Raw genomic sequence first — 72,089 nt, forward strand, 5'->3', positions numbered from 1 at the left:
CTCTGTTCAGACCCTTCAGAGAAAAAAAAATTAAAAGTTCGAATACTTTTATAAACTAAATTACTTTGTTGAATGCTAAAAATACACAGTTTTCCCAAAGCAGAACCTAAAATGGAAAATTCTCGTACAATTGGCAACTGAAGTTAATTCAAATAACTACAGCACTTTTGGAAAACAACTCCCCAAAATATGTGGCAGTTGTCAGATTTTAGCTGATGTGGCTCAGAGGAATATTTCTCACATTAGTAAGAAATGATTTAGTCACAAAGTCAAATCTTGCTGACAACTGACAACTTTGTTAAATAAACATTAAAATTGCATCTGGTTGGAACTGTGGCACATCATGCAACGATCACAACATACTTAGGATATAAAGAGCAGCTCAATGAGACCTGGGTTTGAATCTAACCTGGGTCATGGTGTCCTGATCCCACTCTCTTGCTGACTCCCCTCCCTCCCCCCATCTCCCTGTCAGTTCTCGACTGACCTGTATGATAAAAACAGAAATGTCAATGTATTTTTGTTTATCTGTTTGGATCTACAGAACAGTTGTGGAAATGAAGTCTATTTTTTAAGAAGCAATAGGGTCAAATACGAGACATTCCACTTTGATGCCCGCATCAAATTAAACCCCAAAGACAATGCAGCAGTCACTTTGAAAGAGCTATAAAGTTCAGTACCACTTCAACAAAGGTAAATCAAACTGCTAACCATTTTCAAGAGCTTTATGCAAGAACTACGCAAATTAGCCTATATTCCAGAAAAAGTAAAGACGAAAATGAAAGGGAGAAACTGCAGCAAGAAGACTGTGCACAAGAACCAATCAACCTAAGAATAGTATTGCTTCATACAAAAAATAAGCAAATAATACAGATTTGTTTTAGCGTGATTTGATCTACTGTTGAAACATTTTGCCGATTTTGTCTTATGTTATTGAGAAAAATGTTTTGAAGATTTCAAGTACATAAGAAACTATACTTGTGCAACTGTACAAGTATACAAAGCATTTGTTTGGCTGTGGTTGCATCATGCTTTTTATCTGGATATCCGGTTACAACAGAAAGAAGAATGAATGGCGCAAAATACAAATAACTTCTGCAAAAGGACCTGTTCAGTCTGCTATAAACAGAAGGTCCATGTGAAAGTTCTTCTATCATGATAATCATCACAAACACAAGGCCAAATTAACATCAGAGTGGCTCGAGAACAAAACGTTTGAATGAATGAATGTGTTACAATGGTTTACTCGAAGCTGTGATCTCAGTCCAGCTGACAATCTGTGGCACTATTTGAAAACTGCACTCCGCAAGCATGCGAAGCTATACCTGTCCCAGAAGACCACAATATATTAATACAGCATAAAAATAGCATTAGCAAACTTGTCATGCAAAAAATGCCATGCAAAAAAGCATTTTAAATGATAAAAAATACATACAATACAAAATTACGACTTTCTGCTGGTCAGATGTTAGCAGAACATGATCATGACACCTGAGTGAACTTCAAACTTTCTATGGCCTGGTTTCACAGACAGGCCTTAGACTAAGCCAGGATTAGGCCATAGATAAGTAATTTTTATAAAAGTGTCTTAAAAAAAACATTACTGGTGTCCATCTTGAGACAAAACAAAGGCACTGATATATTTTAAGATCAGTCAGTGCAAGTTGCTTTCAGCTGAAACAGCTCTGACTTACATTTTAGTCTGGGACTAGGCTTAAGCCTTGTCTGTGAAACCGGGGGAAAATGTCTTATATAGCCAAGATTACAGATTCAACTTGATTTGATATTGTATTATCAATTCAATTAAAATTTTCCATGTTGCTTGAGTGACCAAACACTTTTTAGGAGCACTGTTGTCTTACCTACTGTATATCATATAAAATAATCAATATTCAGTTTTAGCTTTCTGTATTTGAAAAAATAATAATAATATCAAATTGTCACGTGTCGGTTTCCTTTCAGTTCTGTTTTGCCCTTATTTGGTAGTTCCTGTCCTAGTTTAGTTAATCATTCATCCTATTCACCTGTTTTGTGTTAATTATCTCGTTTACTCCTTTGTTCCTGTTCCTTTATAAGCATTCTGTTTTCTTCTAGCCTTCGTCGAGTTTACAGAGCAAAGTTATGTTTATGTTGCTATTTCTGTTGTTAATTCATCTGCATGATTAAAAGAACCTGTTTATTCTTCATCCCTCGTCGTCCTGCATTCCTTCCTCACCAACGCGTAACACAAATATCAAAGAGAACAAAGTCTTAACAGAATTTTCCTGCTCCAGAATACAAATCAATGTCATTTCAATTTATCTTTCTAGCAATTATGAGAAAAGTCTAAATTGCAAGAAAAAAAATCCCAGTTTATACTGTAAAAACTATAAATGTAACTATAACTTGGGAGTTTATATCTTACAGTTTTGACTTTTTTTCTCAATTCTGAGATAAAAAGTCACAATTACCTTTTTTATTTCTTTATTCAGTGGCGGAAATAAGCTTCCATGCTGCTAAAAGTTTGAAACGCTTTAAAACTTCACAACATGTTTTCAATGACAAAATGTTGTATGATGTCATTGCCTGTTCTGATCATATGTATTGCATTATTCACTCCACTCACATAAGGCATTTGAGTAAAAAGTAAATGCTTCATGAACACTCTCTCTGTCTAAAGGATGTGGAGCCGTCACTAGACCACATCTGAGCATAGAAAAAAAAATCTATTACTTTTAAAAACCATTCATAGCAAGTTAGTCAGATTGAGGATAAATATAGAACATCAGACGGAGTGAGCACGAGCATCTCTTAGACTGTTAGAGCAGGTAAATGTAATTAAGATAAATGCGGGCTTTGTGTAGCGGCAGATATTTCCCCTGTGGCCACAGAGAAAGCGAGCGAGTTCGTGACTGAGAGAGAGTTTGCTTTTCAAAGATGCAACTGGGAAAACTCAGAAAATGATTGGCAAGGACACAAAGTTTTGATGCATTACTGTATACGTGTTTGCACAGTGAAACTCATAAACCAATAATGAAACCATTACTGAAGGGTTCAGTTACATATAACAATGGAGACACCATTAGCGCTTTGTATTGACTTTGCTTTAATGTTTTCTGACAGCCGTATAACTGGTCATTACTGTAACTGACAGTATTTGCTTTCAATAGCCACAGTTTGCTGTTTCAGACTCTATAGGTGTTTGAGTGTGTGTGAATCTGTGTGTGTCTGTCTGCATTTCAACAAATATAATTACTGTGAATATAATATTTCTCTTATGCTCCACAGCTCTTGTTCTTGAACTGTCACTCTTGGAACAATAGACGTATGAAATGTGTACACTAATGCTCAAAGGGTTGGGTTCTCGAAGATCTTTTGTTTCTGAAAAGTTTTGAAAACCTTGAATTTATTTGTTAAGAAATGAAGTAAAAATAGTAATATTGTGAATTATTATTACAATTGAAAATATCTATTGGCAGCTGATGGCAAGGCTGATTTTTTAGCAGCATTTCGGTGCCTGATCCTTCAGAAATCAATCTAATATGCTAATTTTGTGCTCAATTATTATCATTATTGTGTGCTAACACTTGTGCTGCTTAATATTTATGTGGAAACTGCGATTAATCTGTTTTCAATATTCTTTGATGAATAGCAAGTTCAAAATAACAGGATTTTTAAAATATAAATATTTTGCTAAACTTTTACTGTCACTTTTGATCATTTAAATGCATCCTTGTATAAAAGTATTTATTTCTTTAAAAAAAAAACAAATCTGACTAACCTCAAACTTTTGAACAATAATTTATTTTATATGCTTATATGTCTAAATGGAAAAGATTTAATTTAGAGCTAAATAAAAGAGCTAATTTTCCTGCTGCAAAAGAGATACTGAGTGTACATAAATTCATAAACACTCAGTAGATTTAAATAAAAGATGTGAAAGAATATAAATGTCTTCAAAGCGATAATTTCTCTTTGAAAGTTCATAAAAAGAATGCTGAGCTAAGCCAAGAAATGTTACATTCAAGCAAATGCAGCACAGAACACTAAATTTTCTCCTAAAAATGTAAAAAAAAAAAAACAACTTCGAATCTATCCATTTAAATCTATCCATTTGAACCTGATCTGTAAGAGATGCGACTGTTGATGCTTTTTGGGCCAGATGGAGTAGTTACAGCATCTAGCAGAGGCTAACCAGGCCATGCTAAACCTTACACAAATACAAGCCATATTTAAGGATCAGGTTAGGAAGAAATAGCTCCTTAAAGACAATAGCACATTTTCTCATTGTATAGCATATACTGTACGTTCTATAGAACTGAAGCAGGAAGTAGGGCGAAGAAACTATAAAGCCTGCTTGGCACAAATCTACACTTTAGAACACAATTACAATTAAAGTTCAGCATATACGGTATATATTTAGATGCATATGAAAAGCCTTGGTACGGTACATAATCCAAATAGGTTTTTTTGTCCAACAAATTGGGCAAGATGGTGCAGAAAATGTAGCTTTGTAATGTTTTGAATGAACATAATTCACACAAAAACATCATTTCGGTTTTGTCAGGCCTTTCTATTGCTGTCCCTTCCTGTTGTTTTCCTAAATAGGAGTAAAAGAAAATGAAATCATTCATTCTGCATCTGTCTGTATCTGTCTCTGATTATCAAACCCCTCCATTCATAACTAAAGGCATAAAAAACTTCAAGTAGTCAACCACAGGGAAACAAGGCCTCCTGTTGCCATAGAAACAAACTGCATCGGAAAACTTCAGAGGGCGTACTAGCATTCAGGCGAGTTTGTGTGTCTGTGATGGTGAGAAACAAAAGATAGGGCAAGAAAAGGAGAGAGAGAGAGAGAGAGAAACCCCTGGGAGAGAGTGCTGATTAAGTTTCCCCTCTAGTATGTGTGTGATGCTGGCATGTGCATGTGTGAGCAGATGTGACACCGTTTTTTTAAGTTCTGTGAAATTTGGTTGAAGGTCTTGCCTTTAGGAACACTTTTATGGTATTTTTGAAAAAAATCATCTTTTTATAGGTTTAACAGATGAAGGACTAGTATACGGAACATACATGAAGATCTTTTACTCACTAAGGGTCATTCACACAGAATGTGCTTTTAAAAAACATGAAACGCAGGCATCAGAATGGACAAACACGTTTTTCTTCTCTTAACACTGCATTTTTAGGACGCTAGCCAGGTTCTAAAATGTTCCAACAAAAAATCACTGGACAAGCTGGTGATGGCGTTTGGATGAACATCGAAATGACTTTTTCCCTTTTCATTTGTACAGAGATTTTAAAAATTTTGTTTGAACACAATTGAAATATTTTCAGTCTCAACTGTTCAGTCTAGACATCAACACAGTTCAGTGGAGATCCTTTTTGTTAAATCTTCCACCATTCTTCTGAGAAATCTCACACGCGTCTCCAGCGTTTCAGAAGAGGTCTCAGCTCACCTCAGGCTTGCCAAGTCTGCAATCCAAAAGAAAGAGGTCCGAATATAAACCTAAACATTTATCATTAAGTTCTCCAAAACCAAATTATCTGAGCTATTCTATACACTCATTTTATACTGTAGCTTTTGCCACTGTATATGTCAACAATTCTCTAATTTTTATCAAATTTATTTCACCTAAGAAATTTTAGGAGAATCAATGGAGGTGATTTTGTTTATTTTTTTTTACTTTATTTTATTTTCAGTTTTCATTTTAACTTCAGTTTGCGTTAGTAATTTTTATGAGCTTTTGTCATTTTTATTAGTTTTAATTTTTCATATTTCTTTTTAGCTTTATTTTTTCGTTATAGTAATACTAGTACTTTAATTAAAACCTTATTTTATATAGTTACTAATACAGTTTTTTTGTACTTTTAAAAAAAAAAGTTTTTCATCCAATATTTATATTTATTTTATTTCAGTTTTACTTCAATGCACTAAAATGATAATATTTTAATAATTTTAGTTTTAGTTAAAGTTAAATCAACTTTTTTTTAATTAAATATTGCAGTGTTTTTTGTAAGTGATTTATCCATGCACCTGATTTTTTTTTTTAATTCATGTGCTCTAGTAATCTTTAATCAAATAATTTCCAGTTTCCCTTGCAATGACATCTCTTCTCTTCTCTGATGACATATGTCTTGATGTGAGAGTAGCAAACGACAATGATCAAACGATTCATTAAATTTCTGATGGACAAAATCATTCAGGAAGCCGTTACACTTGCATGTACATCACAATTGGGAAGAAAAGGCAATTGCAAATTCCATTTTATGCTAACTTATACAATAACAACACTAGCCTAACCCAGCCATTTACTACTACAACTAAACCATTTATCTCCAAATGAGATGTAAAACTGTGAAGAGGAACTGATATAAGTTATCTCAAACTTTACAGTCTGGAACAGAGTAGCTGCATCAATTTTCAAGCTGCTGCTCAGCTCTCTTGCTTTAAGACTTAATAGAGTAAGAAAATGTTTCAAATGACGAAAGTCCATCATCTGACATTGCATGACTCACTCAGACACTTTTATTGCACAGCTGTCCGCTAGATTTAATTAGCATTCCCCACCACCCAATAGGTGTGGAGTGTTGTATAGACTGTGGGTGGTATTCCCCAATCAGATTGAGTGTCCAAAGCAGATAGTGTCAGCAGCATCAGGCCATTACAGAAGTGCACGGATGTGTGCAATACTAATGATGTCTTACTGTACAACCTCAAAGTCATTGCTTCACAGAGAGACAGTGCAATCGCAGTGCAAGCCTAAACTTTTTTAATTTTTAATGGCATGGTTATATTTGCAGTCTGTCATCTAGTGTTGTCTATAGGTACTGAATACTGGCGTTCAGTAGCCCTAATGTGCTCAGAATGGGAATGAGTACTCCAGTGCAGGCGTGCAATGAACAGACATTATGGGGTGCTTGGAACATTACTGTTGCTCATTCTACTATTAGCAATTTGAACAAACATTTTGTTCTGCATGTTGAGGAGCGGTGTGCCATTATACTATGCTAAGCAATCAGAATTATGATTTTCATTTTGTGGATAGTACAAGAACAAAAAAAAAATAAATCCCATAAATTTAGATTGAAGGAGGTACTCGAGCCAGGAGTCATAGAGGCTTGGACTTAAACCAGTTAGCAACCAACCAGAACACCTTAGCAAATACCTGCAACAACACAGCAATGCATTAAAAGAATAGTTTGTGCAAAAAATTGACATTTGCTGAAAATGTACTCACCCTCAGGCCATACAAGATGTGGATGAGTTTGTTTCTTCACTGGAACAGATTTGGAGAAATGTAGCATTACATCACTGACTCACCAATGGATCCTCTGCAGTGAATGGGTGCCGTCAGAATGAGAGTCCAAACAGCTGATAAAAACATCACAGTAATCCACAAGTCATCTAAGTAATCCACAAGCTTCATGCTTGTAATATAAAAAAAATCCATTGAGATGTTTTAACTTTAAATTATCATGTCTGGCAAAAATACCTGTCTATAATCCATAATAACGCTTACTCCAGTGTAGAGGGCTGCATTGGGTTTGAGCTCCCGCGGGAACCAACGCAAATCTCACGGGAGCGGCCGGTTTTACGTTTGTTGCGGGCGGGAGTGGGCAGTCAGAAAATTTTGTGGGAGACCCGCACATTAAATTGAGAAGAAAATTAAAGCAGCAGTTTACTTGACAAAAGCAAAGCAAGGCAAGGCAAGTCAGACATCTGGAAACAATTCTCAATTGTCACTGAAAAAAATGGGAAAGAGTTAAACTTAAAACATCTTAATCTGTACAGTACCTCTGTATGCAGTTTGTGGATTATTGTGATGTTTTTTTATCAGTTGTTTGGACTTTCATTCTGACGGCACCCATTCACTGCTGAGGATTCACTGGTGAGAAAGGGATGTAATTATAAAATTCACCAAATCTGTTCTGATGAAGAAAAACTCATCTACATCTTGGTTGGCCTGAGGGTGAGCAAATGTTCACCAAAAATGCATTTTTAGCTGAACTATTCCTTTAAAACACTTAGAACCATCGGGCTTTTTTGCACTGAAGAATTTGGCCGAATTAAAAAAATGAACCTGTGAGCACAAGTGTTAAGCACAGAAAGAAGAGTGAAAGGTATGTGCGTGTTTGTGAGTGTGCATCCTGTTGTGCATCAATATTTTGCTTGCAGGGCGTTTTTATGAATACCTCCCTCTTATGAAATGTGATTTACATATTTCCACTGGAGAGAATGTTAATGAGGGCCTGGGCTGTCAAAACGTTTTGTCAGCGTTTGCATTTATTCCCGACACTGGATGGATTTGTGTCCAAACATAGTTATATTCTTTTTAGTGCGTGACACATGCACATGCACGTCTTCAGTTTGACAGATTTGTTTTGAGTGCATTATTTCAGTTTCTTTTTATGAGGTCATCAATATTGTAATAGAAAATAATTTCTTAATGCAAGAGTAAAGATTCCTTGTGGGGGCTGTTGTACGTGGAACTCTTGGTCAGGGCGGCTCTCCTTTATCCACATTATCATAAAAACTGGCGAGTGTCTCTGACATTTCATTTTATTGCCTTCTATTTTTTGTCTTCCTTCCAAGGTAAAGCAAACATCTGACTGTTTCTGTGCAGAATATTCCTCTCCTCAACAAATAAACTACTAAGGTTTACACAAAAAAGCAGATACAGAAGGCAAAAACATCACACACTCAGCTCACTACAGGAACACTGCCGTTCTAAAGGGTGATGTGTAATTTTTTAGATAGTTTAAATATCCCAATTTATCCCTATACAGCCTGACATAAGTAAAACATTTCTTTTTAAGATAAAAGTTTGTTGAACCTTTAGACAGTATTTTTTTTTAAAGTTTGCACATGTGCTTTCTGTTTTGTATCACTTCAGCCTTTTAAGGCTCATATAGTATGATATAATGAGAATATGAAGCTCACAGTTGAGGAGGAGAAAAAAAACACATCAATTTTATTCTCAGGCCCAAAACAAAAACATGCAATTTAGTGCAGTTGTTGTTATTTTTTTGCCAAAACAGTAAGATAAAATTCTGGCTACTTAAAGGGTAACCAGCCGAAATAGTCGTAGAAAAATATCTCTAATGCACAGACTGAATTCAATCAACAGTAGCCTCTATCCATTTGCACTAAAAGAACTCGCTTTTGTAACAATCAGAATTCATGCTCAAATTGTTCGCTAAAGTAATTTTCCCTATTGAAGCCCTGAAATAGTTTAATTATTGTAATAGTAATAAAATTAATAGTAAGAAAAATTCTCCCTCAGCCAGTCTTAGTTTTTGCTGCTTTTTATGCTTATGGATGAAAATGTTTTCAGTCATGCATAATGTTAGATAAAGCTAGCACACATATGCACAGGCTCCAGTCTCTGCAATTGGCACTCGCTCCACAGCTCTTTGAAGTACTGAAGTTTGTGATCACGAAGGGAGATTTTTCTTTGAGGCCATGACTTTTATCCCTCACTGTCTTAATCTGATTCTTAAGGAAGATAATTGCGTCTTAAATGCTTTGATCTCATTTCATGGGGAGAGGGTCCTTTTCAAATGAAAAATACATTAAAAAACTGAAAGCAAGATGAAAAAGTAAGGAAGAGTTAGAGATCCAATAAAAAAATCAATGCATTGACCAAACATTTGTGTTTCTGTTTTTGTACTTGCATACAATACGTTTCAGTCCTTAATTTTAAACATACTTACATGCTATATGGTTATAGTGTATGATACTTACAAGTACACCTTTTAGACACTTTTATTTGAACATATTGATATCGATTGAAAATGCATGCACTATTAAAAATCTTTCATTTTGATGTGATTTCATGTTTTTACTTGTCTGCAAAGAAAATCTTATGAAGCCGTTATATATAGCCTAGTTAATATGTGACAGTTCAAAGCAAAAAAAAAACTTATTTTTTGATCATAGGAGCTCTAACAGGTCTTGCATTTGAAATGCAAGCCTGACTGGACCCTTTAGGACATGTGTGCATGAACAGCTATAAAAAGGTCATAAATCCGATGAATGTGAACCATTCGAATAGTTGTTTTTAGGTTAATGTCAAGGCACATTTCATTCTGTTTGAAATTAAGTGTTGATCCTGTGGTCTTTAGCCATTAAACCAGAACAATCAAAGCATTGCGGATAAGCAGAGTGTAAACGCCTTTATTTAATGGGAGATCTCGCACTCCTCTCGCCGTTTCTCTGTTTCTCTAATCCTCTTTTCTCTCATCCGCTTCTCTTGTATGGTTCTCACTGGCACATTCAAAATCTTTTGTTTCATCTTGAGAGTGATACAGTAACACAGGGTCTGGTGCACACGGGCAAGTTTGTGTATGTGTTTGAGTGATTGATGTATCGTGAAGCTAGATTCACTACACTGTAAAGAAAAATTCCGTAAAAAAAACTGGCAGCTGTGGTTGCCAGAATTCTACTGCAAAAAAATATTTTAGGTTTTACAATTTTAACTTAAATTTACAGTTAAATACTGTCATTTCATTAACTGATATAATGTTAATATACCAACCTATTGAAGTACTGAAATCTGTTTAGTACCTTTGAAATACACTGATAACCACCAAGCAGGTGGTGATATGAAAGTCACATGATGAACCAAAGCCCATTACAAGCAGCTTTTAAATATCAACATATATAGAAGGTGCACATGGTCATTCACACAAGCACTAAACACCATCATGGTGAGACTCATTAAAGTGAAATATGTAATAAACATTCATTTAACAACATTAGATGTAGCATACAACCCTAATAAACATAACCGATAAGAAAAAAACTAAGAAGAAACATAGCTTTTCAAAGAAAAAACATCAAATTCAACGCAGGGAATTCTGGGAACGTCAGTTTACGGTTTTTACCTGTAAATTTTACAGGAATTTACCATTAACCATTTAACAGGTTTTAAGTCGTGGGGGGAAGTCGTGGCCTAATGGTTAGAGAATTGGACTCGTAATCGAAAGGTTGCGGGTTCGAGTCCCCGGCCGGCAGGGATTGTAGGTGGGGCGCTCTCTCCACCCTCAATACCACGACTGAGGTGCCCTTGAGCAAGACACCGAACCCCCAACTGCTCCCCGGGCGCCGCAGCATAAATGGCTGCCCACTGGTCCGAGTGTGTGTGTGTGCGTGTGTGCGCGTGTGTGTGTGCGCATATTTGTTCACTACTCACTGTTGCACTTGGATGGGTTAAACGCAGAGCACCAATTTCGAGTATGGGTCACCATACTTGACAATACGTCACGACTAACTGTAGCATTTTCACAGTTTTTACCGTTAAAATCACAGTAATTTTTTACAATGTACATACAGATGGACACAAAATGTCACCCTAAAATCAAAAGAGAGAGAAAAAAAGAATTTATATATTTCATAAAAAAAAGATTTGTCACTTTGTCTCATTATTTTTCATAATAAATAAGCACATTTCCACCAAATATCCATTATACTGTAATGCAAGAAAAATTTTATTATAGTAATGTCGGGGGAAAAAATGATTGGAATACAGAAATGCACACAAACATGTCTCATATGCCATATCTTGTCATAATTTGTAAGATGATCATTTTTATGAAAAATTATATTTTATTCTCTTTATTTTATGTTGAAATATGCCCAGACATTTCCTGAGATTAAATATTTTGTTTACTTATAAGATGTATATCTTGCAGAATATATTTTATTTTCTTGATTTTGTATTAAATTATGCCCCGCACATTTCCTGAGAACATTTCCCTCAAATTTGCAGTGTAACATTTATCTGTGCTGTCTCTCATTCGCATAAACACATGTGTACATTTGAATTTAGAAGAGAATATATATCAGCTTACTCAAGCACTCAGATTCACACCCTACGCAGCATGTATATGTGCTTGTGAAATTCCTGTGAGCATGATAATTCATGCTTGAGGCCTCATTAGCGCTATATTTGCATATTCTTATGGATTTTTATCTTAAATCATGTGAGATGCATATTTCATACCATACGAGGCATATACATTTTTATAGATAGATTTTTAGCATATATAGCATATAGATTTTAAAATTTTATCTGTATAAGCAAACTTTTTTTTTCACCCGCCCTGGGCGGGAATCCTCTAGAGACAGAGAACTCTTCATGATGAACCTAATTCCTGCAAGGTGTCCTCTTTCAGAAAGCTAGAGAGGAGAGAGGATAGAGCCAGGAGTATGGAAGAGATACAGAGGGGGGGAAAAAGACACCTGAAAAAGGCAGTAATTTCTCACACATTACAGGTTTGGGGTGCAAATCTTCTTTTTCCTGAGATGGGCAATATTTCAAAAAGAGATGATCAAAAAGGAAAGAGAGAGACACACAGAGAAAGAAAAAAGAATTGAAAATTTTTTCATATAATGATAGTGTAGCTTCAGGCGTATTGAAAGGTGTCAGACCTGCACGTCAGACCCTATTTCTTGTGATACCTGTTTTTCTCTGTGTGTGTGTGTGTGTGTGTGTGTTTACAAGAATCTTGGCTCTTTCCAAATAAAACGTGTTTTTGTGATTTAAATTCATTGCAGGCAACACATGCATTTTTTAGAACATCACAGTCAGTCTGTGAGCTGGATGTGTACAGACGGCAATATTTTCAAAGGTTCAATGAAATTGTGAGTGAGTAAAATACAGTGCATATAATTGTTTCGTTGTTCAGGCATTCAAAATAATAAAAGTTAATTTCTGTGCCGCTAGCATGACCTAAACAAATCACAAAAATACAGCTATATACTAGCATTTTGTTACACATATTACTAAAAAGCTGAGCTACTGGCTCACTACTGGAAAAAAAACTAGTTATTGCCATTGCCAACCCTGGTTATATATATATATAATTATACTCTCTTGTACCTGAGGCTGCTATCACACCAGCACTTTTTATTGCAGAACAAAAACACTTACACAGAAATGTTCATACAGAGCATTTACACAGTGTACTGTTACAATAATGGTAGCATCAGGGAAATGAAGTGAAAAAAGCGAAAGAAAAAAACAATGCTGGGATTAAGTAATGAATTATGAATAATGTTAATGAATTAACAAGAGAAAAGTTTTCAAGTTTTTTGTTGTTGTTGTTGCTGCATCTTTTCTTGCATCTTGCATCTTTTAAAGCACCAGTATTGGATCAGTTCAGTTTTAAATGGTGTTGCTTGCACAGTGTAAACAGAATATAGTGAAGGCATGTGGAGGATCTTATTATTTGTGTCATCAAGCAGCAGTTAAAATTAAAATACTATATTGACAATAAAAAAAGAAAATGGAATTTATTTGCATGGCTACTCCAAATAATGTCAAACTTAGGCTAGGGTTTGAACATTTTTTCAATATATAGACCACATTTTGGAGTCATAAACAGCATTGACATCAAGTTGATTGACCTCTTGGCAGTCATCAGCAGGCACAAGACCCTTTAACAGTCAGTAGTGCTAGATAAACACGTGTATCTGAGGTACCTGCCGTGACAAAGCGTGGTAAGCACTGCTTTGATGAAACTGTGGGAGTGAGCTGTTACAACTGGCAAAATATTCAAGAATTTCTCATCTCAGTTTGAGCACAGATCGAACAGTTTTCCCAGTGTGACAGCTTATTTTGAACATCTTGTTTTTTGTCTTTTATTTACCATTTTTGCATTTTATTGAACCAGGATGCTATCAGAGACTGCTGACATTACACTCCTTTTAAATCGTTTTCTTTTAGGACACACATTTCCACATAAAAAGTGTAAAAAGCAACAAAATAAAATAGTATAAACCAACTAATGGTTTGATCTATAACAGATGGTGAGAGAAAGTAATGGTAGACTACGAGGATATGTCGTAAAAACAGGAAGAGTGAAACAGCTGGAATAAAAACGAATAAGGGTACAATCATCTTGACACAAAAAATAAATAAATAAAAATAATGGACGTGTTAATTTTGTTCTTTATGCATGGTAACTTTTAAAGTCACCTTCAAAAGATTTGCTATTTTACAACATTCTTTTACTTCAATTCTAACCCCAGTTAGCATCCTGAACTGTGGGAATGATTGTAAAAAAAGTGAAAAGTAATAGACTAGATAACTTATTTTTTATATGTAAAAATGACTGAAATTAATTACTTTTTAAAATATTTTTAAATGACTACACATGCCAGTCACATTATTTTGATAACAAACAAACAAACAAACACTAATGCTTTACAGTAGGGGCCCATTAGTTAGGCATTATTGAACATTAAACAACAATGAGCAATTTGTTACAGTATTCACTATTCTTTGCTAACGTTGGTGGATAAAAATACCATTTTTCATTGTTAGTTCATGCATATCTATTAAATATTACTTTTTAATGTACTGAAATGTTGAAATGTTTAAAAATATTTTGAAATTAAATGAACTAAGATTAATAAATGCTTTACATTGTTAGTTCATGTTAACTATAGTCAATAAATGGACCCTTATTGTAAAGTGTTACCAATTACACACCACAGTGCTTTGAAGAGATTGTTCACTTTAAAAATGAAAAAATGGAGATATTATGAAGAATATGAGAGTGCAAAAAACATTGGACCCCATTGACTTTCACTGTATTGACAAAACAAAGACATTTTTAAAAATATATTATTTTCTGTTTTAAGTCACACAGTCACACAGGTTTGGAACGACGAGAGCACGACAATGTAGATGACAACAAAATCTTCATTTTTGGATGAAGTATTCTTTAAAAAAGGCATATTTGATGAATTCTGCTCATGAATGGATTGACTTACAGAGATGACTTAAAAATGACATTTCAGTGCACCCTGATGCTTTTGAGAACTTCACATTCAGAATGTGTTATATACACTGACAGATTCCTCACCTCTCACGCACACACTTCTGATTTCTGCTTTAAATTAGGTCATAATGTAATGAGATATGTAATTAAGGATCACCATCCTGTGACCTTTACCCGGTTCTGTACCTGCCAATAAGAGCAGCGCCTTCAGCGCAGAGACAGCAGATGGAGACCAGGTGTGTGTGTGTGTGTGTGTGTGTGCGGTTCACCTGTGGAGCCAAGAAAAAAATGTGTATTTCAGTGAGAGAGTGTGAGAAAGGTGGGCAAGTGGTAAATGGACAGGTGTTCAAACAGACAGAGGGCATGTCAGATGCTGTGCCCAAACCCCAGGATTTGTAGAGGATATGTGATATTCGCTTTTCTTTTAGTCAAAAATAGTCATTTTATGAGTGGCATCTAACACAATGCAAGCCAAACAGTAGAACTGATTGCTATTATACTACCAAATGTTTAAAATAATTTGCTGAGGTATGCATCTCAATTGCATACCTCAGCAATTGAGCCAGTTGGGTGAATCAAAAACATGCCAAAAAATAAATATAAAAGATGTTTTTTTTTTCATAGACGTTTGAATGACTTTTCAGAAACAACATTAATGCAATCCAGTAATTGGCCTTGACAGTATATTAACTATTATATTAATTATTATTTGGCAATGCACACATACACACATTAAATTAGACGGCAGCCAGAATGCAGTAAAATTTTCCATAGCAAAATGGAAAAATATTCTGTAATCTACTGTACTTCGCTCAAACATTTATGACCTTCATCTGATAAATGAACACAGCTTAAGGTGTTTACAAAACCTTTAAACATTGTGAGGTCATTAAATGTAATCGGATTATGCATACAAACACACTCACAATTTTGCATCACATATGTATTCACACAAATAAATGTGACCTATAGATTATAATTGTCCAATTTCCATGCTTTCAAATATGCATGATTGTGTAATGTTTCTATGCACTATTCAAATCCATAATTAGAATTACTATCTGCTTTCATCTGTCCTTGCCTTAAGGCCAATTCACACCGCACAGACAAACGCCAAGAAACTCCAACAAACAACTTGGCCGTTGGATTTACAATCTTATGAAAAATAACTGTCATGTTCACACTGCACCAACAGACACCGACCAACTCTATATCTATAAGCATGTTCAGTCGGGTGAAGAAAAAAAACTCCAACCAACGCCAACAGGGGTAACACACTGATCCAACAAACTCCAACAGACTAGTCTGTTTGAGTTTGTTGGCGTTTGTCTGTGCGGTGTGAATTGGCCTTTAGAATGACTATTTTACATATTTGAAAATGTATATAATCACAGACACACATGCAATCAGAGATTACGATTGCTAGGATAGTAACAAGAGAGTATGAGTGTGTGGAGAGAGAATGTTTCTGCTCACTGTAAACGGTCTACATTCTTTAAAATTTTGATCTGCAGTGATAAATGCAATATAATACGTTTAAAACAGGTAAATGTACCAAACAGCAGGATGCAACATTGTCACACAACCACCACTTTGTATGTTTAAAGGAATAGTTCACCTAAAAATGTAAATTTGTTGATATTAAGTCTCTCTCGGGCCTACATCCACGCTATAGTTGAGTTTGCCTTTTCAATCAGAGCAGATTTGGAAATATTTAGCATTACATCACTCACTCACCAATGTGTACACTGTGGTGAATGGGTGCCGTCAGAATGAGAGTTCAAACAGCTATTTGGACTCATTCTGATGGCACCCATTCACTGCAGAAGATCCATTTGTGAGTGAGTAAAGTAATGCAAAATTTCTCCAAAACTGACCCAGTGAAGAAACAAACTCATTTACATCATGGATAGTCTGAGGGTAAGGAAATTTAGAGAAAATTGTCATTTTTGGGTGAAGTATTGCTTTAATACACTGAGTGCCATCCAGTTATCACCTTGAAAATTAAGCGACTGCTCTGCATTTTTAATCCAATTTTGTGTAATGACTTAGGATGGAAATGTTAAAATAGCAGCTAATATCATTTCCGGTTCATTCGCTAGAATCGCTGCATTTCCATTTCATTCGGAAATGGAAGGTGTAGTCAAGCGCACTGCATTGTGGGATTCAGTACTCTGTATATTCTGGCATATGTAGTTAGTCATCTGGGTATTTCATGATAGTATGCACTGCACAGCAAACATGCACAATGCAGAAATAGCATACTACCACACTTCTCGCACTATTACAAACATATCATGAGAAAAAGAGACGTGATAGTGTTAAAACGAGCATAAGAATGAGAAACACTCCTTAAATATGTGCAATAGCTAGTAAGAGGCAAGATAAGACAGATAGCGAAAACGAGAGCTGATGGGACTAAAGGAAGAGACACCTTGACCTTGGTGGTCTTCTCTTCAGCTGGATCAGCAAGTCTGTGTGGTTTGTGTATGTAAATTGGATTCAGGAAGCTACCTGTCTGCCTGTGTGTGCGTGGATGGCTCTCTAAATTAACTGTTTAAAAGTTGCTTAATGGCCAGATGGCATAAAGCAAATGAGTTAGAGTAAGAATTGAGTTTGCATATTTATGAATAATTAATGAGACGCAGATGGGACTGAAGTTGATGCTGAGGGCAGTGAGATGTGTAATGCATACGTGTGTGTTTGTTACATGCAGAAAGCCATCAGCGTTCTTCAACACCCTTGAGTTCATGAGCAAACAAAAGGATCAAGAGGCAGTTGATGTCTTATCTCATCTCCACGTACAAGCGCTTTCATGCTCTCTTGCTCTCCTGCAGTGTGCACATTTATTTAGCTAATAAACGTCTAAATGAGGATACACCATAAGCATGATTCAGATGGGATTCGACTTCTAAATGACGTTTGAGTTGCAAATATTTACATGGGATGTCTGTGATTCCACCAGTGTTATTTTAGTTAGTAGTTTTCCATTTTTCATTTCAATTTTAGCTAAGTTTTAATCATTTTGTTGTGTGTTTTTGTAATTTTTATTGATTTTTGTTAATTGTCTGTATAATTTTTACTCATTTTCATTTCAGTTTTAGTTATACAGTATATGAATAAATGAAAACAAAAAATGTTTTCTTGGTAACTAGATGAAATTTAACTATAATAACCCTAGATACTAGATGAAAGTTAACTGTTATAACCCTAGATTTGACAAATTGATTCAGATCTCTGTAACTGTTAAAGCGGGAGTGTCTTTTTTGTTAAATGTAAACAAAAATATATATTTTTGGCTAAGTAGAAACAATTAATTCATGCTTTTAAACTCAAGATATCAATTTAGACAGCAATTGAAGTACCACATGATCTTGGCCCGGAATTTTCTCACAGGTGGCGAAAGAAAAACACTTTTTTTTTCCATATAAGAAAGCATCAAACCTCTGTAAAAGCTGTTGCTAAAGCATCTTTTTGTAATGTCCGTTCATGCTCTGTTTGCCACAATTATGTGCTATTCTTTTAATTATTTAAAACCCCCTAACCCTAACCCTAACCCTACATATCTCATAATTAATTTGATTAAACCAAAGATACAGTTTTTAATCACAATAAAGTTATAATGTTCTAGTGAGCTGTTTTTCTCTAGAAACACACCTTTTTTTTTTTTTGTCTATTTCAAGGTTTATATAAAATCCCATTTTATATGTTTACTGTGGTCGATGGCCCTTCACTGAATCGGTTTCAGTTTGTCTGAACAGCATGTCGAACAACTGAAGGACATTTCTAGCATCCTGCACGCCTGTGTGTCACGGTTTAAGTCTGAGGGGGATGGGGAACAGCTGTAATTACTTGCTTCAGTGTACTTAAACATTCATCAAAATCCCTGCTACGTTACGCTGTGCACCCATATTCTGACAGACACTATTGTTGAAGGGAATACTCCAGTCTACTCTAGCATACACACATATGCAAAAACAGCTCTGGAACTGAACATAAACAAATGCACGCCATCCTTTGGGGGGCAGCATTTCTCCCTGTGCAGCAGTTTTGTTTCTGAAAATAGATGCACATATGAGCAATGGAGAAACTTTAATGTGTCCGGATTTTTTAGCCCAGTTTTCACACATCTCACATCCTCATTTTTTTAGAATGACTAATAGGGTAAAAGTGCTGCCCCTCAAGGAAAGAGAGAGAGAGTGAGAGAGAAAAGGAAGATTGTCCTATTTAAGTGGACAGAGCACCCTTTGAAGGACATTGAGATACACACACACAGAGAAGGAGCTGCTACCCTCAGGCTGTCATGGTAACCTGGATAAATGATGAAAAGGTTTCTGTTATCTTGCTTTATTGTGCTCTAGAGTGCTTTATTATCATCAAATTAGAATGCTAAATATTGCATATAATAAGATGTGGTTTAAAATAACTTGCAGTGCATTCACATTGAAAATTTCAGATCATCAATTCAGCTTTTTCACCATCATGTAACATTGATATATATATATATATACATATATATATATATATACATATATATATATATATATATATATATATATATATATATACACTAAAATAAATATCATGGTACCACAGTTCATGTCTAAACAATTTAGTCTCAAAAAAGGAAAATAATATATAGATATGTATGTAATATCCGAAAAAGCTTTGGTAGCTTATATATATTTATTGGAAGTGTTGTTAGTTGCAACTATAATAGTTTTTTCTGCTTTTTTAAAGAGATTTGAGATTATTAAGATTAAAAAAAGGATATTCTTTAAAGTAAACAGAGTAAATGAGTCTATATTGAAGTAGGCAATAACTCTAAGGTTTGTCATAGGATCCCTATATGTTACAGGGAGCATAATAAAAATGTGTGAACATCACCATCATAATGTCTAAACATATATATTGCACCTGCTGAGACTGCTGATGTTCAAACATTGTCATTTCCTCTGTGATGTTTGCCAGAAATAGCCTGCATGTTGTCTAGGTGAAGGATAATGGGGATGATGCCAAACAATCCTTAAAATAAATAGAAAACAACAACACACAGAAAATATGCTTGCACATACACCTACTGCATTAGACGGATATCCTTTAAAACCAACAGTTAAACTATATGTGACAAAAAGGAATAAATGCTTTTTATATCTGCTTGGATAGAAGCTTTCAATTACGCTTATATTTTTAGCAGCTTTGCAGCATATTAAATTACTAAAGCAGCAGAAAGTTCTGCTGTTTGATTTGTAAAGCGTGAAGTCAGGAAAATTTCAAACACGCATACAGATTATGTGTGTCTTCCAGATTTTCTATGTATATGTGTGTGTATGTACTGTTCAGATATTTCACAGCAGAAATACATGTAGTTCCAGCCGAGTGGTTAGTGTGATGAGTAAGGGAGTATGTAAAACTACCAATAAACCTGCCTATAAGAGACTAGGCGAAATGTATCTAGCTCACTGCATGAACACTAACGCTTTGGTGTTCTATTACTTTGAGAAGGAGAGAAACATTGCTGCAGTGACTCTTAAGTTTTATTCAAATTCCCCACAACATCTACGTTGCTTTATTTTTTGCCGTTATGTCTATTTATGTATATAAATAAACAGTTGTTGTCACAGTTGTCAAAGCATATTTGATGTATTTTAAAGTAGCATTTATTTGACTGACATTCCAGAATTGTCAGCAACCTCACTATCATACAGCATGGTGGATGTTTATGGTTGCTAATGAATTAAAGTGTTGCATATTGAATCTGCATCTTATTTACAGTATTCTTTCCGACAATGCTTGACAACCGACAAAATGGCTGAATGCGGCAAACTCCTAATTACTAATAAATATCTAATTAAATTACGTGATTTTGAATGAAACCAACCATTAAGAGTCCTTTGATTTATTCTTGAAACATTCGGCGTTTTGAATGAATTGCTTGAATGCTAATTCAACAGTTCACTCATAAAGGCAGTCACTGTTGTACTGGCGTATCAATAACCTGCTCTTTGCCTAATTTTCAGGGGATTACGTATGTTTTGGGTTTATTTAGGTTAGATTATTTTTATCTTTCAATGTTTTGTTCCTAGTTTTCAAGGGTGAGGGCAAGTCACACAACCCATTCTGACATCTGCCTTATTCTGTCTAAGATATAGGCAGATTATAGTCTCAAAAACGTATCTATAGCATTATCTTTTAGGCAGTGGTTTTCAACTCCTGGGGACCCACATATACTGTTCAAATTTATCTTTATCCTTAATATGCCCTTACTTACAGTATACACCTGATTTAAATCATCAGCAGAGAGCTGCATGAACTAAACTTGGACTATCAGATAAGGCAGACACATAAAATGTGCAATGCTTTGGGTCCCCAGGACTGGAATTAAGAACCACTGCTTTAGGGGATCGAAGATTACATCCTGATCTAGACTGCTAACACAAAAGTCAAAGACGTGAATCATAAACTGGAGACATCGGCTTCCATTGTGCTCTTGAGCAATACATAATCACAGTAAACAGGCTGCCCCAGTGGAACTGTCACTACTGCTTGTGTCATTCAGAATAAAACATGTCTGCTGAATGTCAAGTAATGAAATGTGTTTATTGTTTTCCATTGATGAAAAATGCCTTTGGGAAAGAAATGGTATGAGACACTGTAAAAATTTACATTATACTGCTAACTGGGCAGGTAAAAATATATTATTTCCACAATATAATTTCGTAAGTATTCTTGTTTTTATAAAGTATATTTGGAGATAGGCTGAGACAGATAGATGTTTAAATAACACTATTTATTTTAAACCTCATTTCATACAAAGTAGGAAAGTTATGCAAGAAATGCAAATCACACAAGTACATATTCATCCTCATTATTTTAGTTTGTTTTTTGTTTTTCTCATGCATATTCTGCAGCAGAAATATCTGATTACTGCATATATGGTGAGAATTATGACTGTCACAGCAGAAAGTAGGAACAGTATGACATCAAGAGAGTGATAAGAGTACCAGGGCATTTTGTAAGACTCTGTGCGCAAGTGAGCAGCACCTTTGTGCCTCATAACAAACTCAATCCAGAATATGGCGTTGTCCAGAGGTTTCACTGGAACGTCCTTGTGAAGCCTTGAGAGCCTCTGCATGTTCTCCTGATAAGAGGGATCATAAAGAACCTCTTTGACAGTTTTAAGGAAGGAGTGCTTATCAACTGTGGCAAAGTCTACAGTCTTGGCTACACCTCGTACTCTCATTTTTGCAAGATTATCAGGCTGGTCAAAAATCAGCCCAAATCCAATGATTGGTACCCCGTGGTAAATGGCTTCTTGAATCCCATTGGTTCCTCCATGTGCCACAAATGCTCTGGTCTTAGGATGACCCAGAAGATCATTCTGAGGCATCCAGTCCATCATTAAGGTGTTGTTTCCCAGAGCAGATGGTCTCTTTCCTTTGTACCTCCAGATGATCTTCTGCGGAAGCTCTGCAAAAGCTTCAGCAATCGCCTCAGCCACATCATCAGGAAGCTGACCAATGAGAGTGCCCAGAGACATGATGACGACGCCATGATCACCAGAGCTCTGCACAAAGTCCTCCAGATCTTGGGGAAGAGGCTTTGATGGCTTGCATTGAAAACCTCCCATGTAGACAATGTTTGGCATAGTGGGACGTGGGAATTCAAAAACAAAATCAACTCTATGGAGCCACAGATCAGCACTCTGAATTAAAGTAAAGTAGGATGTTCCTGGGCCAATGAACTGTTCGCAAAGTGCATTATTAATTGGAGAAATCAAGAGAGCAAGCAGTATTTCAGTTATGGTGTACATCACTACATTCTTCACTCTTTCCAAGAAACTCATGTGGTCTGATAACTCCAGCATTTGAAAAGGTACATAAGAAAGTGGTGAAGGAGCTATAACAAAATGAGCCTCATTGTACACTGACCAACGGACATTGTAGACAATGGGCAGTTTGAGATAGTGACCCACTATAATCCCTCCAAACATCGCCGGATCTGTAAGAATCAAATCATACTTGGTGTCTTTTATGGACTGCATTAGTTGCTGGTCTTCAATCATGTTGACTATCATCTCACTTTCTATTCCAATCATCTTTATAAAATTTTGCCACATCTCTATCTCCAGCTTCAGACGAGCCCAGGTGGAACCTTCCCTCATAATTCCTATAAGTCTTGATATAAACATCTCAATGAATTCTTCACCAAATCCTCCTTCAGACCTCAGAGTGACTGATGTGTAGTGAGGGGAAAATTCTTTGATGTACCAGCTGTCTGCCATTCGAATGACTGTAACATTGTGACCTTTGGCGTGAAGTGCCTCCACCAAGATGTTCATGTTGACCCAGTGACTACCATCCACAGGAAAGACAAGAACCTTCCCGCTTTGAGCAGCTGGGACAGTCATCAGCAGAAGAGTTAACACGACTGGCCCAAGCACCTGAAAAACCTGTCCGTTCATAGTTCCTGTTGCAAAGCAAGAGAACAAGCACATTTTAAATTTATATCCATATATAAATCATCTTGCAGCACCACCCCTTTTAAGCAATATAGTACAGCAACAGTTTAGCTGTATAACAAAAACAAAAATAAGTGAACTCAGTAATTAAGTAACAATAAGGAAGTGGATGTTGCATTCAATAAATTTATTACAATACAGTGAGAAAAATTGTAGAAAAGTCAAATCAGTCATTTGTTCTACTAAAAAATTAATTTGTCACATTGCAACACAAAATAACAGCCATGAACCCCCAACCATTTAGATTTAGTAGAATTTCAACATCATTTAGCACAGTTCAAGAAGGTCAAAATATAACAATCACACAGTACATCAAATACAGAGGCATTTTTTCTGCAGCCGTGTCTGTTTTTAAGACCGCTAAACCCACAATAGATCAGGCCCTACCAGAGGATGCACTACAAATACTACTCTCCGTCACTTTGATAGACTGGGTTGTAAATTTCCAATCATGTTCTTTTTTATCCCTTAGTAAACTACAGTAACACTTGGCATTTTTAATGTGATACTGATATAATAAGAACTCCTATGATAAGAGCTCTTTTAATTCTATCAAACGCTGGATTATGGGTAGTTGGCCTTTCTTTTTATTCTGCTCTCACAATGTGAAAGGGACAACAGGCACTGTGCTCTTCTGGTCAGCCAGAAGATATAAAAGGAATCTATACATTGCCGTTCAAATATTTATAGTCCGTAAGATTTGTAAGATTTGTTATTTTAAAGAAATTAATATTTTTATTCCACAAGGATGCATTAAATTGATCAAAAGTGTCAGACATGTATAATGTTACGAAATATTTCTATTTCAAATGAATTCTGGATTTTATATTCATGAAAGAATCCTGAAAAAATATATATCATTGTTTCCACAAAAATACTAAGCTGCACTGTTTTCAACATTGATAGTAATAAGAAATGTTTCCTAGCAGCAAATCAGCATATTAGAATTATTTCTGAAGGATCATGTGACACTGAAGCCTGGAGTAGTGAATGCCAAAAACCCCAAATTTTTAATTGTATTATTGTACACTCAGATGGTTTATATTGCAAAAATAATTGATGACAGGATGATCAGGAGCTGAGAAGAACACTAAGACATTAGTTATATTTATGAAAATATGTTTGACACTGTAAAAATTGCATGTTTGTACAATATTTGTTCATATATAGAGTAAATATTAGAATGTAATATGGTTTGAATAAATCAACATTTATTAATCACCACATGAAAATAATTTTAATTAAGAGCTTGACCTGTTTACTTATTTAAACCAGATCTGAATATAGTTGAACACAAACATTAAAGCTGTAGAGGCTCTACAGTACAACACAAATATTGTCGATTAAACAATTTAAAAGGTCTCTTCACACTGAGTCCAAAATTTTTGTACGAAATGTTTGCACGTTAAAAAATAAATACGAACTCACGTAGTGTCAATCACGTTTGCACACTGCCTCCGAAACTTTCGTCCTTCAAAAACAAATTCGGATCAGGTTCGATTTTCTGTATTTTCGCATCCGTAGCATGCATATTGATAGGAAAGGATGGGGAAAACAGAAAAACGCATGCAAAAATTTTGGACTCAGTGTGCAATGACCTTAACTCATTTCCTTTTGTTTTTTGTTTTTCTCATGCATATTCTGCAGCAAAAATATCTGATTACTGCATATATGGTGAGAGTTATGACTGTCACAGCAGAAAGCAGGAACAGTATGACATCGAGAGAGTGATAAGAGTACCAGGGCATTTTGTAAGACTCTGTGCGCAAGTGAGCAGCACCTTTGTGCCTCATAACAAACTCAATCCAGAATATGGCGTTGTCCAGAGGTTTCACTGGAACGTCCTTGTGAAGCCTTGAGAGCCTCTGCATGTTCTCCCAATAAGATGGATCATAAAGAACCTCTTTAACAGTTTTGAGGAAGGAGTCCTTATCCACTGTGGCAAAGTCTACAGTCTTGGCTACACCTCGTACTCTCATTTTTGCAAGATTATCAGGCTGGTCAAAAATCAGCCCAAATCCAATGATTGGTACCCCGTGGTAAATGGCTTCTTGAATCCCATTGGTTCCTCCATGTGCCACAAATGCTCTGGTTTTAGGATGACCCAGAAGATCATTCTGAGGCATCCAGTCCATCATTAAGGTGTTGTTTCCCAGAGCAGATGGTCTCTTTCCTTTGTACCTCCAGATGATCTTCTGCGGAAGTTCTGCAAAAGCTTCAGCAATCGCCTCAGCCACATCATCAGGAAGCTGACCAATGAGAGTGCCCAGAGACATGATGATGACGCCATGATCATCAGAGCTCTGCACAAAGTCCTCCAGATCTTGGGGAAGAGGCTTTGATGGCTTGCATTGAAAACCTCCCATGTAGACAATGTTCGGCATAGTGGGACGCGGGAATTCAAAAACAAAATCAACTCTATGGAGCCACAGATCAGCACTCTGCACTAAGGTAAGGAAGGACACTCCTGGTCCAATGAACCGTTCGCAAAGTGCATTATACGTTGGAGCAATCATAAAAGCGACTTGTGTTTCAGTTATGATGTACATCGCAACATTCTTGACTCTTTCCAAGAAACTCATGTGGTCTGATAACTCAAGCATTGGCAAAGGAACATAAGAAAGTGGAGAAGGAGCTATTACAGAATGAGCCTCATTGCACACTGTCCAACGGACATTGTAGACAATGGGTAGTTTGAGATAGTGACCCAATAGAATGCCTCCAAAATCAACTGGATCTGTAAGAACCAAATCATATTTAGTGTCATTTATGGACTGCATTAGCTGTTGGTCTTCAAACATGTTGACTATCATCTCACTTTTTATTTTAAACATCTTTACTAAATTTTCCCACATCTCTGTCTCCAGTTTCAGACGAGCCCAGGTGGAACCTTCTCTCAGGATTTTCATAAGTCTGAATGCAAACCTTTCAATGAATTCTTCATCGAATCCTCCTGGAGAATTTATAGTGACTGATGTGTAGTGAGGTGAGAATTCTTTGATGTACCAGCTGTCTGCCATCCGAATGACTGTAACATTGTGACCTTTGGCGTGAAGTGCCTCAACCAAGATGTTCATGTTGACCCAGTGACTGCCATCCACAGGAAAGACAAGAACCTTCCCACTTTGAACAACTGTGACCGTCATCAGCAGCAGAAGGGTTAATCTGATTTGGCCACACGACTGAAAAATCTGTCTGTTCATGGCACCTGCTGTAAACCAACAGAGTAAGAATAACCTACTGATAGAACCAGTTGAGTATGTCACATTGTAATATTATTGAAGTATAAATTGTTCATTAATTTCAACATTGCATCTGTCTGTGACATTTTTGAACAGATTGTAAACTGAAATGCTAGCGAGTGTTGAGGCACGGCAGCTGCACTAAGAGGAGCCAAAGCAAAGAAGCAACACTACACATTTTGCCCAGATTTGCAGTCTGGGTGCATTAATGCTAGTTGCTGAAAGTCAGAGCGAGTCTGCAGATATTGGGCAGTCAAGAGTTTACAGATTTAGCTGAAAATCGCATCGCATATGATGGGCTCCGACTCAGAATTTTGTGTTTCAAACTGTGATTCCATTCAGTAGGATATCAAACATGTTTGCTATTTTGAGCCAATTTTACAAAATGCCATTTTAATGTGTCATGCAATGTCTTTGCAATGAGCCACATGTTTCTGCATGAGGCGGTTGTGAATAAACTTAATTCTAAGACACAATACTTAATTCTAGTGACCGAGAGCATATACTCACCTGGTTTGTGTTTACTAGATGGCATTCAAATCTGCAAAACAGAAAAAACACCCATATGAAGGCAAGGCAAATATCAAATAAAAATCTAAATTTTTCTAATTGGTGAGGAAACAGCAAACACGTCTTGTAGTAATATTAAGTTATATTGTTCCTTGTAGGGGTGTGCTCAAAATATCGATTCTTAGATACATACCGATATAATAAAAAAAAGATACAGTATCGATATTCTAGCCCTTAGTATCGATACTCCGCCCAGCCATTAGGGGGCGCAGCGGCGCCCGCGAGTTTCAAAAAAACTCATGGAAAATGTTAAAGCAAGATGTAGCATTTAAAGGTGCCATAGAATGAAAAATTGTCTTTACCCTGGCATATTTAAATAATAACAGTTCTGTACATGGAAATGACATACAGTGAGCCTCAAACACCATAGTTTTCTCCTTCATATGTAAATCTCGTGATTAAAAAAGACCACTGAAAAACAGGCGAATCAGAACATAACACCAACTGTGACGCAACAGTCGGGATCACTACGCCCCCAACATTTGCATAAACCCGCCCTTGTTCTAAGCCGGCCGAACCATCAGAAGCTCTGCAGGTATTGTAAATAAACAAGCGCGGACAACAGCGAAAATAACAAAATACATTTTATGTTCCAGGCCGTGCAGGGGGTGTGAAGTTCAGGGATGGGTTGGTGTCTGTATTCAGAAAGGCACAGAAAGCAAATAACGCGAGCCACTAAAGGGACATGGTTAGCTCCTTGCTAGCGGTAGCCTGTTACAGTACATAAGATTTCACTCTCAGTAAGGAGAGATGAGGATGATGGCGAATGACTTACAGATCCTGAGCACCACTGACAAGCATCTGATCTTGTGAAATGTGTGGTAAGTACTGTTGCTCCATAATGTAAACATAGTTTGTGTGATCGCGTCTCTTGAAAGTGAAACTATAACGCGATCGATGGATCGTTCAAAAGCAGTTTCAATGCCTCGCATATTAATAACGGCTCCCTGATGCCCGCGTTTTATATACAGTATAATTACCCGACGATATAACTGCGAGAGAAAGTATTTAAATATATATTTTCCTCCCTGTGCTTCCTTCTTGCTGATGAGCCGTACTGTGAAACAGCCAATCAGAGCAGAGCTCATTATTATTCATGACCCTGCCAAATAAGCCAATAACAGACCGTTTCATTCTAGGGAGAAATCCTAGGGTTGTAAATGGACATGTAAAATCGTTTCTGGAGATTTTTTGCCCTTACCTAAGCCACATACCTTCTGTGTAGATATCAGAGAACAATTTAAAATACTGTATCAATGCATTCTATGGCACCTTTAAGTGATTTCATAGTGAAATATGTTATGGCAGTACATGGTGTCACAAAAAAGAATTATAAGAAGATTTAATAAGAAGTTAAGAATAATAAGAAGAGTTTGTGCTTGTGTGAGCTCAGACTGTACCCTTGGAAAGTTAAATGTTGACTTGTGGTAATTTCCAGATTAATACAATTTGTGTACAATTAATCAGAGCACTTAAAGTTGCAAATATTTAAGCAAAATGCACTTTGTTATAATGCACTTTTGTCTTCATTAAATTGAAGACAAATGCAGAGTTCTGTTTGTTGAGTAAATGTGTTCAGCATTAACTAATTGGCTCTGGCCCATGTATTTTTATTGAATCGTATCGAATCGTGTCACATTGTATCAAATCGTATCGAGACAGCTCTGTATCGAGGTACGTATCGAATCGTGACCTGTGTATCGAGGTATGTATCGTATCGCCAGGTTCTCCAAGGTATACAGCCCTAGTTCCTTGTGATCTCTGTGCTATTCATATTAAAATATATATCCTTACCCATGTAGCATGCAGTATCACTACCAGGTCAGCCTTGAGCGTAGCATAAGCCACACAACTACAGGTATTTACTTTCCTTTGGTCTCGTTGTGCACACTGATATGCTCATTTAACAGTCTTTAACGGGGCAAAGGGCATTTACCTGCAAAGCCCTAGTTAATGAGCTACCATTTAGAATTTTGTTGTGTAATTACCTGGATGTTGACTAGCTAAGTGCATTGCATGGCCAGTATTTCATATCAACACTATAGAATAAGATGATTAGACTACATGTAGAGTATTTTACAGGAAAGACCAGAGTGTCTCTGGCACAAACACAGTCAAGGTTGCAAATATAATGAAAAACAACAGTGCTTACTCTAACAAAATATTTAATTTTATTTTCAATCACATAAAAAATCATGTGAAATGCCCGACAGAACTTTAAATCAAACTGATTCTCTAAATTTAATTGATTTCCTGTACATGTTTTATATGTTACATATAAAAATTTGAAATAAAAATGATTATCAAAATAAACAATCGAAAATTTTGTAAAATATTTAATTCATTTATACATTCTTACAAAATAGCATACAAAATTTATGTGTATTTTTAAGGTAATACTGTCATACAAACAACAAACATTAATCTATTAAAGCTTAATGAGGTTTGAGTACAACATAACACAGTAAGTTGTCAGCTGCATGTATGCAAGTCACTAAAACGAACCAGTTCCAAGAAGTCGTTTGTTTGAGATTTGGTTGGAATACCCTGGTCAATGCATTGATTCACTAAAAAGAATCATGTCATAATTCATTTGGGAATCAGTTGAACTATGCTTGTGGCATTGTGTGTATTTTGCTGAATTGTTTTGTTGTGTGTGTGTGTGTGTGTGTGTGTGTTTTAATTTTTAATGAACTTTGCTCATATGATAAATGAAAGGCTAAGGCATTAAAACAGCTGTTATTATTAGTTGCATTATTTCTGTTTCAATTCAAAAGGTTTAATTCAGATTGGTACAACACACATTTAGGTCATGCATGGAATGGTGAAATAATAGCATAACAGGAAAAGCAAAACCAAAATGAGAACAAAATTAAATCAGTTAATATAAATAAAAACCATGGTACACCTGACATAATTAATTTTTGAAATCTAAAACAGTAAAACAAATTTAAACGTGCACAAATTAATAAATCAACATCTATAGAGCACCATATGAAATTAACATCATATTGATTCAAAGCTTTGGTCATTAATGTACAGGAAATGCATGACCTAAAGTTGCTTATTACCTGAATTAAAAAAAAAAAAAATCATTCAAGTTTGTTTTTTGTTTTTCTTAAGCATATTCTACAGCAGAAATATTTTATAACTACATATATAGTCAAGATTATTAGAGTCACAGCAAAAAGCAGGAAAAGTATGACATCGAGAGAGTGATAAGAGTACCAGGGCATTTTGTAAGACTCTGTGCGCAAGTGAGCAGCACCTTTGTGCCTCATAACAAACTCAATCCAGAATATGGCGTTGTCCAGAGGTTTCACTGGAACGTCCTTGTGAAGCCTTGAGAGCCTCTGCATGTTCTCCTGATAAGAGGGATCATAAAGAACCTCTTTGACAGTTTTAAGGAAGGAGTGCTTATCCACTGTGGCAAAGTCTACATTATTGGCTACACCTCGTACTCTCATTTTTGCAAGATTATCAGGCTGGTCAAAAATCAGCCCAAATCCAATGATTGGTACCCCGTGGTAAATGGCTTCGTGAATCCCATTGGTTCCTCCATGTGCCACAAATGCTCTGGTTTTAGGATGACCCAGAAGATCATTCTGAGGCATCCAGTCCATCATTAAGGTGTTGTTTCCCAGAGCAGATGGTCTCTTTCCTTTGTACCTCCAGATGATCTTCTGCGGAAGTTCTGCAAAAGCTTCAGCAATCGCCTCAGCTACATCATCAGGAAGCTGACCAATGAGAGTTCCCAGAGACATGATGATGACGCCATGATCGCCAGAGCTCTGCACAAAGTCCTCCAGATTTTGGGGAAGAGGCTTTGATGGCTTGCATTGAAAACCTCCCATGTAGACAATGTTCGGCATAGTGGGACGCGGGAATTCAAAAACAAAATCAACTCTATGGAGCCACAGATCAGCACTCTGCACTAAGGTAAGGAAGGACACTCCTGGTCCAATGAACCGTTCGCAAAGTGCATCATAATTTGGAGCAAACAGTAAAGCGCCCATAGCTTCAGTTACAGTGTACATCACTATATTTTTCACTCTTTGAAAAAAGCTCATGCGGTCTGATAACTCCACCATCGGAACAGGGACATAAGAAAGTGGAGAAGGAGCTATCACAAAATGCGCTTCATTATACATCGTCCAACGGATATTGTAGACAATGGGCAGCTTCAGGAAGTGGCCCAAAAGAACACCTCCAAACAAGAGTGGATCTGTAAGAAGCAAATCGTACTTGGCATCCCTAAAAGAGTGAATTAGCTGCTGGTCTTCCATCATACTCTTTATCATCTCACATTCTACTTTGGTCAACTCAAAAGTACCTTGCCATGTCTCTATCTCCAGCTTCAGACGAGCCCAGGTGGAACCTTCCCTCAGAATTGTCATAAGTCTGAATGCAAACGTCTCAAAGAATTCTTCATCGAATCCTCCTGGAGAATTTATAGTGACTGATGTGTAGTGAGGGGAGAATTCTTTGATGTACCAGCTGTCTGCCATCCGAATGACTGTAACATTGTGACCTTTGGCATGAAGTGCCTCCACCAAGATGTTCATGTTGACCCAATGACTGCCATCCACAGGAAAGACAAGAACCTTCCCACTTTGAACAACTGGAACTGTCATCAGTAGAAGGGTTATCAAGATATGGCCACACGACTGAAAAAACTGTCCGTTCATGACACCTGTGGTAAAGCAAGGGAACATGAGTGAACCAGTGAAAGACCTCAAAACCAGCTGATCACGTAAATCATCTTCATTACTAACCACATATTTTTCAATATCAAGATTTACCACATACATTTTATGTATAAATTTTACCTTCTACTATTGTTTTGTCAGGGCATTGAATATAAAGACTGTCAAATAAATTTTCAATGTTGCTTTTGAAATGCACTTTATAGACAAAGTGATCTGAAAATGAAATGCTAACTTTGGGGCAGAAAAGCTGTACTAATTGGAAGATGCATGAGTGTTCATGGCATCTAAAAATCAATGAATAAATTACTATGTTGATTAAAGATGAAAATGTGCACAAAATAAAAATATACTGCAGATTTTTGGAGAAACAGCTTAAAGAAATACTTTTTTTATATTTGACAGTCAAATAAATCAGGTCAACATTAAGGTCCATTGCTCCTAGATCTATATGCTGTACATATTCATACTAAAAAACATGTTCTTACACATGAAAATGTAGACTGAAGAATCCAGGTCAGCCTTTGTTGAGTGTAAGATAAGTCAAAGAAGTACAAGTACAGCTTACTCTCCTTCAAACTCAATGTGCATGACACGACACAAATACTGTAATGTAAGTGAAGGGTTGGTCAGTCTTTAATAGGGAAAAGAGCATTTCCAAGTGGAGGTGTAGTTAATGAACTACTATTTAACGTTACAACTGTGGTACAGAATCAAAACTGCCACAATTCCATCAAATTAAGGTATTTTTACCAAACATTTACATGCTTTCATCCAAAGCGACATTACTTTCAAGGCATAATTGTATCAGTTCATTCATTCGAATTGACCCCATGGCTTTGACGTTGCTAGCACCACACTCTACTGTAGCTCTACTGAATGAATAAATGAATGAGGCATTTATATAGCTCTTAATTGTGCATTGCTGTACACCCAATAACCAAGCTGTATGATAACCAAGCTGTGTGATAACCAAGCTGTGGTTGTCAACTTTATTGCTTATGAGTTTATTAAATTAGCTACAAAAAATGAAATAAATTCTATAATGTGTTTTTTATGTTGAATGTAAAGGATTGGTGCATTTTGGCCTGGTATATCTTCCATAAAAAAAGTAGTAGAACAACATAGATTTCAGTTATACAGCAATGATTCACTGGGAGTCAATGAGATTATCATGAGTGTTTTTATATGAGAAAATATATAATGAATTCAATAAACTTTTTTTTCTGGAAGCCAGCCCAGTTTCATTATATAAGCTCTGTAATATTTTCTACCTTGAAAACATGACATGCTAAATCGTGGTCAAGTTGTAACATAAGTGAGTTTACTCTTCTTTGGCCCTGCTGCTCACTCCCATAACAGTTCTATTGCACATGTATACTACAGTGTGTGAGTGAAAGTTCATGTTCTCAAAGGAGCAAAGGGTTATTTACCTCCAGAGCTGGAGTTATATTTCAACTTTACTCATGCCCAGTGGTGGGAAGGGGGGGGGGGCTGGTTTGGTTGGGAATGCACAGCCAAGAAGCAAGGAAGTGAAGCATGTTTAATTTCTAAAGTAAGGTCTTTAATTCATAGTTTTTGTCTTAGCATTTGTAAAAATATAAAAACATATATACAGCATTGTCAAGTTCACTTTTTAGTTGTAAACTTGATATTACGGTGGTCGAGAGAGCTCAACGCGCTGCAACTTCAGAAAACACATGCAAATAGAAAAAGCACCAGCAAATCAAGAAAACATCACTTTGACAGCAGGTGGTGCAAATGCTCACAACACAAACAAATAAAGAAACCCACTGCAAATGCTCACAACACAACCAAATAAATTTTATTTGCAGTGCGTTTCTTTGTTTGGTTGTGTTGTGAGCATTTGCTGCGCGTGTGTTGTAAAATTGAGGAAGTTGTTTTCTTTATTTGCAGGTGTTTTATCTATCTGCAGCACGTTGAGCTCTCTCGGCCACCGTATGATATGGCTAGTTGCTTTGGAGGAAATTTACAGACAGCAAAATAATTATAAATAGATTATAGGCTAAGTACAATTTTTGCCATCAATAGCAGACATGTGTGCTTCTCCATTTCTAAAGTTCCAGCTGCCACTGCAACCAACCATTTTCACAAATTTGTATCAGTATACAAAAGACATAATTATGTTAGAAACAGAGCAACAGCTTAGATATTTCAGTGACACTGAGGAAAATCTGAGAACTTATTTATTTTTACAAAATATAGTAAATGAGTTTATTTATTTTATGATCCGGACCTTAATTTAAGACGCTGTGTTAGTTTCTTTATTCTAATTAATAATAATTGCTACTTGGTCTCGGTGTTCTATGAACAGTGCAATGTTGGTTGGGAGTTTAATACAAGCAAATATAATATCTTGATTCTTTTCGCTAAAAAGATTCATACCGTTTAGTTCACTGAAATAAATCAACCTTGAATTCAATGTTCTGTTGCTTACATTGTTTCGCCAGTAGGTGGCAACAAGTAGGCCGATTTTTGTGTGTTATGAGTCATAGAATCATTGATTCATTAAAACGTGATTTGATCGACTCTACTAAGAGACTTCAGATCAAGTGCGTTTAAACATCAAAGTGTTTCCTCACAAATTACAACTGAGAATCTAACTTTATCTGGTCATCAGTTACTTTTACACATTCCTCCTGTTTCCTCACTGATGTGAAACAGATACACGACGGACATGATGTTCGTTCAATACCGTTGTGAGTTTTGTTAAACCAAAGTCGTTCAGTGAAGCAGGCGTGTCTTCTTACCAATCAAATCTTACCATTTTCTGTGTCTAGTTCAGTCAAGTAGGGCTCGCTGCATCCTGCAGTGGACATCCAAGTGTGACATCATATTGGTAGGTTTAGGGGTGGAGATGGGGTGGGTTTAGGGATCAGAGCGTGGAGATTGGTAGGTTTAGGGATCAGAGCGTGGAGATTGGTAGGTTTAGGGGTGGAGATGGGGTTGGTTTAGGGATCAGGGCGTGGAGATGGGTAGGTTTAGGGATCAGGGCGTAGAGATGGGTAGGTTTAGGTAAATGTAAGGTGGGAGGAGTTGGATCTGGATCCAACCACGCCCCCTGGACCTTGTGGGCTAAAAGGGGTATGCAGTGCATAGGGGCGCCACACATAGGGGGGCGCCATTTTGCCAAAATCATTCTGTGAAAATCTTTAATAAAACGTCAAAAGCTTAGTTAATAAAAATGATCAATGCAACATTTTTATTTAATGGTTTTTAGCATTTTAATGAGTTCAAAAAATGCATTTATTAAAAACTTAAGACGCAGAATAGCCATGTCTCTTTGCGACCACGACAAATGGGAAACTTTTCAGACGTGCACTTCAGCTTTCCCTCAGCACCAGGCGCGAGCCAAAGCGTGGAAAAGGTAGGCTACAGGTGCCAAATGAGCTTTGTAAAGTACAAAATTGAAAAGAAAATGAAACCATATTTGAATGCATGAAATACATTCTTACATTATTTTCCTTTGTACAGAGCTCGATTTAATTATGACAAAAATGCTGCAATGAATTCATTTCGACAACTAATATAATGTTAAACATTGACGACTGATAACTTTTTCAGAGTTCATTGATATAAAATTCAGTGAAGGTTGACTATAGTTATCTGCATGTCTCATCCATGAGTGGGCATATGCATGATGGAGAACAAGGTTTTGGGGGTGTTGAGACCCAGAACCAAGCTTACCGAGCAATAAAGCTATAGGCTAGTGAGCCCTTTTATTAAAATACCTGGAGCCTAGGTAATACAAAAATAAAACAAAAATTGTCATTCACTCACTATTACTTAATTGTAATTGAGATAGTTGTGAATTACATCAAGTACAAATTAATTGTATTCAGTTGCGTTACACGTTTGTGAATGGGCATTTGATTTACATTTGAGAGAAACTGAGAAGATTGTAAACAAGGAGACAAACTAGCCACCTTTCACTGAAAATTGCCGTTGTAAATTTTAAATAGGCCATCTGTGTAATTCCAAGTAGATATAATATGTTGTATGATGTTGATGACTATATATGATGTTATAATAGTGATTTTATAATGTTTAAATATAAATCCATTAGCAAAACATGCGAAAAGAACTATATTACAGAGTTGAAATGGTAAAGGAGACAATAAATGATCCTCTGCTGCTATTTATTGGTCATAGTGGGAATCATGACATTCAGTTTAACAGTATTTGTTTTTCTGCCAGGTGAAATCTTGGCAGAAATCTTCCACTTAGCATGGCAAATTTTCTCTTTAAGTAAAAATGAAAGAAAAAAATGCAGATGTTCTTTAAAATAAATTTTACTATATAAAAATGGGCAAAAATATTTATACTTTTGAGGCAAATTATATATATATATATATTAAAATTACCTAACTAAAAAGTGAGCAATATTACATGTGTTTGAAAATAAAAATGAATAAAAAATTGTGTTCTACAGTCTGGGGTCTGCCATCAATGGGGATGTTATGTGACACACTTTTCTTTTTTTCTTGTTTTTACTTTTCTCTTTTTTCCCTATGGCATTAAAAAAGGTGGAAGGGGGTTCATACCACTTTTTACACTCCTGATGAGTTTGTAGCCTTCCGTGCACAAGCTAGAAATGAGCTTTTGGTCATTGACTTGCAGAAAATTTTCTGCACGAGTTAGAGGCTACTAGAATACAGGGGGGCGCCGACACTAATCGTGCATACCCCTCGGGAAATGTGCAGTTGCGCCCCTGGTCCAGTTCACATACTATCCCCCTGAATAGTATTCAAGATTAGTCATATTTAATAGCCTACTATTTAGCGTGGATAGTATGCAAATTGGGACTTTCGCCGAATGCATTCATTCATGCTATAGGACAGGAAAGGCGGTTGAGTAGAAGAGACCACGGCGAACGAACGATAAGAGTCGCAGCCTAAAATGACACGAGAACAATTCGTTCAATTCAAAGATACATTCAAAAACATCGATGCATTCGCGTAGCTTACACAGTTGCATTATAATACAATTGATCACTATATAAAGAGTTTATAGGTAAAACACTTTCTTATTCTTTTTTCTAACACTTGTTTATACATGTGGAACTCACCGTTGCGCGAATGTTAGGATTCTTCAAGAAAACTTCCACAACGTGCAAATAACTCCGTCTTGCCAGCTTTTTACCACTATATTAAGTAAAACATTCGTTCAACTACACTATTTAAAATGTTTTTCTCTGATATCAGAGTACAATCGCGTTATGCTTTTTGTTCTTCAGCCAGTAACATAATATTTTCTCTTTTTACTGAAGTGCCAGGGGGCGTCTTCCCCCGCTGGGTCTGAATATGACAGATTTACAGGATATGGCTCTGGTTACATAAAAGGTTATGGGAGGGCCAGATGAAAGGACTAGTGCAGGGAGTCCAGTGACTATTTGTATTTGTCTGTAGATCTTAAGCTCATGCAAGTTTCCCTTGCATGCATTTACATGCATATAAGATAAGTGTTGTGAATTAAACTTTACATGAATAACATCTCTGATCTGAAGAACAAACATAGCAAGTTTGAACAACTGCATTAGTCAGCTCAGTGTTGGTTGATGCAGGTTCATAAAGTGAATGAGATGATTTCATGGGAAAGTTTGACACATCTAATAATCATAAAGACAGACAAATCCTGTAATCCACTGGATTGTCAGGGCACTCCAGTTTGCACCCTGCACCTCTGAACTGTCCATAAATTGTCATTGATTTTTTACAAACAAACACGTTATAATGTTTGAGCATGTACTTCAACATCATTTAGCAAATATCCTTTGAAATCTTCCACTGAGTATGAGTTTTGACATGACTACCATACCTTTTCTCTAAAGCAGTATATTTATTTTTTCCATGCTGTCATTATTTTTAGACTTTGCCCCTTGACAGATGAAATTATGTTGTGGTTTAGGTAACAGATGCTCTGGAAATTTGGACACTTACTCTTCTGCCCATTTGGAGCTCATTCAGTTTGTTGGTTGCTGCATGTTGCTTTGAAAACTCAGACCTCTGTTATCTGACGCATAATAATACTTGGTTATTTAAATGTGAATTATTTTGTCATATGTCATTTTCATTTTTGTTTGATTGGATCTCTCATGCTCTCATAAGTGTTGGTCAGCCATAAAAATTCATTTTTTTCTTTACTCATACAAATTCAGGCTGCATTATTTATAATTACAAAAATCTGTCACAATGGACTTTTTAAACACACTTCAGTTAAACTCTCCTTTAATTTCACTCCCAGCTTCATACTGCTTAATGGAACTGCTATATGCCACCAAAAAGTCATTAAAATCAGTTCATTTCATTCAGAATACAATAATGGACGTCTTTCCTGATGAATGCCTTGTGGAAGTTGTGAGCGCATGTAAAATCTCCAATATATTATTAATTCTCATTACTAATTGACTCCTAGCTATTATTTTTCTGAATTATAGAGCCATTGAAACACCTTATGTCACAAAATGGGTTATTTGCAGCATAAATTATATAGTCATGATTACTTGAAACCTGGAACATTGTAATAATAAATTAATAAATAATAATATATACATCAGTATTTATATCTTAAAATACATACATACATCGGTATTTATATTTTGTATTTGAGTAAAACAACATCTGAACATCCTGAAAAAGAGATACATTTGAAACGCAAAAGATATTAAGGCTTCTTTTCATGCCATATATCTTTAACTTAGGCAAATTGCCTTCCTGGCAATTGCTTTTCTTGCTTCAAGCATAAATCGGACCAAGTTTATTGAAATTTATGCTTTAAGAAAGCCAAGATATATTTTTTGAAAACAAGTCTTAATATCTTATGCAGTTTTGTTTCTCATTTACATATATCTTGTTTTAAGGATATTTTAATGGGGAACCAAGCCAAAAATACTGATTAAGAAACTTGATTTTTGCAGTGAGCATATTATGTAATTCTGTTTGGGAGAACCCTTTTTTTATCCTGTCATTAATTTTGCATTTCATGTTAATCTTTTCTGTACTTCTACTTTCTCTTCCTGATAATGAGGTATCACTCATTTCCGGTGATGTGATACTATCACTTACTAAGCTTGAAATTTAGCTGGCATCCCTAGCTATCAATTAAAATGGCACGATCTGATTCCAAGTGGCGTAAAATTGGTTGGGGGCGGGTGGTTGATGCTTCATTTGAGTATTCAACAGATCTGATGCTTTTCCATGTGCTGTTTACCAGAACACTGTGTCATCTTTTTTGTGCCATGCAGTCAAAATGAGTGGGCTGATTTCAATGTTAATGTGAATGCATTTTCATGTATTATATATATATATATATTTTTTTTTTTTTTTTTTTTTTTTTTTTTTACAAATAAAGCAAATTAAAAATGCACATACTGAACAACATCTAAGAATCTGAAAAATTGTTTTAGTCAGAATGAAAAAAAATTAACAAGTAAATAAATATAATTTATTTATGAGAGATGAAATCAAACTATTTGGCCAACAGATATTGCAATTAATAAACTGTACACTCTACATTTTTAGGGTTTAAAACACGTGACAACTTGCCCCTTTCCCAGTATTTTCTTGCAGTATTTCCTCCCCTGCTACCCCAGAGGGTAGTGCTCACTGTACCGAATGCCTGCCTCATCCTACTGTGCCTGGAATACAAATGAATATATAAGTGTTTTGTTATTCACCCATTGATTTCTGAAATAGATGATGCAACCAGGAGGTCCTTGAAAGAAACTGCAGAATACTCTGTGAAGTACCGCTCACGTAAAACAAACACGTACGCCTTAAAACAAAGTATACACATACTGTCGACACAATTATAGCACCTGTTCTACCAAACGTTTGCTTTCCCAGTGTTCTGCTAGGTTACTGAAACAGGATTTGGTCATTTCTGGCTTACTGATGCAATTTTATGCTTTTCTGGGTCACTGTAATGTAATAGCCAAGAGATGAATGCATGAGAGTTTGTGTGTGAGAGAATAAAAAAGCAAAAATACAGTAAGGAGCTTACACAGACTGTATACCTCTCACACATGACCCACAAATGTGGAAAAACACGCATGCACATTTTTACACTGGTTCAGACATGCTGCTCTGCTTAGAAATGTAAATGTATCCAGTCCTGTCCTTGCCAGTATCTCATATCCTCATATTTCCTGCCATTCCTATTCATTCCTATTTCCTCTTGCTATTTCCAGAAAGAACAACAAGGTACATAAAGGGATAGTATTTATTTACTCAAGCTCCAAACCCATATGACTTTCTTCATACAAGGAACTTTCAACACAAAATGACTCAGGCTTATTGGATTGTGTCAGCAAAATTATATTAAGTGGTTTGTTGTATGTTTTGCTAAACCTTCAAAGTGAAATATCCAGTGAATGGCAATTAAAGTGCATTAATTTTTAGTTGAAACAGATGAAAGTGAATCTCGTGTTGTTTTATTACGTTGGTTGTTGTTTTTTGTATCACAGCAGTTCAGAAACTAAATGTCTGTTGAATGCAGCTAAAAGGTCATCGCTCTATTGCAAATCTGAACATAACATACAGCATCACCTACATTTATCCTAACTGATAGTGTCAAATGTCAGATAAAAGTACATTTGCTAGCTTCTACAAGTCTCTGAGCACTTGTAGTGTTTTATTTTTCACGGGACTCATACGTGAGCGCTCTGCATTGCAAGCGTAGTGCTGTACCAGGTGAGCTACCGAGCAGGTTTACTATAGCAGAAAAATGTCACTACATCAGTGTTTTGAGGTCATAACATAGTATGGAACCACACAAAAATAAGACTTTATTATTTGATAGCCATCCCTGTAATCATACAGGTGTGTTTTTGTACGTTGAATTTTTTCAATGAGCCAAACTTCTAAACGTCAACCACAGGCTGTCAAGCTCCAAACAGAAGAAAAACAAAATACAATTTAAACACCATACAAGTCTTGTGCACAATATTCCACATCCCCTGAAGCCATATGATAAATGTGATTTAAGTGAATATTCTTTAAAATGTGAAAGATTGTCTGCACACACACACACACACACACACAAATGCAAATGACAATTGCAATAAAAAAAGTTATTAAGAACGAAAAATGTGAACATGAAGGTAAAACTTTCTTTTTCAAGGAAACAGACACATACATTGCCCCTCCTGCTGACACTCTAGAAACCATTTGCTGAAATGCACAACCCACTGCGAACTCATTAACCTGGCAATTAATTTGAAGAAAGATTATCTACATTATTTAAGGTCACAGCAAAGATGGCAGTAATGTACCACAGTATGTCAAGTTAATTGTATTGAAAGACAACGCTCCATAAGCACCGTTCATTTAATTAACACCAGTTAAAAGGACAAAAGAACAGCCACTGAATGAGGAAACACACAGAGAGTGAGAGAGAGTAGTGAGAAAGTGAGACGACTCGCATTAATATGATACTACATCTTTGACTGATTTGAATCTGACACCCAATAATCTCATTTCATTCATTCGTGAATAGATAGTTGGAATGAAAGTCTGCAAAATATCTAATTCCTATTTAGTATCAATCCTCTGTAATCAGTTCTGTAGTGAGTGCACTAGAGTTCTAGGATGTCTATGACTGCCAAAAACCATTCCAGTGCACTGATACATTTGCTCCCTTGAATTTCCCAGAATGCACTACCAAAAAAACAACATTTGTTTTTTGCTTTCACCTAAACCATGAGCCCTCTATCCATAATATGCATACAATTCAAGGCATTCATGTTTGCCTACAAAACCACCACTGGCTCTGTACCCCTTTGCCTAAATTCACTACTTCAGAATTATGTGCCCTCTAGAAGCTTGCGTTCTGTAAGTGAAAGATGCATTATTGTGCCATCCCAAAGAGGCTTAAAATCACTCTCACAGACTTTTACATGAACTGTCCCCTTCTGGTGGAACGACCTGCCCAACTCTGACCTGCCTAACCTAACATGAGCTGTGTATTATCTCATCTGAAGTCCTTAGCCATCTTCAAGAAATGGATAAAAACACATCTCTTCCATCTTAATTTGACCCTCTAACTCTAGCACTCTGTTCTAATTCTATTATATCCATTTGTTTTCTAATCTAAAAAAAAAACTTGACCCTCTTAACACTTGTACTCTCTATTCATTTTCTAACTGCCTGTTTTCTTTAAAACAGGCCTCTAACACTATAGCTTTCTATATTGTTTTTCTATTCTATCTACTTGTTGTCTTTTTATTGTATGTATGTGTATATGTATATGTATATATATACTTGAGACTTGTCATAGCACTTGCATATTATTGCTCTTTTGTTTGTTTTGATTGCTTCTATTGTCCTTCATTTGTAAGTCGCTTTGGATAAAAGCATCTGCTTCGTACATGCTGACAGTTAAACCAGCTTTGATTAGGTAGCAAGATTCTAGAGACTTGGGTAGTAAAAAAAAACCTAAAAAAAACACGTCAATCAAAGAACGTTTTTGCAAATGCATAAATACACTTACAAACTCTTAAAACCCCTTAGCTACCAGATCCACATCCAGAAAGAAAAACAAAATGAAAGACAAATGGTCTAGTTTTGCATGAACATATCTGCTGTGATTCTGTCAGAGATGTTGATAGGGCTATTGAAATCTGTCTAATGGTTGTCTAATGGATCACAGATCTGTGATCTCTCATAGTGATAGCTATTTTGTGTGCGCATGACTGTAAAGGTGGTGTCAGGTTGTGAAGACAGAGTGAGAGATTGCCACAGGGCATATTCCTTGGAGGCCTCACAAACCTGGGTCAGTGTGACTTAATAGAGCAGATTTCAGGAACAGTAGGTTCTGTATGTAGGCCACACACGTATGTAGGGTGGATCAGAGCAGGAGATTTTCCATGTCAAAAAGCGAATAAATACATAAATTAATGTCAACTACGTATTTCTTAGGAGATGCTACAGTAGGTTACAGCTACAGTCAATTGTTACTCAATTATTCAGAATTGAACAGCGATTAGAGGAACAGGAATCTTCTATTGTAATGTTGCTGCTGTACAAGATCTAAATTGGAAAAGTTTCTTCAGGATGGAATGCTGCCAGAACTTTGATGAACGAGGTGAAAAGTTTCTTGGCACGTTATCTTTTTGAATTCATTGTAAATGCAGTGCAATATTTAAATTCAGAGGCCATGGAAAGCATTCTGGTGCATGTACCCCTCTTGAATTTGTTAAATCTCATCATCTCATGAAATGCGAACATAATGAACACACAGTGTATGTACCGTGGCTTGCCATAGATTTTCTACAAAAGCTTTTATACAGGCAGTGGAGGAAATGATTTGCGTTATATGGCTGCTCATTTCAATATAGATCCATAGTGATGGTAATAGACACTGTGGGTGTATTGTAGGATCTCTGGCCTCTACTTCAAATGAATCCATATGAAGTATAAATTAGAATAAATAAATGAAATGCAGGCATTATGATGGTATCCAGTTCAATACACAACTCTATTCATGTCAAATTATGTCTGTTATGATAAAGAAATTATATCCTTGAAGGCCAAGTATTTGGATAAAAGCCATTCTGAACCAGTGTATCAATGCCAAATTACATTTATGATTTCTGAAGAAAATGATACATAATTCATTCAAAAGAAACAGCTGAGATTTCTGCAACAATGCTAATAAAGTTAATGAGTTTTAAAAACAAAATAATTATATTTATTAATAAATCTCATTTGTTTATAGTGGTATAGTGAAGTGACATACTGCCAAGTATGGTGACCCATACTCGGAATTCGTGCTCTGCATTTAACCCATCCAACGTGCACACACACAGCAGTGAACACACACACACCGTGAACACACACCTGGAGCAGTGGGCAGCCATTTATGCTGCGGCGCCTGGGGAGCAGTTGGGGATTCGGTGCCTTGCTCAAGGGCACCTCAGTCGTGGTATTGAGGGTGGAGAGAGCGCTGGACATTCACTACAATCCCCCCACCTACAATCCCTGCCGGCCCGAGACTCGAACCCACAACCTTTGGATTACGAGTCTGACTCTCTAACCATTAGGCCACGACTTCCCTTAAGTGTCATGCAGTATAACTGAATGCTGCTTGTTCCAGCTAGCTATATTTTAACCACGTTCATACTTTTTGAAAAATAATGTTTTTCACAATTAACATATTTATGCTGATTCTAAGCAATTTCAATAAAAGCTTTTTGAAAATATTATTATTTAAATAATTTCATATTTATGACCATTATGACTATTTCATATACATGCAATTAGTTAAAATTAATATATGCCGTGCTTTACTGTTTTATGTGACTGACAAATATGCATCCCATTAGCCTAAGTTTATTAGTTTGTTTATGCTAAAACAGCACTGTAACAAAAACAAACAAAAAAATTCCAAAGTTGTAATTTAAAAGCAATACTATTTCAATTCTTTCTACTTATATTTTTAAGTTTAATTCAATGTGTTACTTGTTGCTTTGTAATTATTTGGGAAATACTAGGAATGTCTTGGTGTAAATAGTTTCTTCACTAAATGTAATAATTTTATATACAATTCAAAAACATAAATCTTAAATTTAGTGGGGCAAAAGTCAAAATAGGCTACTTACCAGTGTCTGTGATATCTGGTCCATAGATATGGCTCAGGTCCCTCCTTCAAGTTATTTTATTCTGCTCGGTTTGTAGCTAAAAGATCAGTGCTATCATTCATGTTCATTCATACATAAAGTTCTGAACAATAAAAAGAGTGATGCTTTATGAATGAGACTGCCCTGAATCATTTTAATGACTCAAATGTATGACTGTAATCTTATATGTGTGTTTGCAGATCTTCTCAAAGGACATCTGACTGGATACTTGAGCAACTGGGAGAACCAATCAGATCTCTGCAGCTGTGTGGGTAGGACATTTACATCTATACACGATTTAGACCTAGTTATGGCCTACTGATAGTAAGCAAGTTTGATAAATGATGATCAAAGGACAAATACAATAAATAGGGTGCAGAGGAGATACTTATTATTCCGTTTCCATCTCATTTGCTGTAGATGCTGCAAATGAGAAATGCTACTGGAGGAAAATAAAATATATTTTCATATTTTATAAGCTGTTCTTGTTTCTTTGCTTATAAATAGACATAAAACACTGGATTATGCTGAATATGCTTAGGTAAACAGAAAAGGAATGCGACCAAAAGCAAACACACAGTCAATAGTGTTGAGAAACTGAGGGCCAAGGCAAAATGAATGAATGATGCATTTATATAGTGCTTTATTGTGTATTGCTGTACACCCAAAGCGCTTTACAATCATGTGGGGGGATCTCTCCTCAACCACCACCAGTGTGCAGCATCCACTTGGATGATGCGACGGCAGCCACAGGACAACGGCGCCAGTGTGCTCACCACACACCAGCTACAGGTGGAGAGGAGAGAGAGTTATTGAGCCAATCAAGTGTATGGGGATTATTGGGAGGCCATGATTGACAAGGGCCAGTGGAGGGAATTTGGCCAGGACACCGGGGTTACACCCCTACTCTTTACGAGAAGTGCCATGGGATTTTTAGTGACCACAGAGAGTCAGGACCTCGGTTTAACGTCTCATCCGAAAGACGGTGCTTTTTACAGTATAGTGTCCCGTCACTATACTGGGATGTTAGGACAACACAGACCACAGGGTGAGCACCCCCTGCTGGCCTCACTAACACCTCTTCCAACAGCAACCTAGTTTTCCCAGGAGGTCTCCCATCCAGGTACTGACCAGGCTCAGCCCTGCTTAGCTTCAGTGGGCAACCAGTCTTGGGCTGCAGGGTGATATGGCTGTAATAAAAGGGTCAGATGTACAGTAATTTCTCTTAGTTTGGCTGTGATGATAGAGCTGACATCGAGGTCAAGTCTAAACGTTTGTAGCTTCAATCTGATTGTCTCTCGCTGTAATGTACCTCTGGGTGATCTGGTCTTTAACACGAAGCTTCAATTTCAGAACAGAATGTTCTGGCACTGAAAGCATTTGCTATATCATACAGTCAGGCACTTGATGTTCAAACACTCCACAGCACTGGACTGTCCTTCACAGACAAATTATACACCCCTGGTGATTGTTTTAGATGCTATGTGAAAAGCTGTCAAGGGGTTTGTCTATTCTGCTTTAGGAAACAAGCACTACAAAGAACTGTACAAAAACTGTTAGGGATCCTGCAGAAACAGAGGAACAGGTTTTATAGGCCACGTTCACACAGCAGTAAAATACAGTTGTCAATCCTGTTTTTCAGTCATTAATATGGTTGTGTTCACTCACATTTTGGTTATTTATGGTAGTCACAACCACATTCATTCTTAAAAATAAAGGTTCCAAAATGGTGTTTTTGCAGTGATGCCATAGACGAACCATTTTTGGTTCACCAAAGAACCTTTCAGTGAACAGTTCCTAACAACGCTATCTCACGACCAAGTCGTACATATTTTACGAGGTGGCTAATTCGTACGAATTTGTACGACCTTACTCATATCATTTTGTAAGATTTGTCTAAACCCCAGTGACGGGTAGGTTTAGGGGCGGGGTTAGGTGTAGGTCATTCGTACAAATTCACACAAAATTATGCTACTTGTAAAATACGTACGATTTGGCAAAATTTGTATGAATTCATATGAATTAGCCACCTCAAAAAATATGTATGAATTGCCGTGAGATCGGGCTGTTCCTAAAAGAACCGTTTTGAAGAACCTTTAGAAATCTAAAGAACCTTTTTCAACAATAAAGAAACTTTTCTGAATTTGAAAGGTTCCATGGACGTTTAAGGTTCTTGATAGAACCATTGATGCCAATAAAGAGCCTTTATTTTTAAGAGTGTTCTATAACCTAACATGAGCTGTGTCATCTCATCTGAAGGTTTAGAGACAGTCACTGTCCTCCACCAGAAATATGTGCGATTCAATTTCTCCGCTCTTTACCGTTGTATAAAAACTGCCGTCCGTTAATTTGATGGATGAAATCGTGCCGTATATTTTATAGTAATTTACTCCAAATCACTTAAATAATCTGAAAAAGTAGTCAAATGTACACTGCCATTTAAAATTTTTGTTATTGGTAACATCTAGTAAAATCTTTTATGCCCACAAAGGCCACATTTGCTTAATAAAAATACAGTAAAACTGTAATATTATGAAATGTGTTTTTTACAATTTAAAATAACTTATCTATTTGAATATATTTTAAAATGTAATTTATTCCTGTGATGGCAAAAGCATCATTACATCAGTGTCACATGATCATTTTATATGTATATATCATTTATAAATCATTTTAATTTGCTGATTTGGTGCTCAAGAAACATTTCTTATTATTATCAATGCTGAAAACAGTTGTGTAGCTTTTTTGTAGAAACCATGAAAACCATTTTTTTTTCCAGAATTTTGTTTTGAAAGAGCAATATTTATTTGAAACAGAAATTTTATAACATTATGAACATCTTTACTGTCCCTTTTGATCAATTTAATGCATCCTTGCTGAATAAAAGCACTAATTTCTTAAAAACAATAACTTTTGAATGGTACATTTGCTGTGTAATATAAAATATAATACCACATTCTAATAGTAGGACACTATCCACAATAAATTTCGACATTTAATCATCATTATCTCTAATGAAAATCCTTCATATACAATAAATGTTGACACCTACACCATAAATCAGAATGCAAGCTATACTTCTCTCATACTAAACTATTGAGAGTTAAGGGCAGAAATCATGACATACTCAAAAAATAAATAAATATAAACTTCCTTGACATTGATCAAAGAGCGAGATGACCAATCACAAAGGGCTTTTGTAATTGTTGCGTCACTCTGTCTCAGATGACCTTGCTAGCTTGCTCTTTCCTGATCCCAGCTGAATAAAGTTAGATTGAGATTCATGGGCTTTCTCCTGCACTCCCGTCCTCTGACTAATGCATATCTTTATCCATTCCTCTTTCCTCCTCCCCTCCAACCAGCCTGTTTCTCCTTCACCAATAAAAGTTTATTTTATTTTCCTTTTTTGTAACAGAACAGCAGATTCATTTTGAGGTTGGGAAAGAAAAATGGACAGCGAGAGAAATAGAGCACGAAAGCTCATTTCTTCTCATTGTTCTTTTTCCCTCGTGTATAACCACGCACACAGAGATACATGCTTATGCAAGTAGCATGCAGTAGGTCCAAACGTCTGAAACGTAATAGTGAAAATGCAAATGTCTTTTACATGGTTTTAATTTAATACAAAATGCAACAGGTTTTTAATGTGGTCTCAGGATGTTTTGGTGTCTACTAGAAAGTCTAATTATAGGGTATAAGTTATATAGGGCATTAGGTTTAATAAATTAAATTTAAACATCAAATATGAACAAGAAATTAAAAGCTAACCCAGATTGCTTGAGGTGTTAACTTGTATGATAGTGTGAGAAATATTGAATAATGCAGGGAAATCAGGTGTGTGTGAGGAAAAAAACAGCAAATCATGTCCTTGAGCAACTCATTGTATAGACAAAAAGAATAGCTATTTTTCAAGAAATCCAGTCCCATAAATGAAAACTGAGCACATTTGTTAGGCTGTTTTTCTTTGAGTATTTTTTTATGTTCAAAAATGTTAATTGATCAAAAGTAAAAGCATTTATAATGTTACAAAAGATTGCTATTTTAAATAAGTCACTTTTGAACTTTAAATTAATAAAAAAAATAATTTAAAAAAAGCATCACAACTGTTTTTAACACTAATTCTCATGTTTCTTAAACAGCAAATCAGCATATTAGAATTATTTCTGAAGCATCATGTGACACTGAAGACTGGTGTAAAGATGCTGAAAATTCAGCTTTGCCATCAAAAAAAATAAATTAAAATATTACAGTTTTTCTCGATTGCTAACACACGATCCATGAAACAATTCACCATTTTCTCACAACTATGAACACAATCTCAAAACTACACACCAATTTGTGCAAACTTCCAGGTCAAAATCAAATAGTTTAGTCAAAAACACATTCTCTTTTGTCAGACTCAAACTTTGGCCTCAGATGATACACAGACTAATTTCCTGTCTAGAGAGCACTAGTGAGATCAATTCAAAACACTGTTACAAAAACCTCCTTTTGGGAAACAGGGATCCTTTTGCTAGTCAATGTCTGTTACAGTATACGACATAAATAGAGCGGTGCAGATACAGTAAAATTCAGCAATAAACTAAGTTTACTGTCATTACACTACTGTAAAGATATCTTACAGTAGATGGAAAGCACTAGAAGAGAAAAGTACAAAGACCTAACAACTGAATATATAGTAAACACACTGGAATACACTGTCAGTTACTTTACAGAAATAAATAAATTCATTCAGCATCATCTGCCAAACTGCATTACAGTATTGGTAGTATCCTTATTTGCTATAGCAGTTTCTTACGTAGTCTTCTGACAAAAGATTCTCTGCCTCCCCTGGACAGTCGTCTCTCAGTTCTGCACAAATACAGTAAATGTAAGCATTACTTGGCTACAAATTCAACAGTAATGAGTTTGAGGGTGTACAGTATTTACTGTATACAGAATAATGAACGTTCTCTCATCTGAAGTACTGCTGCTACGTACTGTAATTATATTGTGTGTCTAAGTAGCATTGAAACCTTGTAGATGAGCCTGTAGGCCATCTTCCCTCATGGTCAGTCCATGCAGAAGAACATGGTCAACTACAGTGCTTTGTATTTCATCAGGAACAAAAGACCTTTGACCTCATCCCCTTCTTTTTTCTTTTCTCCTCCTATTCCTCTTTGTCTCCCACTACCAGGATTCATTTTCCAAAACACATAATCAGCTGTGCTCCTGTTCATATCATCCTGAGATCCTGACTGCGGTGTCATCAGTTTTGCTACTGAATGTTCACACGTGGATAAATGTGTGCTGTTTGAGTTCGTTTTGTGATGCTTGAGTTAATTATACTGTGTGTTTGTGTTTTCTGAACGAGAACATGGTTAAACCTGTGCTAAATGGAGTTTTTGTGTAAAGTTTTGCAGAAAACTGAGCAAATTGGAACGTGTGTGAAAACAGGTGAAATGTGTTAAAAGTTTTGAGAAACGGGTCTTTGTTTCCAGAACTATATGAATGGGTTGGAAAATTGGGTCAAATGAATCAGTTATAGTGTGTTAGCAATCGAGAAAAACTGTAATAGAAAACAGTTATTTTAAATTGTAATAATATTTCACAAAATTACAGTTTTTACTTTTTATTATTAAATAAATGTTGCCTTTCAAAAACTTTTAAAACGTCTTACTGACCCCAAACTTTTAGACTGATTTCAGACAGACTTCCAAGGCACTACATGCCACGTCTATTGAATATATTGAAGTGAACTTCAGAAATAACCAATCAAAGATATATCAACTACAATGCTGATTTTTATTTCTTTTTTATGAGTCATAAGTTTGAAGAAAAAGAAACAACGCACACAAAACCACCGACAGCAAAGGAAATATCTATTCTGCCCTCAAAAGGTGATTGATGAAGGCATCTTGACAGGATGTTATGCAAACACTGAATTCAGACGGGTCTTAATGCCTTCCTACCACTGTATACAGCCGGTGACGACAACATGTTTCAGGTTAGATTGGGATGGAGAAACCAGAGTGAAAAGATCATTTAAAAGCAACAAAACAGATATGAATCAGGTTTTTAGAGACACTCACCATGTTAGGTTGGAGTGTGTTGTGTATTGTGCTGAAAGAGAGAGGACAAACAAATGCAATAAAACACAATTGTGCGTCTGTCAGTCTTAAGGTTAAGCCATGGCTCTGTGTTGCCTCACCTCCCTATGCAGCTAATAGGATTTAGAGGTTTGGGATTCATTCGCTTACAAAGATTTGACTCCCTCAAGACAACATAATCCCTCTTTAGCACAGCTAATAGAAACCTAGCAAGCATTTACTCACCTCCGTTGTGTACAGTTTGCCTGTCAATTTTTTTCATTCAAAAGTAAACACAATCTATCAAAAGGTCCTGTTGACCACCATGGGACACGATAGGTTGGTTACAATGGCTGTATGTTATTCAAGGGAATGATGGCTGCCCATATCAGTCAAGCTCCATAATGAGGGGGATCAGCTGCTGATAGATGTATAAGCTTAAGGCTTAAGGTTTGCTTTGGCTCTATCCCAACTCAAATCTATGCAGAGCCGAAGGGAAAAACACACCCAATATATATAATGAATTTATTTAAGCAAAGGGCTTCATTTGTCTAAGAACCAGGTCCAGAATAGGGGTGTGCTCAAAATATCGATTCTTAGATACATACCGATATAATAAAAAAAGATACAGTATCGATATTCTAGCCCTTAGTATCGATACTCCGCCCAGCCATTAGGGGGCGCAGCGGCGCCCGCGAGTTTCAAAAAACTCATGGAAAATGTTAAAGCAAGATGTAGCATTTAAGTGATTTCATAGTGAAATATGTTATGGCAGTACATGGTGTCACAAAAAAGAATTATAAGAAGATTTAATAAGAAGTTAAGAATAATAAGAAGAAGATGTTGTGCTTGTGTGAGCTCAGACTGTACCCTTGGAAAGTTAAATGTTGACTTGTGGTAATTTCCAGATTAATACAATTTGTGTACAATTAATCAGAGCACTTAAAGTTGCAAATATTTAAGCAAAATGCACTTTGTTATAATGCACTGACTTTTGTCTTCAATAAATTGAAGAAAAATGCAGAGTTCTGTTTGTTGAGTAAATGTGTTCAGCATTAACTAATTGGCTCTGGCCCATGTATTTTTATTGAATCGTATCGAATCATGTCACATTGTATCAAATCGTATCGAGACAGCTCTGTATCGAGGTACGTATCGAATCGTGACCTGTGTATCGAGGTATGTATCGTATCGCCAGGTTCTCCAAGGTATACAGCCCTAGTCCAGAACCTCTGGATTTGGATCTGGAATCATGATATTGAATCATTTTCACTGCAATTCAATTATGTTTGAAAGACATTAACTGGATGCTATTATATGATGCTACCCTTTGCTAGTGTTTCACGAAAAATCCTAAATATTAAATGTTGTCTATCAGCCAAATTTGATGTTTTACATATACATTTACATCGAGTGTATCATGTGTTCTATATATAGCTGACTGTTGACATGAGTTTGAAATCACATAGTTTTGCCGTTTTTGATGTCAAAATGTGAATAGACATGGGGGCATTAAATAAGCCCCCCCCCACACACACAAAAAGTAAATAAATAAAAATAGTAGTGGAGAGCAAAATCATAAGCAATCATCTACACATTGTCAAAATATTAAGAATAATTGGTCATGCATTAAACAATCATTGCTTTACATTTCATTAGATGACAGAATTGAATGCATGTTGTTTTTGTAGAAATGCATATATCTAAATTAATTGTGTATCATAATTTTAAATCTCTTGCTCACCAAGTCTGCATTAATTTGGTCAAAAATGCAGTAAAATAATATTATTGAAATATTATTACAATTTAAAGTAACAGGGTCACTCCAGTCTGATTCTTGAGAAATATTATCAATGTTAAAAAGTAGTTGTTCTGCTTATGTTTGTGGAAACCTTTATACATTTTTCAGATCCTTTGAAGAACAGAAAGTTCAAAAAGACAGCATTTATTTGAAATCTTTTCTAACCTTAGAAATGGCTTTATATTTGATCAAATTAATGGCTATTAATTTATTTCTTTCAAAAACAAAACAAAACTACTGACCCCAACCTTTTGAATGACAGTGTAAATATCCAGTTGAATGAAATAAAATTACTAAGAGTCCAGATTGGGCTTTTTCAACCGGAACCGGCAATGTTTTTATTTTCTTGCTTTTTCCCAGCGTTCTTCTCCATTCTCAAAGTTTAACCTTAGCACTTGACTTCTAGCTGCATAGTGTACGCACTTTCTTTGAGTGAATTGCAACACCAAAGATATTGATGACTTGCTTTGGAGCTGTGTTGCGGGAGACAGATCTGAGGTGTGAGACCTGGAAGCAGGGTCAAAAACGAGACCCTCTGTGTAGGAAGAGAAACAAGTATTAAACCGAGCTTATTCCCTGCTTTCCTAACTGCTGGCGGATGGTGTCCTCAGATCACGCTGTGCTGAATGAAAGCCTTGAGCATTGCACAGTGGACTGTATCGCTCCTGATCTATTCAGCTCATGTTTTTACTGTTGAATTTGCTGTGATCATATCCTCACGCTGTCGGCAGTGAGGTTGTGGGTGTAGTTTGGATATAGCAGCATAAGGATGGGCAATATCACATTGAGATGACCACAAAGGTTAACCCACAAGGTCTGTGCCCTGAGCACTATAACAATAAAAGTGTAAAAAAGACATAATAGCGTTGTTATGGACAGCATTGTTGTTTCTCAAGCAGGCCATAATAATAAGAGAAGATAAAGAAAACCACTAACAACAAAACTCAAAACCACAACACCATGACAGCCGCAGAGGACTCAAATCACACTCAACAAGAAAACTATATAAATAAAAGAGCATACAAAAAAGGCGAAATTATATTATAGACTTTACCACAGGGAGGGGCAAATAAAGAAACTAAAGGTACAAGAGGAGATCATAGCCTGACACCAGATATTTCAACAACAGCTTTACATTCCGTCACATTTCATACTCCACAGTCGCTTGGAATTACCAGATCATTCAATCAAATAGCATTAAAATAGTACACAATTTAATTCATTTAAATATTCAAACCCAAAATGTTCAGCTGAGACTATTCATGATATTATTCATATCTGTGATAATACAGTACATTACCATTCAAAAGTTTGGAGTTAGTACGATTTTTTTAATGGTTTTGAAAGAAGTTCACCGAGATGTTCATCAAGGCTGCATTTGCGGTATTTTTTTAAAAGGATAAAAACAGTAATATTATGAAACGTTATAACAGTTTAAAATAATTGTTGAATAATATAAAGTAACAGGGTTACTCCAGTCTTCATGCTCCTTCAGAAATCATTCTAATATGCTGATTTGACGCTAATTTCTAATTATCAATGATAAAAAGTTGTTAAAAACAGAATTAAAAAGAACAGCATTTATTTGAAATAATTTTTGTAACAATTTCAAAAGTCTTTACTGTCACTTTTGCTCAATTTAGTACATCCTTGATGCATAGTGTTCATTAATGATATTAAATTTTTAATAAAGATATATATATTTATATATCAGTACTCACTATATGAGCTCTTTTATGGAGATGTACACTGTAAAAGTCTTAGGCCATTAGTATTTTCACACACACAAAAATAATAAAAAATGAAGTCCTACCTACAAAGCTACAGTACGGTAAAAGGTTTTGCTGTAAAAATGCTGTAAAATAAGGATGCTGTCAAAAATAATGTCATAAATGGATTCTTTATCAACTAACTTCTATTTACTAAATTAAAATCAACATTTGGTGTGACCATCCTTTGCGTTTAAAGCAGCTTTTTCCCCACTTACACAGTTTTTCAGGGAGCTTTGCAGGTAGGTCAGGAGACGTTGCCACATTTAGTGTGTCTCAGTTTGTTCTGTGTCTTCATGTGATTCCAGACAGACTGGATGATGATCAGATCAGATCTCTGTGTGGAGCACTGGCTGTTGTCAGACTGGATTATTACAATTAAAATGGCAAAATGAATGTTTGGAAATGTAAACGGATATTTCCTACTGGCACTATATGACAAAAGATAGAAATAACTGTCTTAAAACCATTTTTTGTTGGTGAAAATACTAACGGCCTTAGACTTTTGCACAGTAGTGTATGTGAATATTCTTTAAAAACTCCCTTTGTTCCACTGAAAAAATAAAAGGGGTTTTGAAGGACATGTCTAACACAGCAGAGAACTGAAATGAAGGGCATTAAAGAGAGAGCGCACATGTGTTTGTGCATGTGATTTTACAAAACCCTCATCTTTTCTCCGCGCATCCTTTCATCTTGTCAGTTAGCCTCTCATCTTTTATACACACTCATCTGGCTGGTGATGCTGAATAGCTAAATAGAGAATGTCATGATGACCAGGTGTCAAGAACACTGCAGACCCCAGAGAAAGAGGAATAAGGGAGGGGTGACAACCGTCTTGAGCTGGTAGTTTTATTCCTCCTCTACATTTATGTGAGAAATCCTTTAGTTTGCAGGTTTTGTTCATGTGTATAAAGAGAGATGCTGTCAGCTCTTATTCTTTAGATGTGTGTCTTTGAGTAAAAACAGGAAAGAGGAAGTGAATATTTGAAAGGAAGCTGTCTGAGTACTTCTTAAACCTTAAAGTCTTGTACCATTCCTTTTAGACCATGTTCAGTCCTTGCTCCTAACAGCAGTATTTCTCATTTTCACAGTCTATGTCATAGTACACAGAATGGATTCATTAGGCAGCTAAAGATAAAAGGACCACTCTTTTTTTTTTTTTTTTTTTTGTTATTAGGACAACTTACATGTTCCTCCAGCTTACTAAAAAGTGTGAAAGCTGTGACAATTTCATGCTGAGCTTAAATGGACGTATGAATAAAATGTGAGTGGTTCTTGCTTTTTTTTTAAAAAATTGCTGCCAAGCAATTATTAGCATGCTATTAGGTTGTTATGGGTGTTTTCATGGCTGTTATATTAGATGTTAAATTAAATTAGATGTAATTCAAATCAGGTTTTGAAATATTTAGACTGAACTATATTGGTCTGTTTGAATTAGGAGATTACCACTGATATTCAAATAGTAATTTTGTCTAATATTACATTAAGTTATAATGTAAAATTATAGTTTTTTGTTAATATTTTTTTGCAGATTTATAATTAATGAATTTTTCATATTTATATTTTATTAGGTTTTTATACACTATCGTTTAAAAGTTTGGGGCGATAAGATAAAAAAAAAAAGATATTAATACTCTTGTTGAGCAACAATGCAATAATCAAAAGTGAAGTTAAAAGACATTTAATGTTAAAAAATATTTCTATTTCAAATAAATGCTGTTCTTTTGAATGCGTTATTCCTCATATAACAATGTTGGGAAGGTTAATTTAGAAATGTTACAGATTACAAGTTACCCAATCTAAAATAATAAGTAGTGTAAGTAATAAGTAGTGTAACTATTTCAATTAATTTATGTAACCGATTACATTTGATTACTTTTCATTATTTGTAATGCTTTCAACTGTTAATCATTTTCAAACATGTAAACAAGGCAGTTAACATCACAATAGTACTCAACACTGATATCTGGCAGATTTTTTAAATCCTTTATCACTTGAATTAAGATTAAAATCATTTAATATTAAAGCACAGCCAACACATAATCAAGAAATAGTTTTGAAATCAAATCTTTGCACAGGCACTGACATCAATGAAAAAATAAAAAGTAATGAAAGTAAATATTAAAAAATAAAGCATATACATAAACCCAGATAAGCATGTGTCCTAAACTCCTGAAACATTGGTGTCTCATATTTTAGAGCAGTCACTATAATTTTTGAAAATCTGTGATTGTATGTGAAAAGTGAAAAAAAAAAAAAAAAAAAGAGATGTTATCCCCTTTGTAATCGTTAACATAAGTAACTAATTTAATTACACATTGTTAATTACAACCGACTACAGTTACATTTATTTTGTAATTTAGTTACATAACTAGTTACTTCCAATAGGTGATTGATTGAGATATATATATATATATATATATATATATATATATATATATATATATATATATATATATATATATATATCATTAAACAGTGATAAATGTTTCTTGAGCAGCAAATTAGCAACTTTGCATTACATAAATTATATTTAAAATATATTTAAACAAAAATGTTATTTTAAAATTTAATATTTATCAATGTTACTGTATTTTACTGTATTTGTAAATCAAGTAAATGCAACCTTGATGAGCCTAAGAGACTTATTTCAAATACATTAAATCATCTTGCATATAAATAATATACATGCTGTAAAAAAAAGATCCAACTTTCGAAAAGTTCTACTTACAAATGTAAAAAAGTAGCCTGAACAAAGAGTTAAGTCAGTTTAATTTTTTGTGCGAACCGAACAAAAATACTCAAAACGTCATTAGCAAAAGTTGTTTTGTTTACCTTACGTAGATACTCAAGTATTTGTTCACAACATATCCAAATGTTCTCCCAACTTTTCAAATTGAGTCATCTGAACAAACTATTTTACATTGAACAATATTGCACAAGTTCCCAGCACGCATTGCAGATTTTGTTAATTATTATTAAAATATTAACATTGTTTTACATTTTACTAGCTTAATTTATGCTGCTGCTGTTGTCACTGTCAGTTAGCTGTCATGATGTGGATCATATTTTTACTGATTTAATATCATGTGCTGAGGTATATGTGCTTCTCATTGCATCTTCTAAGTTTAATACATGTGCCTATCAGCATAAATGTATGCCTTTAGTTTTAAGAGGCAAATACTACCCATATTATGTATATTGGTCTTTGAAAATAAACAAATCTAAAAGAAAAAGGATTGTTAAAAAAAACAATGTCTAGCGTTGATAAATACTAAAAATTCTTTGGTTGATCTGACAGATCTTTTGAAACTCAACAGACTCACTTTTATTCATTAGATGAACTAAAGTTTTTAAGTTGTCGGTTGCTAGTTGAGATAAGTTGAGTGCAATAGGTTGGCCTTATTGTTGGAGTTAGGTCAATTTTTTTTTTTTTACAGTGGTATATAAATATTTGTAACATGTCATTTTTATTAAAGTGCTAGCTGTTTTATTTTTGATATTGTTTTAACAATAATCATTCTCCATACATATCCTGAACACAGGGAAAATGTATTTATTGGGTAGCAATTTAGACTTAGAAACATCATACTAAACTCAACATTTGAGGCTGCTGCTCATGCATAAGTCACCACGGTAGCAACCACCCAGAGAAGACACATCTGTCTAGCTAGTGGAGAGGTGTAAACAAATGTAAATGAGACAAAAAGAATGTTTGTGAGTGCTTCACAACTTTGTGAGTGCAGTCTTTGTAATTCACGTCCCATTTTTTGCAGTGAGAGAAAAAAAACATTTTAGACACAATGAGCTTTCAGCATGTGGCTATATGAAGTGAAGTGACATACTGCCAAGTATGGTGACCCATACTCGGAATTCGTGCTCTGCATTTAACCCATCCAACGTGCACACACACAGCAGTGAACACACACACCGTGAACACACACCCGGAGCAGTGGGCAGCCATTTATGTTGTGGCGCCCGGGGAGCAGTTGGGGGTTCGATGCCTTGCTCAAGGGCACCTCAGTCGTGGTATTGAGGGTGGAGAGAGCGCTGGACATTCACTCCCCCCACCTACAATCCCTGCCAGCCCGAGACTCAAACCCGCAACCTATGGATTACGAGTCTGACTCTCTAACCATTAGGCCATTAGGCCACAACTATATTACATACTGTACAATCCTTGTGTGTTTGTTGATTAAATACTTTAAGTATTTTGATGTTTTTAGCTACCAGTAAGACTACCAGTTCGGCATTATGTTGTGTTTAAAAATGTTTAAAATTGCAGAATTACACAGATTTTCTGCTCAAAACAGCAGAGTAAATATGAAGAAAATCCATCTGGGTCTAACAATGCAGACAGCAAGAATACAGTATTAACAGACAGCAAACCCAGTCAGTTTGTAACAACAGTTGAGATTTACACAAAAGCCAAATTACAGCAAGCATTCATATCCTTCAGTAAATATATTCACACTGCCAAAATACTGAGCGGTAAGCCACGCTACTCAGTTTAACTCTGTACCTCTGTGGTGGTTTTTGTGATTATCTTCTTCAAACACTAATACATTATGATGATTGTACTCTGGGACCGCATCCTTATAGGCATCCTTAAACAGTCAAATGCAAACTTTTAATCCATTCATGCGGTGTAAAGCCTCCGTGACAACACACACACTTTCTTACTCATTATAGGTAATGTATTCTGATTTAATTAGAGAGCAGCCATCACTGTGAGGTCCAGCTGAGAAAGAGTCAGTGGGGAATCTAAACAGCATCAGCATGCAATAACAACATGCAAGAAAACTTTACTTCAGGTATTACGCAGCATCCTAAACGCACTCCACTCAACATTATAAAACGCATTGTTCCGGCTCTCAACTCTGATTAAATGTGCTGAGAGAAATAGAGGACGCATTTGTGTGAAAGTATTATTGTTTGCCATGTTTATTATAGTGACTTACAAAGCGCAACAACTTTTTCTTTCAATTCCCCCCAAAAATGCTTCAAAATGCTGCTAGTTGACTTTTTGACTTCTGCAACTACGGAAGACTGACACAGAATTTGCAAATAAACAAACTATTAAATGTTGTTTTTGATCATTGAAATAAAGGTGAATAAATATAAATATTACAATAAACTTTATTAAAAAAATACTTTTGTCAACTTAATGAAATAAATATGTTTAGGCTGAAGCACTAAAATGACTAAAACAAAAATAAATTAGAGCCATACAGAAATAATAATAAATAAAAAAAAATCAAACACTAACAAAAATGACAAAAGCACATCAAATTAAGCTATAAACTTAAAATATGAAAATAAAAGCTATACATATTATAATAGTATACATACAATAAATAATAACAATGCTAAAAATCTGTCTCAGACCTCACCAAAAATGAATCAGACTCCCCTGCCTTGCAACTTTAGTTACTGTAGCGTGGTGTTTTTGAAATGTAATAATCCATATTAGTTTTTGCCTGTGTTCATGATCTGTGCTCTGCAAAGCAATGGAACAGATTTCTGGAGTGTGAAGGAACGTCATTCAGCATCAACATTTCCCAGGGCCAATTTCATATGCTTAAACACCCTCGCTCTCACACAGATACACAAACACATTTACAATGAAGCGACGCTTTAATCCAGTGCGTTTCACATCACTAATCTGCAGGGCAGTACATGCTACATATTAATGAATCAAGCAGCATTTACACAATATTTGACTTCACATGAAGTGAAAGAATCTGCCCTACATAGTAAATCATCTGTATTAATACAAATTTGTAAATAAATGACATATTGCACATTGCACGAACTGAAAACAAGAGAACCGCAAGACAACAGCACACATTTATCACCAAAAAATAACATCTTAGCGAGTAACCGATGACAGAAGCTTCAGTTTCGAGTGAGCTCTCTTTAATGTTATGTGACTAGGCTTAGGCTCTCAGTGCAGAGGGAATCCTTGGTGGTCTCATCAGGGAAGATCTTTTATCTTGCACAATCTGCACTTTGTATGTCATGGCTTCATGGCTTCTGTTCTGTTCTAGGATAAACTCTATATCAATGGCTGCCAAGTTCAAAAATAGCTCCACGCTGTGGAAAGACGTGCAAATTTATGCAGCTTTCTCAAAGTTGGCAGTGAATAGACCTGACACTTTTACTCGAAGCCAATGTGCAGTCTAATCTTCTAGTATGAGCGCATAATAACACCAGAAGAAAACACTGAAAAACACACGCACACCCAAATAATGACGGAATTTCTCTCAAGTAATTACATAATTGAAATGCATTTCCTAACACAACATCTTCAGCATGCGTCTTAATGTCAACACTACCAATGCATTAAACTCAATGGAAGGAAGCATCAAGCTTCCCCCAGTGTTGTCTTGCATGCATGTCAAGTTTAACAATTTCAATTTTGACCCTGCCTGCCGCTGACCTAAGAAAGCACAGCAAATGAGTATCAGACGGTGTATTATTACATAGGAGATGCTGCAAAAAAAAAAAAAAAAAAAAAAAAAAAAAAAAATTGAAGAGAGACTGAGCTTGTGCTTTAGAGTAGAATCAGAATCAGAATGAGCTTTATTGGCCAAGTATGTTTACACATATGAGGAATTTATTTTAGTGACAGAAGCTCCACAGTGCAACAGAAAGACAACAACAGGACAGGACACAGATAATAAAAGAATAATATACAAATAGGCAATGCACAAAGCAGCAAAAACACAATATATAATATAGACAATTGTGTGTGTACAGGTCTGATATGTGCAAATTTGAAATGAAAAAAAATAAATAATGTATAATAGAGTTGTGTGTTCTGCGTTTATTGTCAAGTGTTCATGAGATGGATTGCCTGAGGGAAGAAACTGTTCCTGTGTCTGGTCGTTCTGGTGCTCAGAGCTCTGTAGCGTCGACCAGACGGTAACAGTTCAAGAGGGAGTGTGCTGGATGTGAGGGGTCCAGAGTGATTTTACCAGCCCTTTTGCTCACTCTGGATGAGTACAGTTCTTGGAGAGTGGGAAGGGTTGTACCAATGATTCGCTCAGCAGTCCAGACTACCCTCTTTAGTCTTCTGAGGTCAGATTTGGTAGCTGAGCTGAACCAGACAGTTATAGACATGCAGAAGATGGATTCAATGATGGCAGAGTAGAACTGTTCCAGCAGCTCCTGTAGTAGATTGAACTTCCTCAGCTGGCGAAGGAAGTACAACCTCTGCAGGGCCTTTTTGACAATAAAGTCAATGTGAATGTCCCACTTCAGGTCCTGAGAAATGGTGGTGCCCAGGAATCTGAATGACTCCACTGCAGTCACAGTGCTGTTCATGATGGTGAGTGGGGGGAGAGCAGGGGGGTTTCTCCTGAAGTCCACGATCATCTCCACAGTTTTGAGCGTGTTAAACTCCAGGTTGTTAAGACTGCACCATACAGCCAGCTCCTTAACCTCCTGTCTCTAAGCAGACTCGTCACCATCCTGAATGAGGCCGAGCAGTGTGGTGTTGTCTGCAAACTTCAGGAGCTTGACAGAGGGGTCTTTAGATGTGCTTTACTAACTAGTTAGATTTACTAACTGCTGCCTGTCTGTCAGGAAGCTGTTGATCCACTGACAGACAGAGGTGGGGACAGGAGAGCTGTCAGTTTATTCTGAAGGGTGTCCGTGATGGTGTAAAAAGCAGAGCTGAAATCCACAAACAGGATCCTCACATAAGTCCCTGGTCTATCCAGATGCTGCAGGATGAAGTGCAGTCCCATATTGACTGCATCATCCACAGACCTGTTTGCTCTGTAGGCAAACTGCAGGGGGTCCAGTGATGTCCTTCAGATAAGCCAAAACCAGAGACTCCAGTGAAAGAACAACTGAAGTCCATCTTTTTGGATAATCATTTTAAAAATGTTTTTTTGGGGATGCAATGAGATGAAAAACGTAGCCTACTGCTTAAAAAGTCGAACCTAAGAACAAGCAAAACATTATTTTTTTTATGAAATGCATTAAAGTACTTTTTTTAGGATTAAAAACTCAAACTTAAATCAATAGTGATTTTGTCTCATTCATTTCAACAGAAAATGAAATGTCATGACATCAGTTAACAATTAAAATGTTTACATTTGAAATATACCCCAATTTCTTTCAGTATGGGCAAGGGGGAGGTTTTCAATCTTGTTTATTTCCATGATATTTCTATGGCCATGCAGAAATTTAATATCCACAAGTTTCATTCTAATATGCTGATTTGATAATCAAGAAATGAAAACAGCTGTGCTGCTTAATATTTTTGTAAAAAACTGTGACAGGATTTTTCTATGAATAGTAAATTAAAAAAAAAGACAGCATATTTAAAAAAAAAAAATTGTTACATACTAAATGACTTTACTGACGGTTTTGATTAATTTTATGAATTAATGCATGAATAAAAGTCTGAATAAAAAAATTATTTCTTAAAAAAAATACCCCAAGCTTTTGAACAGTAGTTTATGTGTCAGTAAATAGATTAAATTAATATAAAAGTATTATGGTTTAAATTTAACAAATAACAATCGATTCTAAAATGACTTTTTCTGTCTTAAGCCTCAAATTACTACCTTTCTTATGTGATTTTTTTTAACTATCATGTATAATTTCCACCTACCAAGCAACCTTGTAAAATCAGCCTTCCATGACGCTTTTCATGTGGAGGTCAAAGATCGCTCGTATTGAGGTGTGCATGCACCCAAAGCCTGCCACATCAGTCTAGAAACCTCTTCTTCCTTCCTACCGTTCATTCTACATACAAGTTCGCCAAATCACATCAGTATACGCGCCACTGCTTCATGTTTGTCTCCTGTCTGTGGCGTCGACTAGGTATGAAGTTCCACGCCATCTGTAGTTTCAGTCTAATCATAACTGTGTAAATCAGATAGCCCTATGGGCAGCAGCTCCTGTCACCAGAAGCAGGGTAACCATGGAGACAGTCCCCACAGACAAGTAGACCCCTATACCATGTCTTGTTTTCAAAAGCATTTCCTGAGTCACCGAAACATTTGGATTTCTCTTGTTTTCTTAATCAGATGAAGACAGAGATGGATTGGCACACAAAAAGGCTTCCCCCTGGGTGTTTCAAGATGTAAACTGTACGCGTGTTTGCTGTGCTACCTGAACCCTGTTCAATTATGTGTCACCGAACACCCACTCTCTAAACAATGGCCATTACACAATTTCAGCTTTACAAACACACTCCAATGCACATCTTCACACTAACAAATTAGCAACTGCCCATTTATGCCGCACTCTGCAGTGTTTATCTGAATGTTTGGAGGCACAGAGGAAGTTGTTTTAAGTCATTTCCTGAGCGATTATGTATAATCGCTATGTGTTTGTGTCCTTTGTCTTTTCTCTGGAGATTTGTGTGTTGCTGCTTTGAAAGCCACAGTAAAATCTTGCCTAATCAAACATAACTAGGGCTGTATCCGAAATCGCCCCCTATACCCTCAAATAGTGCACTAGTTGAGGGGACAGCCATTTTAAGTGGTGTTCGAAACCTTAGTGGATGTTCTCGAGTGCACTCATTCAATCCCACAATGCACCGCGAAAATGAGTGTACAACCGATGTACACTCAACGGCTAGAGAATCCCCAGAATGCACTGCGAGAGTCGCGCGCCGAGTCAATTCCCGCGTCTCACCAGAAGATGGCGCCCGCAGCTGAATCATCCATTCATTCATTATAGAAACGCTCGTCCACGGCGTAATACAGTATAAAATTAATTGTAAATTGACTATTAGGGTTTATAAATAATTTCCGTGACAGAGTTCAAGATATATCCTTCTATCTTACTACTGGAGATGCCCGTTTCAAATGATTATTAAATGGCAAGCAAACTATGCAAAAGCTGCAGTCCTTCCGGTGCATTCAGTGTCCGAATTCACTCACTCGTTTTCATTCACTCCTTCAAGTGAACTATATGAGTGGACTAATGTAGGGAATAGTGAATGAGGGTATAGGGGGCGATTTCGGATACAGCCTAGATGTTGTTCAAATAACAATACAAATCACTTTTAATAACTAAATAAAATAACTAATAGCTAAAAAAAATAAACTAAATCAGACATATTTGAATCATTATTTAGGTTCAAAATAGTACTTAAATATAACAGTAAAAATACATCCATAAATAGATTTTTAAATTGTTTTTCTTTATAGATTTATCAATTAAGTTAAAAAGCCATGGGACAGTTCGCACACGGATCGACCAATTAATTTTTTAATTCTTAAAAAATCATTTTTGAATGCTTTGTAAAATTTTATTTAAAAAAGCTTTATGAATTTATTTAACTGCATTTTTTAATAGGAATGTTTAATACATATAGTCATATTGGCAATTTAATTTTTATTTATTAATTCATACTCAAAATGAAGATTTATTTTTAAGCAGCACTCTTAAATTAAAACGTATATACAACATATGTTCAATCACAAATCTAGTCACTATACAAAACATACATAAAAACAATTCTCCTCAACAAGCTTTTGTTCACACACACACACACACACACCTGAATAATCAGTGCATATATCTGATAAGTAAATATATATTAACTGATGATTTATGTGTTTATCATCTATTCTGTATTTGATGCAGCAATGTATTAGCGTGTAAATGAATGTCGTATTACATTAATCACTTCATATCACTTTGACACATCTTGACATGTTTACAGTCTAATGTCTAAGACTAATGTCTCCAATATCACAAATTGCACCCAGAAACCTGAGATTGTGGGATTTCCACTTAGAAAACGAGAAGCTAGGGAGAGAGAAAGAAAATGTGGGGATAACGACTTGTCTTATGTTTGCCCAGAGCGTGTGGCTTAATCTAATGTCACAGAGTCACACAGTTGTTTATTGATCATAAAAAGGGAGTGTGTTATTTTAAGCCACAAGCAACTACATTCAAGTCCACACACACACATAGTACTGAATGTTAGTCTGACTGCTTGAATGCCTCTTGCTAACTGCTGTTGTCAGTTATAAATCTGTCTGAAACATTCAGAACAAATACTTCATATAGAAGATATCTTCAGCATGCATAATAAAACACCATCTTTCTGACAGTGTAACAGTCCCCTTGGTTTCTTATTTCTATTCATTCTGAACTGTATTACACATTTGCCGAATGTCAAGTTTATCAAGTACAGATACAGTTGTTGTACAAATGTCTCGCTGTGAATTGAATTGTGTGTGTGTGTTGTCCTAGACACACATCTGCAGTAGCCCCCAAAATATTTGGGCACCACAATACACAAATGTATGAATGTCATTGCATTTCATTCAAATACTAAACCAAATGGCATATCTTTAAAAAAAAAAAAAAAAAAGACGAGCCATAAATCAAGCCATAAATAAACAAATAAGTACAGTACATATGTATTTAATGGTAATTCTGGAAAAAGTGAAACAGGCCAACATTCAGCTTTGAGGTAGTCAATGTGCATAAGTGCGTTTACACAAGAATAGGTATATATTATTAATATATAATTGACTATTCACAGATGACAGCACATAAACAATAAATAAACAAATACATGAATATTTAAAATGCTGGTAGTGATAGGAAGGGTACTTAGGGATACAGCGATTTGTTTGCAGTTGAGGCAGCATACTGTGGTGTGTAACTCCTAGCACACTGTGAAGTGAGGCCACATACAGTTTGAATGCTATGAAAGATTCACGTTACAGAACTTTCTTTTCACCGTCTCTACTCCTGCCCGCCTCTTCTACTGTCTACAATGCTCTTGTAAAACAAGCACTTTGTAAATCGTCAGAAGTCAACCAGACAGCATTACCCATCCACATGAAATGGGCACGCACACACACACACACACACACACACACACACACACACACACACACACACACAAAAATGGAGAACCTCAGGACTTTGAAGCCAGTCAATTTGAAGCCCAGACAGATACATATACAAAATGTAATTATAGTAGGATTTAAAGGAAGAAAAAAAGTTCACCATCATCAGACTGGTCCATTTAAGCAGCATGGAGTGCACCGGCCATACAATGTACAATCTGTAGAGCAGCACTAGCCAAACCACAGCTTATGTATCACATAATCACGGCAGTTTTACAAGATTGTTCCGTCTACCCCTTTCATGAAAAGGAATAATGTTCTAGGGGTAACTTTTTCCTAGCTCTTTCCACAGCTACTGTATATGCAGTATTTCTACCCTCCTGTTAGAAACCAAAGCCAAAAAATTTTTGTACAGGTCAAGTCTCTAAAAAATGCAATCAATTGCAATGTTTTTTTATTCAAGTGATTTTAAAATACTTGTTTATATATTGTTTCATATGAAATAATTTAGTTGTTCAATTTAAAACAGCTAAGATAAATCAAAGTAGAGTGGAAATCCAATTTATCATCATGAACTAGATAATAGCACCAGTATTATCTAATTGATGATGATATATTGGTTTTTCACTGTACTTTAATTATGCTGTAGGTTATGTTGGGTCAGCATAGTTTTATTCCCTTGCACACAAATGTTTGGATACATCAGAAATCGTCCAAAACATTCTGAGCAATTATTGAAATGTTTGAGTACAAACAATACCCAGTTTCCTTTTAAGAGAGGCGCATGCAATATATTCTCCATATCTAAAACAACCATTCAGTTACTGTATGTTGTTCTTTCTTTAGCAGTTGTTTGATTTAGGTCACGCTGTAATTAAAAAAAAAAAAAAAAAAAAAAAAAAAAAAAAAAAAGTCTATTTTAAGGGTTTCCCTTCATTAGCCAAGTGGAGAGGGCCTCCTTAGCTAATAAGGTGGATAGACGTAAAAGTAAACTCTTCTGTATAGAGTGTGTGTTTGCGTTATCAGGATGAGCTAAGCTGTTAGATGTTAATTGGTCTTGGAGAGCGTGCGAGTGTGTTTGCTTGATTGATCTGTGCTAAGTTTAGCTCTCGGTAGGTGAGCAACCGTAATGATTACATACACATGAAAAACATGGCATCAGCTAAACAAAAACGGACTTTTTAAAAACACCTCCAAAATGCCTCTAGACAATATTCTGCACTCGGAATCACCGTTAATAGTTGAAAATTAAGGTACAATGGAACTAGTGGGTGTTCATTTGGACTTAATTGTAAAGCGCCATGGCATCAAAATATTCACATTATATAATTTTGTACTCTTGTTACTCTCACTGAGGGAGCATTGTTACGACTTGACCTAGTTTTTTCAAATATCAATAATCATGTTCTTTCTTCTTATTTCTGCAGGACGCAATATGAAAATCTGATCATGAGCGGGTATCTGATGAGCAATGATGTCCTCGGAAAACAAAAGCACTTCCTGCCCTGTGGGAGTCTATGCATGGGAATGCTCAGATTCACTATCTGAAAAGCTATTGCACACAAACAAGACTCTGGTTGTAAATGAAGCTTCCTTGCCAGTGTGACGAGACACCAAGCGTACACTGAACAAAGAAAAACAAAAATCTCAAGCTGATGTTCCTAAAAGAACTGTTACATCCAATTACAATCAAAGCCTTGTTGAATATCCAGTGGAATACTGCTAAAAATATCATAACCTGTGTAAACAACAACAAAAATCTGCTGGAGATATGGCTGAAGCACAGATGTCCATTTCTCCTGGGTCCAGTGGACATAGAGGAGGTATGGTGACCAGTGCCTTACTTTGCTGGGCTATGGCTCTTGTGTTCCTCTCATTGACAAGGGTGCCTGTTGTTCAGGGTGACTGCTGGCTGATTGAAGGGGAAAAGGGGTTTGTATGGTTGGCAATCTGCAGCCAGAACCAGCCACCATATGAAAACATCCCATTGCATATTAACAGCACAATTGTTGATCTGCGACTCAATGAGAACAAGATTCGAAGCATCCACTTTTCTTCCTTGAGTCGCTTTGGCAATCTCACATACCTGAATCTGACTAAGAATGACGTCTCTTATATTGAAGATGGGGCTTTCTCTGCACAATTTAATCTTCAAGTGTTGCAGATTGGCTTTAACAAGCTGAGGAACTTGACTGAGGGAATGCTGAGAGGATTGGGACGCTTACAGTACCTCTATCTTCAGGCTAACCTGATTGAGACCGTCTCAGCCAATGCCTTCTGGGAGTGCCCTGCGATAGAAAACGTCGACCTCTCCATGAACAGGATTCAGCTTCTGGATGGTGCTACATTTCGTGGTCTGTCGAAGCTTACAACCTGTGAGCTCTATGCAAACCCATTCAGTTGTTCATGTGAGCTGTTGGGATTCCTGCGCTGGCTTGTTGCATTCCCAAACCGCACAAGTGAGCGGATGGCGTGCGACACGCCCCCTGGCTTTTCAGGCTACAGTCTCTTGAGTCAGAACCCCAGGATGCCAAGATTTCGGAATGCCTTCCATGCACTCTCTTCTGTCTGCACCGATGACAATGTGACACCGAATCTTCAAGGGTCTTCAGACGAGTGCACTCCCACAATGTTGAGCCCTTGCGGACTGGATGATTGTTCCTCAGGAACATTTCCAGAGGAGACTATAAGCATCAGCCCCACCTTTGTGGATCCAGATGCACGTCCTCTAATGAAACTAAAAGACGTTACCCACACAAGTGCGACAATCTCGATTCAGATTCCAAATCCATTTAGAAAAATGTACATCCTTGTCCTGTACAATAACAGCTTCTTCACTGACATTCAAAACCTGAAAAGCCAGAGAGAAGACATTGAGTTACAGAACCTTAAATCTCACACTAACTACACTTACTGTGTGGCATCCATTCGTAATTCATTGAGGTTCAACCACACTTGCCTGACCATCTCCACAGGACCAAGGACATTGCAAGAACATGTGGCAAATGATTCAACCGCCACTCATTACATTATGACCATCCTCGGTTGTCTCTTTGGGATGCTGATTGTACTGGGTGTAGTGTTCCATTGCTTGAGAAAGCGCAAACAGCAAGACGAGCCAAAGAGCAAGAAGCTGGAAAAGATGAAAAGAAACTTGATCGAGATGAAATATGGAACTGAACTGGAACAAGGGACTATATCACAGCTGTCCCAAAAACAAATTCTGTCCGCTGGTGAGACCGTACAAAGGATGCCATACTTGCCAACTGCCAATGACTCAGATCAGTATAAGATGCAAGAGATCTCTGGGACACCAAAGACCACAAAAGGGAATTACATGGAAGTGAGATCAGAGCAACCAGAGCGCAGCGTTAGGGAATGCAGCATTCCTCCATCAGAAACCAACCATGGATCTGTTGCAGAGATATCCACTATTGCAAAAGAAGTGGACAAAGTAAACCAGATCATCAACAATTGCATCGATGCACTCAAATCCGACTCAACATCATTCCAGGCTGCAAAATCCGGCGCAGTGTCCACAGCAGAGCCTCAGTTGGTCCTTATATCAGAGCACCCACCGGGCAAGTCTGGATTTCTGTCTCCAGTGTACAAAGGAGGCTACCATCATCCTCTACAGAGGCACCACAGTATGGATGCCCCGCAAAAGCGTGCAAGCACATCCTCGAGTGGCTCGTTGCGCAGTCCACGCTCTTTCCGTTCCGAAGGAGCTCACAGATCAGAGTCCAAATATATTGAAAAGGCATCTCCACTCGATGAGTCAGGAATCATAACAGTCACTCCGGCTGCTGCAATCCTGAGGGCGGAGGCAGAGCGGATTCGACAATACAGCGAACACAGGCACTCCTACCCTGGTCCCCACCATATAGAGGAGTCCATAGAGGTGTCGGGGAGCCGGACGTCATCCATTCTGGAGCCGCTGACGCGCTCCAGACCACGGGAGCTGTCCTATTCACAGCTCTCACCACAGTACCACAACCTGAGCGGCTACTCCAGTCCTGAGTACAGCTGTAGGCCTTCTCTTAGCCTGTGGGAACGTTTTAAACTCCACCGCAAACGCCATAAGGATGAGGAAGAGTACATTGCAGCAGGTCACGCATTAAGGAGGAAAGTACAGTTTGCCAAAGATGAGGACCTACATGACATTCTGGACTACTGGAAAGGAGTCTCTGCTCAGCAGAAATCATGATTGCCATTTTTATAGCTCGTTCGATTAAAGAAGACCACACAAATCTCTGGACCAAACCAACCAGTATTAATGATTAAGTGACAAGTCAGCACTCACTTTTAGAGAAATAGCTTAGAAGTATTGCTAGCTCTTTTCAATCATTCTGTTTGAGAATGAAAACAAAATACGAGATACTGTAGATCTTGCAGTGATTGTACGTGCCAAGTGGTAAGAATAGAAAACTTTTAACAGTATTAACCTCAACTCAACATTTGATTTTTATATATTGGAAATAACAATAAACTACTATTATATTATCATCCTCATCATCATGACCATCATTGATTAGTATTATTACGGTTAAGATTGATTCTTCTTCTTCTTACAATTAATCTTTGGTTATCGCATGGCCGTGTCCTGTGACAGTATTGACTGTTGTGTACTTGGAAAAACATACAACTCAAAATGTCTGCCGAACACTGTTCTCCCTAACCTTAGATTTTTATACAGACTGTGCAACTTTGAAAACGCTCTTTTTTTCTTCTTTAGCGACTGTTCAACGGACAACTGCTAAATTTGCTACAGAAGCACACCTCTACTGGATTTTAAAACAACTACTTTTCAGAAGAAAAGCTTCTCTTAATGCTTTCTCCATTCCTTTTTGTAAAGTTTACATTTTCAAACATACGATGAATGTTTCAAGTCCTTAAGACTTACACCTGCAATGTGATTACATACAGACACAGCGGAGCAGGTAGAACTGTTTTTGGCTTTTTATTGTATTTCATTAACAGATCTTCAAGCAGTGCTACTGAGAAAACTGACCCCACAAACTCAACAGTCCTGCATACTGGAGAATGAATGTACTGCGTGTTAACACTATTTTTCTCCGACATCAGTTTTACAATATTTGGGGCTTAGTTCAGCTTAAACCCAGTTCGATTCTTGTTTGCAAGACCTTCAGAAATATTTCTGTCTCAGTCAAAGATATTGCTACTACATGCCTACTTTAAACCACTGTGAACCCCAAGACTTTGCTAAATCAGTCCTGTGGTTTGTTTTTTACTGAGATTCAACAGAGCTATGTAGTCTATGGCTTTTAAGCCAGGTCTAAAGTGCTGATCTAGGCAGCCCTAATTTTTCCTCACCGCCATTAATGCTCTTTGACAATTTAGATTCCACTGATTAGAACAATGGAATTGACCTCTAAATTTTGAGGAAACAAATTTTAAGACCTGTACTGTGATACCACACATTACAATACCCTGCTTCATGGAGTGAAATAACACAACATTTAAATTTTATCTGAATCAAAGTGCATGTCAAATGTCTGACAGAAAAGTTGTCAACAAAATATTAAGCCCTAGAGTGCACGTAGTGTTGTTTCAAAACACGGGTAGATTGTTTGTAATTTTGTCAGGTTGTGTGCCATTTACAGAGGAAATTTCATTTCGCCAACTGATTTTATGAATGAAAATGCCATTATCAAACTGATTTATTGCTTGTTGTACTGAAATTGGAGATTGTTTCTCTGTGGCAGCCTGGTCCTGAACATGCACTGTCATCTTGTACCTAACATGAAGATTGTTTCTGTTTTGTTAGATAATGAAGTTTAAAACATTTAGGTGATTCCAGGTCATTTCTGAGCTAAATGAACGCCTACAAGAAAGGACTAATGCATGATAATAGGGACAAAATAATTATTTAATCCAAATGTCTGTATAATTAATGAAATTGGGGTCTTTTTAAACCACCAGAATTTCTCGCATCTTTTCCTTAATTTATGCGTAAATAAACCTTAAATATTTGATTATTATACTCTTTGAAAAATTTGTCCCTAAAGTGCAATCCACACTTTTTAAGGTTCAACTTACATGCACTGTATCTCATTAACGGGTCTGTTGAGTTGATTATCATCTCGTATACTGCAAATTGTAGCACTCCAGATTTTCCATGGACACTGAAAGTAAGCTGAAAGAA

General features: G+C 36.3%; 4 protein-coding genes across 7 annotated transcripts; 1 reads left to right on the forward strand and 3 right to left on the reverse strand.

Moving 5' to 3' along the window:
* Positions 1–21,522: 21,522 nt before the first annotated feature.
* On the reverse strand, positions 21,523–37,005 carry LOC306873121 (UDP-glucuronosyltransferase 2C1-like). Of its 3 annotated transcripts, none has more exons than XM_079422169.1 (3): positions 36,898–37,003; positions 27,043–27,073; positions 21,523–23,238 (listed from the first exon to the last, which is right to left on the reverse strand). In XM_079422169.1, exons 2-3 carry the CDS (start codon positions 27,065–27,067, stop codon positions 21,638–21,640), a joined length of 1,626 nt encoding a protein of 541 aa, XP_079278295.1. In that variant the 5' UTR covers positions 27,068–27,073; positions 36,898–37,003; the 3' UTR covers positions 21,523–21,637. The 3 variants fall into 3 exon arrangements, with proteins under 3 accessions (XP_079278295.1, XP_079278296.1, XP_079278297.1); XM_079422170.1 differs by lacking the exon at positions 36,898–37,003 and adding an exon at positions 28,897–28,965; XM_079422171.1 differs by lacking the exon at positions 27,043–27,073 and having other exon boundaries at positions 36,898–37,005.
* On the reverse strand, positions 23,405–36,999 carry LOC306873120 (UDP-glucuronosyltransferase 2C1-like). Of its 2 annotated transcripts, none has more exons than XM_079422167.1 (3): positions 36,898–36,999; positions 27,043–27,073; positions 23,405–26,501 (listed from the first exon to the last, which is right to left on the reverse strand). In XM_079422167.1, exons 2-3 carry the CDS (start codon positions 27,065–27,067, stop codon positions 24,895–24,897), a joined length of 1,632 nt encoding a protein of 543 aa, XP_079278293.1. In that variant the 5' UTR covers positions 27,068–27,073; positions 36,898–36,999; the 3' UTR covers positions 23,405–24,894. The 2 variants fall into 2 exon arrangements, with proteins under 2 accessions (XP_079278293.1, XP_079278294.1); XM_079422168.1 differs by lacking the exon at positions 36,898–36,999 and adding an exon at positions 28,897–28,911.
* On the reverse strand, positions 29,254–37,103 carry LOC306873122 (UDP-glucuronosyltransferase 2C1-like). Its single transcript, XM_079422172.1, has 2 exons — positions 36,898–37,103; positions 29,254–31,795 (listed from the first exon to the last, which is right to left on the reverse strand). The coding sequence occupies exon 2, from the start codon at positions 31,788–31,790 to the stop codon at positions 30,195–30,197; it is 1,596 nt and encodes a 531-aa protein (XP_079278298.1). The 5' UTR covers positions 31,791–31,795; positions 36,898–37,103; the 3' UTR covers positions 29,254–30,194.
* Positions 37,104–67,694: 30,591 nt separating this feature from the next.
* On the forward strand, positions 67,695–70,130 carry LOC306873334 (protein ELFN1-like; the record flags this gene model as incomplete). Its single annotated transcript, XM_079422567.1, has 1 exon — positions 67,695–70,130. The coding sequence occupies one exon, from the start codon at positions 67,695–67,697 to the stop codon at positions 70,128–70,130; it is 2,436 nt and encodes an 811-aa protein (XP_079278693.1).
* Between the last annotated feature and the right edge of the window lie 1,959 nt (positions 70,131–72,089).

Source organism: Barbus barbus (assembly GCF_936440315.1).
Source record: "Barbus barbus genome assembly, chromosome: 7".
In the NCBI taxonomy this organism is placed as follows: Eukaryota; Metazoa; Chordata; class Actinopteri; order Cypriniformes; family Cyprinidae; genus Barbus; species Barbus barbus.

Excerpts from the sequence above, each read along its gene's own strand:
- LOC306873120 (XM_079422167.1), bottom strand. The coding sequence starts at position 27,067 with ATGCCATCTAGTAAACACAAACCAG. Across the intron at positions 26,502-27,042 it reads ATCTAGTAAACACAAACCAG|CAGGTGCCATGAACAGACAG; the intron begins GTGAGTATATGC and ends GTTGGTTTACAG.
- LOC306873121 (XM_079422169.1), bottom strand. The coding sequence starts at position 27,067 with ATGCCATCTAGTAAACACAAACCAG. Across the intron at positions 23,239-27,042 it reads ATCTAGTAAACACAAACCAG|GAACTATGAACGGACAGGTT; the intron begins GTGAGTATATGC and ends GCTTTGCAACAG.
- LOC306873122 (XM_079422172.1), bottom strand. The coding sequence starts at position 31,790 with ATGAACGGACAGTTTTTTCAGTCGTGTGGCCATATCTTGATAACCCTT.